This window comes from Gigantopelta aegis, chromosome 7 (genome assembly GCF_016097555.1).
Source record: "Gigantopelta aegis isolate Gae_Host chromosome 7, Gae_host_genome, whole genome shotgun sequence".
Lineage (NCBI taxonomy): Eukaryota > Metazoa > Mollusca > Gastropoda > Neomphalida > Peltospiridae > Gigantopelta > Gigantopelta aegis.
In genome coordinates this window covers 33,905,858-33,977,946 of record NC_054705.1, presented here as the reverse complement: position 1 = coordinate 33,977,946, position 72,089 = coordinate 33,905,858, and the positions used below count along the sequence as shown (strand labels likewise).

General features: G+C 36.9%; 2 protein-coding genes across 3 annotated transcripts; one reads left to right on the top strand and one right to left on the bottom strand.

Annotated features, from left to right (window-relative positions):
- Positions 1-15,823: 15,823 nt before the first annotated feature.
- On the bottom strand, positions 15,824-40,431 carry LOC121377297 (mRNA turnover protein 4 homolog). Its single transcript, XM_041505232.1, has 8 exons — positions 40,286-40,431; positions 33,604-33,662; positions 32,656-32,759; positions 30,826-30,975; positions 26,871-27,022; positions 26,038-26,114; positions 23,610-23,736; positions 15,824-16,018 (listed from the first exon to the last, which is right to left on the bottom strand). The coding sequence occupies exons 1-8, from the start codon at positions 40,311-40,313 to the stop codon at positions 15,870-15,872; spliced, it is 846 nt and encodes a 281-aa protein (XP_041361166.1). The 5' UTR covers positions 40,314-40,431; the 3' UTR covers positions 15,824-15,869.
- A 367-nt stretch (positions 40,432-40,798) lies between these two features.
- LOC121376751 (14-3-3-like protein 2) lies at positions 40,799-58,543 on the top strand. 2 transcript variants are annotated; one of them, XR_005958518.1, is made up of 5 exons: positions 40,799-41,209; positions 47,074-47,218; positions 50,773-50,940; positions 53,713-53,808; positions 55,819-55,834. XR_005958518.1 is itself a non-coding variant. In XM_041504519.1 (5 exons), exons 1-5 carry the CDS (start codon positions 40,901-40,903, stop codon positions 55,885-55,887), a joined length of 783 nt encoding a protein of 260 aa, XP_041360453.1. In that variant the 5' UTR covers positions 40,801-40,900; the 3' UTR covers positions 55,888-58,543. The 2 variants fall into 2 exon arrangements, 1 of the variants encoding a protein (XP_041360453.1); XM_041504519.1 differs by having other exon boundaries at positions 40,801-41,209; positions 50,773-50,936; positions 55,819-58,543.
- Positions 58,544-72,089: the final 13,546 nt, after the last annotated feature.

The window sequence follows — 72,089 nt, the reverse complement described above, 5'->3', positions numbered from 1 at the left end:
TATCTAACCTAGTCTGTGATTGGAAGATGATTGTTTTGCAGATGTATTCAGTTCTGTGGTTGGTCAGTTATAAAAATCAGTTCTTAAAGTACTTCATTGAAGGCAAAGTAATAACAATAGATATTTTCATTACTAAAGTGGTGAAGGAAGGAAATGTTTTATTTAACGATGCACTCAACACATTTTATTTACGGTTATATGGTGTCGGACATATGGTTAAGGACAACACAGATATTGAGAGAGGAAACCCGCTGTCGCCACTTCATGGGCTACTCTTTTCGATTAGCAGCAAGGGATCTTTTATATGCACCACCCCATAGACAGAATAGCACATACCATGGCCTTTGATATACCAGTCGTGGTGCACTGGCTGGAGCGAAAAATAGTCCAATGGGCCCACTGAGGGGGATCGATCCCAAACCGACCGCGTATTAAGCATGCGCTTTACCACTAAGCTATTTCTCGCGCCTACTAAAGTGATGAATAAATTTGTGTGTTTGTGCATATATATATATGGATACTCTGTATACACAATATTATATCTAAACAACAAAACTGTAATTTGTGATCAAAGTTGTATCTTTGCACAATACAGAGTCCAGTGGCATTTGGCAAAATTGTTGTCGATTCCATTAAAATAGTTTTTTCTACACAACAGGTATGAACACATTCTGTATGCATTATTTGTAAACATTAAACTTGGGTCTTGATGAAATTCTGATGTGACATCACACTTTTGACATCATCAGGGGTAGTTTTCCCTATATGATCTCAACCATGCCTTGAAGAAACAAGTAAATAAATGTTGAAAAACTTATTAATCTTCCAAGGCAAAAAAAAAAAGTTGGTCTCTGATCAGACCAAAGTTCCAGATTTAAAAAAAAAAAAATTTCAAAGCATGGATTGCACAGAAAAGGTGGGTATATTTTATACCGAAATTAGGGGCATATTTAAATTAAATTTGGAAGGTGCATCCTAGTTCATGCACAATGGCATTTTCGCTCCAAATGCATTTTTTTAATGTCTTAGCAAGAAAAGTCCAGCAAAAATCGACGTCGCAACATGAGGGAAAAACAATTAAAATGTTTGACAATGCAAGGGTCAAAATTGATGCACGTGCTGATCGGAGACCAGAAATATGTTTTTGGTTCGAGCGTTGCGGTGTATATTCAACGCTTCCAAGTTTGACCCAATGCAAATGAATGTGTTTGTCAATGAAATAACTAAATAACAAGACATGTACACACCCAGTTTATCTCCAGGTTTAAAAAATCTCAATTATATCTAAGACTTGCACAAGAATGGGTGGGAATATAGCTCAATCAGTAGAGTGCTAGCTGGAGGTGCTTGCATCGCAGGATCAAACCACCTCGGTGGATCCATTCAACTGACTGGGTTTATTCTCGTTCCAGCCAGTGCACCACAACTGGTCAAAGGCCATGGTATCTAATTTCCTGTCTGTGGGAAAGTGCATATAAAAGATCCCTTGCTGCATTAGGAAAAAATTAGCATGTTTCGACTGATGACTACGAGTCAGAACCAAATGTTTGACATCCAATAGCTGATGATTAAATTAAGCAATATGGTCTAGTGGTATCCTTAAAAAAAATTTTTTTTTACTTTACACAAGAATGTTCATAAGAAAGCCTTCAAATGTGTACTTCTTAGCAATTCTTAATAAGCTAATTTTAACACAAAAATTCACACCAAAACTTTGATTGCCTGATAAGTTTGCCTGAAACCCACATTTACTGTTTAACATATATCAAGCAACTCCTTTTATTACTGTTTTGTTCTCGTTTTGTCTTGTATAGTTTTGTTGAAGATACATTGTTACGTCTTCATGATGTAAAACTATTTTACATTGAAATGTTTTTGTCTACTTTTTAATCCCCCCAAATAAATGTTCCCTTTAATTTTGTCAATTATTGACAGTGATATTGTTAAACACTTTACTCACTTTTGATTGGTCAATAATGAATTTACTCACTTCTGATTGGTCAATAATAAATTTACTCACCTCTGATTGGTTAATAATAAATTCACTCACCTCTGATTGGTCAATAATGAATTTACTCACTTCTGATTGGTCAGTAATGAATTTACTCACTTCTGGTTGGTCAATAATGCATTTACTCACTGGTCAGTAATGAATTTAATTTATTGTAGCTTTTAGCTCTAGTTAAGTATAGGAAACTGTTGATTGTTTGAATTTTCCTGGCCTTTTTTTTATTTTTTTATTGTCCCAGCTCCTTGGCCATGTTAAAATGATGGTTCAAATTGCAAATACACCAGTGGATGGGCTAGTTTTGGGTCACTCTCCTAGTGACTCCTCCGCTGGGATTGGATGGCGTGACGGTTGGATTGGCTGGGGTGCTTTGGGTGGGTGGGGGGTATTCCACCGGAAATAGGTTAGGTGCCGTAGGGTGCAGGCGGTTTCGGCCGTAGGGGGGGGGGGGGGTTAGGTCTGTCCAGGGGCCTGCCCCCCTTCCCCTCGGGTCCCCCCCATGTTTTGGTCACACTGGAGCTCCCAATATGACTGATGCCCCTCCTATATTTTTTCCCCACCCACTAAATAAACTTCCTGTGGCAGGTGGAGAACCTCCTTATCAATTCCTAGGGCTAAATACCAGAGGTTTGTTAATTTTTAAATTTAGAAATGCCCGACATAAAAGGCGTCCAAAATTATATAAATAAATTAATAATTATTTTATTTAGTTTGGTCATGACGTAAATAAATTATAAAGCCCCCTCTCCTTTTTTGGATAAAGTCAAAATTGTCCCAATTAAATTTCTGCCTCGAGTTGGGCCAGTGGCCTCCAGAGGCCGAACCCCCGAGTGGACATGCTCGAAACCCTCGTGGTATATGAGCATGTAAAACATTTCGGATCAGATCGGATCAAATTGCATCTGACCAAACATGTTTGTTTGTTTCTTTTAAAGATGGTCGTGTTGATTTTGATATTTAACACTGATGGAATGAATGGAAAGGACGTTTGGTACTTTGACCACACACCCGAAAGCATTGTAGTTCTACAAAAAATTGTAGGTTCTGTTTTGTTTTGTTTTTTTGTTTTTTTTAAATTTTGGACAGAGGAAATGTTAAAACATCCATTATATCTCCCTGCCATCAGTTAGAATTGCAAATGGCTGGTTATACGTGTAAATTGGAGGCATGAGGTGGTTCGACATAATTATGGGGGTTGATGATATGTTGAAGAATGCTCATCTGGTTTGATTTGTCATAATTCTCAATGCGTGATTGAAATGTTGTTAAAGGAGCACCATCATAACTGCATACAATGTATTTTCATTTTGACAGGGGGCGAGACGTAGCCCAGTGGTACAGTGCTCGCTCGATGCGCGGTCGGTGTGGGATCGATCCCCATCGGTGGGCCCATTTGGCTATTTCTCGTTCCAGCCAGTGCACCATGACTGGTATATCAAAGGCCGTGGTATGTACTACCCTGTCTGTGGGATGGTGCATATAAAAGATCCCTTGCTGCTAATCGAAAAGAGTAGCCCATGAAGTGGCGACAGCAGGTTTCCTCTCACAATACTTGTGTGGTCCTTAACCATATGTCTGATGCCATATAACTGTAAATACAATGTGTTAAGTGCGTCGTTAAATAAAATATTTCTTTCTTTTTTTCATTTTAACACTTAATGAACTTAATGATCTTTGAACTGTTAGAATGTCACATTTGGTTAAATGAACAAGAAGATTTGTATTCAAACTGTGCAAGTTGCTACCAGAAAAATGCACTGGAATTTTTCTGGTCATATACAATGAAACTAGGTAAAGTTAAAACACTGATAAAATCAGGGTACTCGTTTTCACCTGCACGACAATTAAAAAACAAACAAATTTAAACTGAAAAAAAAGGAAAAAAAAGAAGGTTCAACCCTTTCTTCTACGTAAGGAAACACAACGTAATTTTTGGGTCCTTACTACAAATGTTAAAAAAAATTGTAATTCATTTAGGGCTCATTGCCATCCAAATTAAAGAAAATAAATAAGGCCCTATCCCCCTCCAGCCCCCAAAGAAAAGAAAATCATTGGTCAGTGTTATTTATGATAGTGTTCCTTTAATCATTGTTTGATTTTTATGAATGTTTGATTACAATTCCTTTGATCATGTATTATTATGTTTATGTTCTGTTCATAAACAGTGTAATGTTAAAAATCAGTATTCTAATTATGTGTTTCAAGCCATTTTCTGTCATCAAACCTTGTAAGAGGCGGACATTTTAATGTGTTATCACATGTATGTGCATGTCACTTGCACCTGGAATGACTGAAAATGTAACTTCAGTCTTCACACTTTTTGAAGTATATACGGTAATATCATAATTTTAAGTATGTAACTAATGCCATTGTGTAAAGTTACTAATATCATCTTTTTAAATACGTAACTAATGTCATTGTGTAAAGTTACTAATTTTGTCAATTAGGTAACTAATTTCATCATTTTAAGTAACTAATTTCATCTTTTTAAGTATGTTACTAATGCCATTGTTTTAAGTAACTAATATCATCTTTTTAAATATGTAACTAATGTCATTGTGTAAAGTTACTAATTTCGTCAATTAGGTAACTAATTTCATCATTTTAAGTAACTAATTTCATCTTTTTAAGTATGTTACTAATGGCTTTTTTTTTAAAGTTACTAATTTCATCAATTAGGTAATTAATTTCATCATTTTAGGGAACTAATTTCATCTTTTTAAGTATGTTATTAATTTCATCATTTTAAGTAACTAATTTCATCTTTTTAAGTAAGTCACTAATTTCATCATTTTAAGTAACTAATTTCATCATTTTAAGTAACTAATTTCATCATTTTAAGTAACTAATATCATCTTTATAAATAACTATTTCATAAATCTAAGTGACTAATTTCAAACTTTTAAGTTACTAATTTCATACTTTTAAGTTACTAATTTCATCATTTTAAATAATCAACTTCATATTTTAGGTAGCTACATGTAATTTCATCATTTTAAGCAAAGTAATTTCATACATTTAAATGATATATTTAAGCAACCAATTTCATCTGTTTAAGCAACTAATTTCATTGTTTTAAGCAACTAATTTCATATTTTCAAATAACTAACCACAACACACATAGGTAGTCATGTATTTTGCAAAGGTAGGGAATGTATATGTAAATACTGACTTTTTACATGTGGACTTTTGGGTTCATCATACTTTGACACACACACATCACCATACTGTCACCATTAAATGCACAAGTGTTTCGTAGGGCCGACAAATCCGACATTATAAATTTGATGTATGTTGAATCAACTGCGAGTGCCTGTCAGAGCTTGTATACATGAAAATACTATAGTTTTCAAAAGAAACCAACACTTGTGACTAATTCAGTTTGATGTATGCCGAATCAACTGCGAGTGCTCGCGATGCTTATATCCATGAAAACGCTACGGTTTTCAATACAAACTATAACAGGCAGCAATGAATTCCATAAATTTATGTAAAATATGCACTTATTTCGTTATGCAGAACATACCTTTAACTAGCTTTAAAAACTATATTATGATGTAGGCATACACATGGTACGTGCAAAAATGTATATGAATTCAAATTCTAAAACTGTTGTAAAATTATAATTATATTTATAGCTTCTCAGTCTGTTTTAGTGTAATGTGAAGTAAACACCAATCAATCATACACAAAATAGTCATTTTCTTTGGCATTTTAATTTTTCTTCTATAAACTATAAAAATTCAATGAGAAAAAAAAAAATATATATATATATATATATATATATAGATTAAAAACAACAAGATGGCAAAATTGAATGCAAAATATATGGGTTTCCAATACACAATGTATGTAAAGGCATTTAACAAATCATTCCATATTGTTTACGACTCAATACATCTCATATTGTTAACGTTTACGACTCAATACATCTCATATTGTTAATGTTTACAACTCAATACATCTCATATTGTTAATGTTTACAACTCAATGCATCTCGTATTGTTAATGTTTACGTCTCAATACATCTCATATTGTTAATGTTTACGACTCAATACACTGACTCTTATTTATAGTGATCAACGATCCCGGTGATTTCAGGACGTATTATATTATTTATAGTACTGTTACAAGCCATTTTAGCGGTCTCTGTGATTCTTTCTCTTACAATTTCCATCTGTACAGCCCCTCAGCCTTCACTACCCCCCCCCCCCCCCCCAAAAAAAAGAAAAGAAAAAAAAGAAGTTATTTACAAATCTGCACAAAACAAGAAAAACAGTTTTGGTATATTCGATATTGATTTCTGAAAGCAATATACAACTCCGATGCAATCTATAATTATCTATAGGTGAATCTGAATGAATGAATGCATGAATGCATGAATTAATGAATGAATGATTGTTTAATGACACCCCAGCACGAAAAATACATCGGCTATTAATTTAGGTGTCAAACTATGGTATAAATGCAGACATGGAGTTGTTAATCTGAATGCCAAATTCTCATTCCAATCAGTGCACCACAACTGGCCAAAGGCCATGGTATGTGCTTTCCTGTCTGTGGGAAAGTGCATATAAAAGATCCCTTTCTGCATTAGGAAAAATGTAGCGGGTTTCCTCTGATGACTACTTGTCAGAATTACTAAATGTTTGACATCCAATAGCCAATAATTGGTTAATCAATGTGCTCCAGTGGTGTCTTTAAACAAAACTAACTTTAACTCAATGTCAAAAGTTATAAATGTAGCTACTTCCCAAATGATTAATAATAAAAAGAAGCTGAAGTAGTGTGTGTGTGTATTGGGGGGTGGGGGTTGGCTGTTGTGTACAGATGGAATTGTTGTTATTTACCTTTTTTGGTATCATTTCACTTTGTATTATTTCCAATAACCATACTCATCCCTCAACATTAACCTAATTTATTATTGTTTTTTATAATTCCATTTTGAACATTACACTTAGAACATCATAAAATGATATTTAAAAAAAAAAAAAAGTGTTCAAGAAGATTGTGGTGGTGTGAGTTCCTTACTTGAAAGCAGAAAACACAATAAAATATATCAGTGTGTACGGAAATGTGATACTAACGAAAACTTGTCCATCATTCTAGGCTTCTATACCGTAAGCATTTTGTTACTATTAAGTCCATTTGTTTCTTTGATACACACAACATGCACCACTAAAGCACATAGATTTATTAACCGTCTTTTGGATGTCAAACTTTCACCCAGCCGGAAGTTATTTGGTTTAGTGCTACCAGTGAATACCACATCTGCACCATTTTCTTTTTTCTTTCTTTTAATTTCCTCCTTTTGAAAGGAGCACTTACAAATTAGTTCAAGTTAATTAAAACAAAACAAAAATCCCCACCTAAACCTACACACAAAAATCCACACTGCACACATCATAACATAATAATTATTGTACTTCATGTCTTTCCGATTAAATCTTAAATTTGAAGAATGAAAACCCCTCATTCCAACTGATTAATAATGCAAACTATTTTGTTACCATGGTAACATGGTAAGATTTGATGATAGAAAATGGTGGTAAGATTTGATGATAGAAAATGGCAGCCCGATCTCATTGTTGATTCGTTTTGTTTGATTGATGCATGATTAAAATAATATATATACACACATATATATATATATATATATATAAATATATATAACTATAATATCTGTAGAGTATTTTCTTTCTTGTGTTATGTTACTGTCCTTTTAAGAAGAAGAAAAAAAATCATGATTTTATTTAATGACTGTTCATCATGATTTTGTTTAATACGTCACTGGCTCACTCTGTGGAGAAATTTACTACTTCACCCCCCCCCCCCCCCCGTATAAATTGTCTCCCTTGCCTATAGCCAAAATGTCCAATCATTTTAGGTGCCATCCATAAGGTATGTACGTAAGAAATCTGATTTTTTTTTTACTACCCATCCTCCATGTAATTTTTTGTAAGTTTCATTCATACACCCCCCTCCCATTCCATTGCGTACATCGATCCTACATATTGAAAAGTATATTAGATACAAATACGAGCTAGAACTGTGTAGATTTTACATGGTGTAATTTAAAACATACAAAAACTGACAGAATTAATAAAACGTTAAGAACAACTTCATTTAAGGGCACCCCATCCTCATTGTTTGCACATTGTTTTCTTCCTCAATTGTAATTTGTTTGTAATAATAAAGTCTGGTATATTGTCAAATACACTATGGTTGTTGTTATTGTGCAAAGTTAAAAGTCAAAGTTAGTTTTACTTAACAACACTGCTAGAGCACATTTGGTAATTTTGACATATAGTCTTAAGAGAGGAAACCCGCTGCATGTCAAGCAGGGCTCGAACTTAACGACGGCAACTGCCATTGTTGAGATATAAATTGCTGTAGGAAGGGAGCATCACCGATTGCAAAATGTATACACCAGGCCTCGTTTTAAGAATCGATCTTAGCACTAAGATCACCTTAGTGCATAAGGTAGCTATGCACTTAAGGTGATCTTAGGGCTAAGATCGCTTTGTGGAACGGGACCCAGCGACCTAATTCACAAAGGCCCCAGGAACCTAATTCATTAAAGTCTCGCAACTTTGCGATATCACAGTGCAATGCAAACAGACTTGCAAAGAGGATGCTTTGTTGTCTAGCAGAGCCTAAGATAGCTTTGTGAATTATGCCCCTGGTGTACATTATCTGCCAATATTTAATATTTGTATATTTCAAATATGTCTACATACAGCAAAATAACCTTTCAAAAATTGCCATAGGTTAGGCATAAAATTGCCATCGGTGGGCCTTTTTGACCAACGCAATTCTTTTTAAAATTGCCATCGGTGGGCCTTTTTGACCAACGCAATTCTTTTTAAAATTGTCATCGGTGGGCCTTTTTGACCAACGCAATTCTTTTTAAAATTGCCATCGGTGGGCCTTTTTGACCAAGGCAATTCTTTTTAAAATTGCCATCGGTGGGCCTTTTTGACCAACGCAATTCTTTTTTAAATTGCCATCGGTGGGCCTTTTTGACCAACGCAATTCTTTTTAAAATTGCCATCGGTGGGCCTTTTTGACCAACGCAATTCTTTTTAAAATTGCCAATGGTGAGCCTTTTTGACCAACGCAATTCTTTTTAAAATTGCTGTGGGAGACAAATTAAGTTCGAGCAAGGATTCTTTTATATGCACCATCCCACAAACAGGATAGCACATACCATGGCCTTTGATGTACCAGTCGTGGTGCACTGGCCTGGAGCGAGAAGCAGCCCAATGGGCCCACTGATGGTGATCAATCCCAGACCGAACGTGCATCGAGCGGGTGCTTTACCACTGGGCTACGCCTCGCCATACACTTGGGAGACACAGGATACCACAGTACAGTACATACCACAGCCTCTATTACACCACTTGTGGGGTTATGGCTGGAACAAGAAATAGCCTAATGGACACCACTGACGAGGATTGAACCCAAGACTGATAGTGCATCAACCGAGCACTTTACCACTAATAACAAAAACATAGAGCACTATAAAGCAAGGTGAAGGGGAATGAAGGAAGCATACTTTCTATCACGTTTTCTTATACACAAATTATGTCACCCTAACCCTGACCCCAACCCTGGCTATGCGATTTGTTGGAAACGGATGTCTTTTATCAAATTACCAATGACGATGACCCTTGCTATCAGTTGAGCTATCTCAGTATTACCCAAGCCTGGGGTACACGGAACCTGCAGTGCATGCTGGATAATCATACCCCCATGCGGGGTCATACACTTGGGAAGGAAATGTTTTATTTAACGATGCACTCAACACATTTTATTTACGGTTATATGACATCGGACATATGGTTACGGATCACACAGATATTGCCATTTATAGGCTACTCTTTTTAATTAGCAGCAAGGGAACTTTTATATACACCATCCCATAGACAAGATAGCACATACCACAGTCTTTGATGTACCAATCATGGTATACTGGCTGGAAAGAGAAACAAACCTATCAGCTAAATGGATCCACTGAGGTGGTTTGATCCTGCGACACAAGCACCTCAGGTGAGCACCGAGTTAAATCCCGCCTCCACCTGTAATCATATGTAACTTTCCTGAACAGACATATATATTTAACCCTTTCAAGCTCATGAACTACCTTTGACTAGACAATCCCAATAGAATGAATAATACATCAATTGAGAAAAAAATCAGTGGTCAAAGGGTTAATAATCCAAGATAAATACAGATACTACCCTCCAGCAAACATATCTTATCTATGTTTAAAGTTTGTGTTTGTTTAACAACACCACTAAAGCACATTGATTCCTTAATCATCGTCTATTGGATGTCAAACATTTGGTCATTTTGACATACAGCCTTAAAGAGAGGAAACCAGGTACTTTTTTCAATTAGTAGCAAGGGATCTTTTATATGCACCATCCCACAGACAGGATAGAACATACCACAGCCTTTGATATACCATATGTGTTGTACTGGCTGGAACAAGAAATAGCCCAATGGGCCCACCGACAGGGTTCGATCCCAGACCAACCGTGCATCAAGCGAGCGCTTTATCACTGGACTATGTCCCACCCTACAGTAGTTAAAGGCACACTGTCACAGATTTAAGGACCTTATTTCTCTAAACATTTATAATAAATCAAAATTACATTAACTTTTACAGGCCAAATCTAGCTATTGCATCACTTTAACTACACCATGATGGAGTGAAATCCATGTCAACCCTCTCAGCAATGTTAGTTTTTTAATTATGGACCATTGCCATAATTCAATTATTTTTACAAAATATCATTAATAAGTGGAGTATGGTGGTTATGTAGATGGTTGAATAAAGTACATTTAGAGACAAACCAAATATATATATTTTTAAGTAATACTTTGTTAGGCCATGTAATAGGTCAGTGGTCTGTGACAATATGCCTTTAATAATGTAAGATAAATACAGATGCTATCCTCCAGCAAACACATCTTATCTATGTTAGCATGCATCTATCAGAAACACATGGTGATCCAGTTTCGTAAATTTGGATCAAACTAAAATTTATTGCCCTTGATCAGTGAATATATTTCCAATTTCACCAATAGTTTGTTTTCAAATATTCAAAATTCCAAAGTAAAGTTTGTTTTATTTAACGACGCCGCTAGAGCACATTGATTTTTTATCTTATCGGCTATTGGACGTCAAACATATGGTCATTCTGACACTGTTTTTAGAGGAAACCCGCTGTCGCCACATAGGCTACTCTTTTTACGACAGGCAGCAAGGGATCTTTTATTTGCGCTTCCCACAGGCAGGATAGCACACCTCAACACTTTTAAAGTTGCGATTCCTCAATACAAATAGCACATAATTAAGTTTTATTACAATTAGCATTTAAAATTTATACCGTCGGTGGGCCCATTGGACAATTTCTCGTCCCTGCTGGTGCACCAAGACTGGTATACCAAAGACTGTGGTATGTGCTATCCTGTCTATGAGATGGTGCATATAAAAGATCCCTTGCTACTAATGAAAAAATGTAGCAGGTTTCCTTTGTCCAGTTGTGGTGCTCTGATTGGAAATAGAAAAAACCCAATCAGCTGAATGGATCCACTGAGGTGGTTCGATCCTGTGACGCAATCACCTCAAACACTTTTTTTAGTTAATATTTTGGGGGGAGGTGTTCGGTACATCCGTCAAACGTAATGCAGGTTTCCTAAGGTCATAGTTTGGTTGATATATTGCATATAATATTTTTAGCCACATATAGGATTTTATATTGTATGGTACAATCTATAAGTGTGCCAAACACTAATTTTATAGCTTGTAAAAGCTAAAAGCGACTATACCATATATTGTTGTGCATTAGCTGGCCTTAGACTAGAGTTATCTACCCATTTGGTTGTCCAAAATATGGAAACGAATGTGAGAAAATATAGTTTTCTTGTTATGTGATTAATGGCTGGGGAGCTGCTTTGTATGCTGAATTGTTACACTGGGTTTGACAGGGAAGAGGATGCAGTTAGTGAATATGTGCACTTGGTTTACACTGGATACTGCATACTGTCCCCCCCAGAGCACACTGAAGTCATGCAACATTTGTGTTAAATGCACAGAAATGGGTGTGATTCAGTCCCTTAGCACACATGTGTTTGTTTACATTGATGTAACGTGAAAAATAGCTGGAAAACAAGGGTCGTCCTTTTGAGTGTTCATTGGCCTCAGGCAGGTACGGTTTCCTGTGAAATGCCAATGGCCTGGTGAAATTAATAAAAGTGCTACAGCCACTGGGGCTATATGAGAGGCAAGCCGGACTTTCAAGCCTCAAAATACCATCATAAGAAGAGGGGTCAGTCAATGCACAGAGTCAACAACAAATTTGCAAGAAAATACAGAATATATCGGCGTGTACGGAAATGTGATACTAACAAAAACGTGTCCATCATTCTAGGCTTCGAAACCTTAGCACTGCATTATTTAACCAGTATTTTTAACAGCCTCTATTTAGTCCATAACAGTGTCCATTTGTTTGTTTGATACACACAATTGTTCTGTTTAACGACACCACTAGAGCACACTGATTTATTAATCACTGGCTGTTAGACGTCTTAAGAGACTAAATTTTCCCATTAGTAGTAAGGGATCTTTTATATGCATCATCCACACAGGATAGCACATACCACGGCCTTTGGTAAACCAGTCAATACACACAATAAAAGTTTTATTTTATTTCAGAAATAAGAAGGAAATATTTTATTTAACGACACACTCACATTTTATTTACGGTTATATGTAAGAAATTTGTTTTGTTTAACGACACCACTAGAGCACACTGATTAATTAATCATAGCCTATTGGGTGTCAAACATTTGATAATTCTGACTCGCAGTCAACAGAGGAAACCTGCTACATTTTTCTTAATGCAGCAAGGGATCTCTTATATGCACTTTCCCACAGACAGGAAAGCACATACCACAGCCTTTGATATACCAGCAAATATTTGTTAATTTTGAAAAATAATCTTAGAGAGAAAACCTGCTACGTTTTTCCATTAGTAGCAAGCGATCTGTTATATGCACCATCCCACAGACAGCATAGCACATACCAGTCATGGTGCACTGGCTGGAATGAGAAATAGCCTAATGAGCCCACCAATGGAAATCGATCCCAGACCCACTGCACATCAAGCGAGCGCTTTACCACTGGGCTATGTCCCAACCCACGGTTATATGGCATCGGATATATAAGGACCACACAGATATTGAGGGGGAAAACCTGCCGTCGCCACTTCATTGGCTACTCTTTTCAATTAGCAGCAAAGGATCTCTTATATGCACCATCCCACAGACAGGATAGCACATACCACGGCCTTTGATATACCAGTCGTGGTGCACTGGCTGGAGCGAGAAATAGCCCACTGACAGGGATTGATCCCAAACCAACAGCACATCAAGCGAGAAATAAAAACAAATTTATTTTATTTTTATTGTGTTGACAATTTACGGCTAAAACCACTTATTACTAGTACTAGTATTTGGCGCCAAATTTGTCACATGATCAGAACGGTCAATAATTAAATTTCCGTTACATTCATAGTGATTTACCTAGAAATTTGGCAAGGCATGGTAAACCACACTTTTGGGGCATTTTCACCATTTTCAGGGCACTTGTATTTCATTAAAAATAGACAAAAATTAATTGAAATAAACGTAAATGTAATGTATGTGTTTGCTTTAATAAATGAATGGCAAAAGATATAAAAGGCATATTTTATTAATTAATAATACCCTTTTGTTTTTGTTTTATAAAGGCAATTTTAGAATTAAAGACTGAAAAAGGCTTCTTTAATCTCAGGGCAGCATGGTGCTGATTAAGGCAAGATAGTGCTAGGTTACTGAGGCCTGGTGCTGCACCATGCTAAAACAAGTTTGGAAAACACTAATTCAATATAACATCATCCCATTGGTCCAGACGTCGCAATGAGAATTTGTTCATATCTTGATGAATGTAAAAATTACGTCATCAGCGAACATAATTTTATATGGGCAAGTTGTCTTATTGAGCGTTATTGTTTATGGACCAAAAATAATTCAAAATAAAGTATGAACTTTTAGAGTTATTATTAGCAAGTTTGATTTTAATTATAAGTATTGTCTGTTATGTCTTTTACGTTCATCTGTGTATGATTAAAAAATAATAATCCGCAAACTTATTTCAAAACGGCTTCGCCAATTCACACAGTTTGCAGATGAATTTTTTTGGTTCATGCCCCGATGAACATAAAAGAAATACTGTAACAGACAATTCTTAATTAAACCCAGGGCATAAAATTTGGCACGAACGATTTTGTCGTTCATCTGCCGGTTATGTAAAACCAATATCGACACGAATGATGGATCGTTCGTGCATAAACTATAATCGGTCGTCAGAAAATGTAAACTGATGTGTTTTGGCCAATATAACTATTTTTGGAATAAAATAATAAGAGAACGGGCCTAGCACTGCAGGTGTGAGAAAAAAAACCAATGTATCCGTTTGAACTCGACATCGCGATCAATTACAAAGACGGCACTGTCATTAGAAGCATTAATAACACGGTTTATGAGTATTTATTAAACATGACATCACCTTAGCCCAGCATTTAGTTATGGAGTTGTAACATGTCAGGACGTAATGCGAAAAAACGCAAAAAGGACACCGTTAGTGAAAAAACCCTTTAAAAATGGTGGTTTTCCAACGATCGAGGATTCGCAGAACTTCGGGTCTTTCCGTTCAGAAGCTTTGAACAGGAAATCCCTGTTTCGTTCAGACTACTGTTTAGCGCCAATAAGTACTCCCCTGTAACAGAACGGATGGGGTAGTGTGCTGAAATGTAAATGGCAGCTTTCAAGTTAGTCCCAGCATACCAAATAATAATAATAATAATTTAGTATTTATGATAAGAATTTGGAGAAAAGCTACGAAAATCGCCCATCTTAGATTCTCATTTGATTACAGTTGCTGGTTAACCTTTTCATTTGTATGTGAACCACTGGAGAAAATCATTTGTGCAAACACTAAAACCACACGAATGACATATCAAATCAAATTTGAAAAAAAAATCTAATTTTATACCCTGAAATCTTTTTTTGATCACGGATATTTTGTCTTCAACTGCAGATTTAATTGGTCCGATTTGATGATTTTCACTTTCCTTCATTGTTTTTTCCCCCACAATTCCTAATAAATGATTAGAAACTACGTATTATTAGCGATATCATCACTTATAATAAAAAAACTCAACATCAGGACTTCTAGAATGTTCTACTAGCCTGATCTCTGCTGGGGATTGGGGAGGATTTTGAGGGTTTTTCTATTATTACTTTTTCATTATTATTTTTTTTTTTTACGTTGGGTATAATGGAATAAACTTTTTACTAGCCCTACCGATAGTGAGACGTAGCCCAGTGGTAAAGCGTTCGCTTGATGCATGGTTGGTTTGGGATCAATCCCCGTCGGTGGGCCCATTGAGCTATTTCTCACTCCAGCCAGTGCACTGCGACTGGTATATGAAAGGCTGTGGTATGTGCTATCCTGTCTGTGGAATGGTGCATAAAAAAGATCCCTTGCTACTAACGGAAAAATGTAGTGGGTGTCTTCTCTTAGACTATATGTCAAAATTACCAAATGTTTAACATCCAAAAGCTGATGATTAATAAATTGGTGTGCTCTAGTGGTGTTGTTAAACTACTGTGAAAAACAGTCGACCATGGGCGTCAGGCTACCGTATTCACAGAGTCGGCCAATACACCGCGATATATGGTAAATGAGATACAAACAATAAATTTGGCAACATATTAAAAAAAGTTTATTATGGACACAAAGATTACATCAACCATCATCATCACTATTGCCATCATCATCACTGTTATCATCATCATCGTTACCACTACCACACCCATCGTCTTCAACAGTATCATCACCAGTTAGGACATCGAACGCCATTTCGTCATCTTCATTGTTATCCAATTTTGCATTTGCTGAAAATGAAGGAAACATAATTACCACATATTTTTTTCTGATGAATAAATACTACTTAAAGGGACATAACCTAGCTTGTAAATACTAAGACATATTTCTGACTATTATAGCTGTTTTTGATAACTGAAATCATTCTTTAATTAGATTTTAAGGTTTAGATTATCAATTTCCGTACATTCAAAGTGTTTTTGATCTTTCTGGTGTTTTTAATATCACAATATATTTATCATATTTTTAAAAATGCACGTGTCTGAGAAGTAACAGTTATGGAGTCGAGTTTTAGTCTATTTTTAGAGGTTATTTCACCATTTCAAAGTCACAGACTCATGCTTCACTCAACTGTAACTCAAATAAATTTAGTGTTAATTTTCACGGGTTGAAACTAGGGTCTGTCCCTTTAATTCAGTCCATTGGTCCCGATTAAAGCTGAGTGGTATTGAAATTTCAGGTTCAGTATTGGTATTGGTAAAAGTATTTTTTTTGTTATTTACCTTGGTATCGATATGGTATTTGGTACTGATATAATACTGATATCTAGTGGTATTTTCGGTATAATTGGCTTTAAATGCATGCCTGAGTTAAGTCTCACATGTGTAAAACATGTGAAAAGTTTATGCATGAACGAAAATGGAAAGGCTTAAGTGAATTAAAAAATATAAAAACAAATCGAAAAACTATAATTTAGATATTAAATAAAAATAATTTATGTAAAGAAATCTTTGTTCTGAAAAATGATCGAATGAAAGTTTAATGACGCCCCAGCACAAAAACATTCATCAGCTTGTAGGTGTCGAAGAAATTGAAGGAAGGAAGGAAATGTTTTATTTAACGACGCACTCAACACATTTTAATTACGGTTATATGGCGTCAAACATATGGTTAAGGACCACACAGATATAGAGAGAGAAAACCCGCTGTCGCCACCTCATGGGCTACTCTTTTCAATTAGCAGCAAGGGATCTTTTATATGCACCATCCCACAGAAAGGATAACACATACTACGGCCTTTGATATACCAGTCGTGGTGCACTGGCTGGAGCGAGAAATAGCCCAATGGGCCCAACTGACTGGGATCGATCCCAAACCGACCTCTCATCAAAGCGAGCGCATTACCACTGGGCTACATCCCGCCCCTCAAAGAAACTGAAGTATAAAATATAAAACAATTCCATGAAAACAGTTTCACAATAATGAAAAGCAACAGAAAACTAGCTATAGTACGTGACACACCACCATCCCAAGTGGTAAACTGCATGCAAGGTTTGATTTAGAGAATAACTAACGAGCTACGAGGAATTGTGAATTATCTGTCCCGAGTGAATGAATGTTGTAAACCCGAGCCTTTGTAATTCCCAGCACTTCTAGAATTAAAAAAAAAAAATCCACTAGCCATGGGATCAGTGATTTTAAACATTTACTAGTCGCGATTAAAAATCCACTAGCCATGGGATCAGTGATTTTAAACATTTACTAGTCGCGATTAAAAATCCACTAGCCATGGGATCAGTGATTTTAAACATTTACTAGTCGCGATTATAAATTCACTAGCTAAAGTTAATACAATTTTATTAAATAATAATAAAGGGGGGAATAGAGCTTAGAAACATTAACACTGGGGGTTTGCATTGTGGGCAGGATATTCATATTTACAAAATAGACTAATAACTGCAACATTTGACACACAAAAAAAGCACTAGCCGTCGTGCATGGCAATAGTAGTTATTTACTAGCCCAACATTGAATATTACTAGCCATGGGAGTGGGGCTACCATAATCTAGAAGTCCTGTAATTCGTAACTCCTTGTAGCGAGTTGGTTATTCTCTATTACCCATTGTCAGTTTTAACTGGTTTTTAACAGGGCTTCTAGATTATGTAGCCCCACTCCCATGGCTAGTGATATTCAATGTTGGGCTAGTAAATAACTACTATTGCCATGCCCGACAGAGCTTCTAGATTATGTAGCCCCACTCCCATGGCTAGTGATATTCAATGTTGGGCTAGTAAATAACTACTATTGCCATGCCCGACAGATAGAAAAAAGAAAAAAGTCTAATGTTGCAGTTAAGTCTGTTTTGTAAATATGAATATTCTGCCCCCCCCCCCCCCCCCCCCCACCCAATGTTAGTGGTTTTAAGCTCTGTCTTCCTCTTTAGGCAACATATCTGATTATTACTATTATTTAGTAAAATTAAAGTAAAGTAGGGCTAGTGAATTGTTAATTGTGGCTGGTAAAACTATTTTAATCACTGATCCCATGGCTAGTGGATTTAAAAAAAAATTCTAGAAGCCCTGAAATTTTTAATATAAAGATTCCTCTGTAGTCTACAAGAAAGCCATCAGCCTTTACTTCTCATAACCGTACGCACATTACATGATGTAATGTAAGTGACGTTATGGCATAACAGTGTTCTTTTTACAGCCAAATGTTTACAATACAAAATAATATGACCGTAGTTGCATTAGAAAAATAATTATTTGTCTATGCTACAAAGCCGCTGCTCGTGTAACTATACGATTTCATGTTTACGAAACAAATGAGTCAACATTTTTCTGTATATCTTTGTAGACTGTATAACATATGTGAAATCTGACTCATAAATGGAAACATTATATCAATGAAAGTGAAGTACCGGCCGTGGCAAGCAACCAACCAAAAACATGGTTATTTTTAATCCAGCCAATCAGTGGCTGCAGAAGCAAACTGCACACTGTGCAAAAATCGAAAAGCTATTAACCCGTATATTTGAGCCCATAAGGGTATTAAGATCCTATATGATAAAGGAAGGATCGAAATGTTTTATTTTAACGACGCACACATTTTATTTACAGTTATATGGCATGAGACATATGGTTAAAGACCACATAGATATATAGAGAGAAAACCCGCTGTGGCCACTTCATGGACTACTCTTTCCGACTAGCAGCAAGGGATCTTTTATATGCAACATCCCACAGACAGGATGGTACGTACCATGGCCTTTGTTTCACCAGTTGTGGAGCACTAGCTGGAACAAAAAATAAACCAATGGTCCCACTGACGGGGATCGATCCTAAACTGACCGTGCATCAAGCGAGCACTCTACCGCTGTGCTAAGACCCGCCCTATGAACTGACAAGGATTTTTTTTTAAAGGGACAGAGCCTAGTTTTTAAACACTAAGGCATATTTTTCACCTAATCCCTAGTTTAAATCCATAACAATGGACACTAAGTTTGGTTAATTTACAAACCTGTAACAAATTTGGATACAATAGAGTCTGTGACGTTGAAATACCCTTAAAAATAGACTAAAACGCGATTCAATAATCATTACTTCTCAGACGCACGTGCGTTTTTAAAAATATGAAAAATGCATTATGTGGCACCAGGAACACCAGGATGACCGGAAACACTTCGGTTGTACGGAAATGGATAATCTAAACAATAAAATATAAGTAATGTTTGATTTCAGTGATCCTAAACGGCTCTAATAGTAAAAAATATGCATTAGGGTTTAAAAACTGGGGTCTGTCCCTTTAATGTGCTGTAATGTGTAAAACGTAGCCACTGTGACCAACATATGGTACACGACATACCTCCATACCAAGTTGTACTTGCATGCCAGATTTAATACAATCTTGAAAATATACACTTGGACGCTTTGCGTACAATTTGTGGTTCTGTTTGGGGAACATCTCACGAGTTACTATATAGTGAAACTGGTTTTATATCTTTATCAGAAAGGAGAAGTCGCCATAAACTATGTATGATGTATAAACTTTCTAATAACTTGCTCCCCACATTCTTGACAATACAATTACCACGCCCCATTTCTGCAAAAAAACCATATTACACTCGTAATGTAGATCGCCTCCTTACATACGTTTGTCGAACTAAACTTTTCGCGAATTCTTTTTTTCCTTCCGCAGTTAAATTATGGAATAATATAACGTCCGATATTAGGAATTCTTCATCGTTAAATAGATTTAAATCAGAATTAAATAAATCAGACCCAATTGTACCGTGCTACTTTTACGATGGTGATAGAAGGCAACAGATATTACAAAGTCGACTCCGCTTGGGAACTAGCGATCTAAATGGTCATAAATTTGCAAGACATGTAAGTGACAGTCCATTTTGTACTTGTGGACATCTTATTGAAGATGCAGAACATTTTTTATGTTATTGTCCACTATATAATGTAATTCGTAATACTCACCTGTCAAAATATCACAATCTTAATTGCAAGACTTTATTATTTGGTGACCCAAATTTTAGTACCCACGAAAATAGTGTTATATTTAAATCTGTTCAAGACTTTATAATTAATAGCAAACGTTTCGATAACTAACCATTCATTATTCCTCCTTCTCCCTTCCCAACTGTGACTAAATAATATCATATCAACTATCTATTTTTATTTTTCCTTTCTTCTCTCTCTCTTCCATTCTTCTCATCTTAGCTAATTTGAATTTATTTAAATTATTATACTATTTCTGTCATCTTGATGTATCAAACTTGTATTTATAAATGTAGGGAGAGGCCTTAATATAGGCTCTTGCCTGTTGGCCAATCCCAAACCGCATTTTGACAGTTATAAATATTGTTTAAACTAGATTTAATAATCCTGTACATGCCCTAATCTGGCTGACGAGATGAAACTTTTTTTTCCGCCAAAAGTCGGTTCAAGTCGCCAAGTTATTAGCAGTAGTGAGAAGTCGAAGTCGCCATAATATTTTGGACATAATCCGACTTCAAAAACGAAATCACACAACAGATGTCAAGACCCCGACTTGTTTAATGTCATAGCCAAATGTCAATCAGTATTTTTACTTTGGTTTCAGACTGTACATTGACACATGTCGCGCCGTTTGCAGTGACCAGTCAAGCGTTCCAATAATGCCAGAAAATACTAATTATTACTTTTATTTTAACAAAACAACACATCATCAACTACTTAACAATATCACGTTTTTAATTAAACATACAATTGTTTTGTTTAAATTTTATAACCGGAGGTAGTATTTTGATATTGAAATATTATGATTAAAATTGAATGTATAATTTGGAATGTTTTCAAATCTACGCGGTATAATGGCGAAACATTACAAAATGTACCATATATCTTCGCCTGTAAGTCGATCTCTGAAAATTCCACAGCCCTGAAAATGTAGTTTTTTATTGACCCGTTTATAAGTTGACCCATGAAAAACAACTTATAAATATTGAAGTATTTCTTGTTTTCAGCACGAGAATAATAATGTACAATATTTGAACAAAAGAAAATTATTTTACAAACTACGGTTTTCATGTTTTGTACATCGCAATCAAACTACATAGCATCAAAACGAAATATTCCCTTAGTAGACAGTGAAAGCTGTTTGACTGTACAGCATGGTTTTGTGCACAGACAACAACTTTAACACTGACAACAGATCACTGCGATAAAACTGAAAGTATGAGTTAATCACATGTTTTGCCGCCATATTAATACATGTAAGGAGGATAACTCTGGAAAGTACACTGGTTTTTGTACCAAATGATGTATGTCCCTATTGCTCTAGTGAACTGCAGAGATCAGTCTAAGCTGTTTTAAGGGAAAGCTCAGTAATTATCATGAAGTTAATCACCGACAAAACATTGTTTGAACAACCATTAATGCCAGTGACCAGATTTAAAAATAAACTCAGGCAACAGGTAGTTAGTATTGTTTACATTTTTGCTATTGGTGATGACTGTTGTTTTAACTAAGTGAACTGTTCTCTTGGCATGTGAGTGAGGTCGCACGCCTTTTTGCATAACCAAAACCGTTCTAATGCCAAATTATTATTTTTTATAAAAAATAAATGTCAAATTAACATATTTGAGTATAAATACAGGGCATACTTCAACAATAAAACTTGTAAAATAATCCCCAAAACGGTAATATTTTTGGTTGAATTTTTTTTTACCCTCTTGTAAGTCGATCCCCCAAGTTATAAAATAATTTTTGGGTGAAAAAAATTTGACTTATAGGCGAAGATATACGGTACCGATAAATGATCAAACATCTTCCCTTTCTTCTGGGAACAGAGAAGTAATTTCTCCAATTTTTTCAATTCTAGATTAGGGCCTGCCTATATGAATTGATTTAGGAAGATATAATCCAGAAAGGAAACGTTTATGGACAGACGGACATATGGACAATGCCATACCATAATAAGACACGTCAAAGACAGGCATAATAAAAAGGTTTATTTGTATTTGTTTTTTGTTTAACAACACCACTAGAGCACATTGATTTGTTAATCATCGGCTACTGAATGTCGAGCAATTGGTAATTTTGACATATAGTCTAAAAGAGGAAACCTGCTACATTTTTCTATTAATAGCAAAGGGATCTTTTATATGCACCATCCTACAGACAGAATAACACATACCACGGTCTTTGATATACCAGTCGTGGTGCACTGGCTGGTACGAGAAATAGCCCAATGTGCCCACTGACAGGGATCGATCCCAAACTGACCATGCATCAAGCGAGCGCTTTACCACTGGACTACGTTCTGCCCCATCTCTTAATAATGAGTCAGTATTACTGAGCTTGCATCGTCAGTTGTTTTAACTTTGATTACATCTAGTAAGTAAGCGGCCTCTTAAAGACACATTGTCACAGACCACTGACAGGGATCGATCCCAAACCGACCATGCATCAAGCGAGCGCTTTACCACTGGACTACGTTCTGCCCCATCTCTTAATAATGAGTCAGTATTACTGAGCTTGCATCGTCAGTTGTTTTAACTTTGATTACATCTAGTAAGTAAGCGGCCTCTTAAAGACACATTGTCACAGACCACTGACAGGGATCGATCCCAAACCGACCATGCATCAAGCGAGCACTTTACCACTGGACTACGTCCTGCCCCATCTCTTAATAATGAGTCAGTATTACTGAGCTTGCATCGTCAGTTGTTTTAACTTTGATTACATCTAGTAAGTAAGCTGTCTCCAAAAGGCTGGAAAAAGAAATAGCCCAATGAGTCAACTAATGGGGATCGATCCCAAACCGACCGCACATCAAGCGAGCGCTTTACCACTGGGCTACGTCCCACCTCACTCATTATCAAGTACTTAATAATATCACATTTTTAATGAAACATACCATTATTTTGTTTAAATTATTACCGTAAATGATAACATTTTATATCGAAATATTACAATTATAAATGAGTGTATAATTTGGAATGTTTTCGCATGAATGCGGAACATGGCGAAATGTACTGATAAATGTTCGCTTCACCTATTTTTAGAAAACTACTCCTCCTGGGAAAGGACAAGTTACTTCTCTCCTACTTTCTAAGGTCTAGATTAAGGCCTGGAGCCCATTTCACTAAACATCGTAAGTTTACGTCTGCTACTAGCAGTTATACCGGCTGTACGATTTCACGTGTTTATTTACATCATTACGGAAGCTGGAGTATTTTAAGGACAAAAAGAAAATGAAATACGTGTATTTCAAACTATATTTGTTGAACTATAATAGTAATAAGAATTGTGGTTCAGTCATATATTTACGTTTATGTGCCAAACTAGGTTTACGATGTTTTGTGAAATTAGGGCATGTTCCATACCTTTCACTCGGACTTTGGTCGGGACAATCGGCTCCGGTCGTTGAGAAAACACTTTCCACTGTCCATCGTTACTCCAGACTCCTTCTATCGTCACGTGGAACTCGGCCATTTTGTGACCAAAAAGTTTCTAAAGACCAAAAAAAATAAAAATAAAAATTAAACATAAAAAAAATGATTTTTTTTTTACAGCACAACATATTTTAAAACTAGTTATATAGTGTCTAACATATTTATTTTGACACTCAGTTGTAATGTCTAGATCAACCCACTAATGAATAAATCTTACCCATAATGTCTAGATCAACCCACTAATGAATAAACCTGACCCGTAATGTCTAGATCAACCCACTCATGAATAAACCTGACCCGTAATGTCTAGATCAACCCACTCATGAATAAACCTGACCCGTAATGTCTAGATCAACCCACTCATGAATAAACCTGACCCATAATGTCTAGGTCAACCCACTCATGAATAAACATGACCCGTAACGTCTAGGTCAACCCACTCATGAATAAACCTGACCCGTAACGTCTAGGTCAACCCACTCATGAATAAATCTGACCCGTAACGTCTAGGTCAACCCACTCATGAATAAACCTGACCCGTAACGTCTAGGTCAACCCACTCATGAATAAATCTGACCCGTAATGTCTAGGTCAACCCACTCATGATGTCTAGGTAAACCCACTCATGAATAAACATGACCCGTAACGTCTAGGTCAACCCACTCATGAATAAACATGACCCGTAATGTCTAGGTCAACCCACTCATGAATAAATCTGACCTGTAATGTCTAGGTCAACCCACTCATGAATAAACCTGACCCGTAATGTCTAGATCAACCCACTCATGAATAAACATGACCCGTAACGTCTAGATCAACCCACTCATGAATAAACATGACCCGTAATGTCTAGATCAACCCACTCATGAATAAATCTGACTATAATGTCTAGATAAACCCACTCATGAATAAATCTGACTATAATGTCTAGATCAACCCACTCATGAATAAATCTGACTATAATGTCTAGATCAACCCACTCATGAATAAATCTGACTATAATGTCTAGATAAACCTAAAACTAGTTATATAGTGTCTAACATATTTATTTTGACACTCAGTTGTAATGTCTAGATCAACCCACTAATGAATAAATCTTACCCGTAATGTCTAGATCAACCCACTCATGAATAAACCTAACCCATAATGTCTAGATCAACCCACTCATGAATAAACATGACCCGTAATGTCTAGATCAACCCACTCATGAATAAACATGACCCGTAATGTCTAGATCAACCCACTCATGAACAAACATGACCCGTAATGTCTAGATCAACCCACTCATGAACAAACATGACCCGTAATGTCTAGATCAACCCACTCATGACCCGTAATGTCTAGATCAACCCACTCATGAACAAACATGACCCGTAATGTCTAGATCAACCCACTCATGAATAAACCTGACCCGTAACGTCTCGATCAACCCACTCATGAATAAATCTGACTATAATGTCTAGATAAACCCACTCATGAATAAATCTGACTATAATGTCTAGATAAATACACTCATGAATAAATCTGACTATAATGTCTAGATAAACCCACTCATGAATAAATCTGACTATAATGTCTAGATAAACCCACTCATGAATAAATCTGACTATGTCTAGATAAACCCACTAAGTAAATATAGTTTATCAGGGTCACACTGGAAATAATTTTGATTTAGCCAATTATCAGATTAGTAGAATATTTCTTTGAAAATGATTCAATAGTGACTAATTTGATAAAATATTTATTGGCCACATATAAAATATATAAAATAATATCTAGATAAAGGTTGTTTTGTTTAACGACACCACTGGAGCACATTGATTAATTAATCATCGGCTATTGGATGGCAAACATTTGGCAATTCTGACTCATAGTCATCATAGGAAATCTGCTATATTTTTCCATTAGCAGCAAGGGATCTTTTATATGCACCATCCCACAGACAGGAAAGCACATACCACAGGCCTTTGATATACCAGTCGTGGTGCACTGGCTGGGACGAGAATGTCTAGATAAACCCACTTACAAGGAAACCCGCTATATTTTTCCATTAGCAGCAAGAGATCTTTTATATGCACCATCCCACAGACAGGATAGTACATCCCACAGACAGGAAAGCACATACCACGGCCTTTGATATACCAGTTATGATGCACCGACTGGAACACGAATGCCTAAATAAACCCACTCACAAGGAAACCCGCTACATTTTTCCATTAGCAGCAAGGAATCTTTTATATGCACCATTACACAGAGAGGACAGTACATACCACAGACAGGATAGCACATACCACAGCCCTTTGAGATACCAGTCGTGGTGCACTGGCCGGGACGAGAATGTCTAGATAAACCCACTCACCAGTAATCGAGCTTGTTCTGGCGTCAGATTATCACCGACACTGCACACTTTGTGTTCCTTCAACAGCGTAACAACACCTGCAAAAACAGAGATTAGATTGCATACATTAAAAGAAAGGAATGTTTACAACCCCACCCCCCACAACATACCGTCCACTTAGCAGCTATGTCAGTTAAAAGGTGGCGTGCGCTACAACAGCTTGCTCTGAATAGGCACGTAAAGCCCTATGACCTGACCTCAGTTAAAAAGTGGGGTTTTTTTTTTGGGGGGGGGGGGGGTTTAAAGCCACTATAAGGTCAGTTAAACGTTTTTTACTTTTTTTGTTTAATGACACCTCTAGAGCACATTGATTTATTAATCGTCGGCTTTTGGATGTCAACCATTTGGTAATTTTGACATCCGATTGAGCTCATCTTTGAAAATTAAGCTTTTTCAGCCAGTACCACCCTAGAAACAAGATTCCAAACCAATCTCAGGGGGTGAGGTTAAAAATTCCATCTTTTTTGTGTGATTTAACATGGAATGACCCATCTGACAACTTCTTTCTTTTTCACTAGCTGTTGGGCATGGCAATAGTAGTTATTTACTAGCCCAACATTGAATATCACTAGCCATGGGAGTGGGGCTAGAATCCCTGTATTTAGGAAGGAAGGAAGGAAATGTTTTATTTAACGATGCACTCAACACATTTTATTTATAGTTATATGGCATCGAACATATGGTTAATGACCACACGGATATTGAGAGGAAACCCACTGTCGCCCCTTCATGAGCTACTCTTTTCGAGTTCCCTGTATTTAGTAGCTAATGGAAATTGTCTGCGTCTATGTTACCTCGTTTTAGACTAGTGGGCAGTCCCAGCAGTCTCAACGGTGGTTCCATGGAGTGACAGAAATCAGCAAGAGGCCCCTCGTCGAGAATCACTGTCTGGGTTGCCACGGTTCCCGATCTGGCAAAGTCGGGTACATGTAAATTGTCAAAGTACCTGCGGGAACAAAAATTGACAAATGAGGAGGAAAAAAACAAAAAACCCTGACTGATTACAAGCAGGAAACATTTTGTTCAGTATTGCATTGCAATTCGCTACGCAGGTTTCAGAAATCGCTACACAATTTTAAAACATTAAACAGTAGTTACTGTATCTTTAGGTTTTTGTTTTTCAACTGAAAATAGCTTGTAATTTTGAGTTGAAAAAGTGGTTTTCGGCAAGTATTAAAAATCATTAAAATTACAAATAATAATACTTACCGATTCATATACGAACTTTATTTCATGTATTTATAAAACATTTAAGTGAATATATGTGAGTAAAAATTATAAACTTGTACCCACTCAACGTGGTTTTTGTTAAAAATCAATCCAGTAGTCTAAAGCTTAAGACAGTAACCAGTTATTCCCTATATATATATATATATATATATATATATAAAGTATCTTATCTCGCCTTCATGTAAAATTCTTTAATCTCATTGGCTGTTTGCCATTGGACAAATCCCTTATCCCCCTGTGGGCGGAGCCAAATTCTCTTATACCCCGTCTGTAATTTTCAACAGTTTCCAGCCGCCCCAGTTAATGCTAAAGCAATAATTAGATTATAAATAACATTGATAATCAATCAAGTATACATAATTAATTATATTTTCACTATAAAATACACTATTTCAATACTTTTAAAAGCTGCAATGTTGAACTCGGCCACCTAATTACGGTCGTGGTGTTATTGTATTAATGCGCGATTAGCAACAGTTGTTTTTTTGTTTTTTATTTTTAATATTTTTATTTTTTTACTACATACATTTCTGATAAAAAAAAGTGTTTTTTTATTTTTTTTAATTAATATCCGTTTCAGACAATTTCGTATTACAAACATTTGAAGTTAAAAACTCGTTTATCGATGGAACTATTTTTCGTCACTGGCAAGTGGTTTCGTTCGCGTCCGCGTGGTACGGCTCCGTTAATAAATTGTTAACAATTATTGTCTGGCGTTATTTTGATTAGTTGGCTATATGGTTTAACATGTCGGCAAGATAAATTCGTTGTAGAAGCATCTCTCGGGGTATATGGCTTTTTATGTACCCTCTGTGTGCTCTTTACCCCCTCGCCTTCGGCTCGGGGTAAAAGAACACACAGAGGGTACATTAAATGCCATATACCCCTCGTGATGCTTCTACAACTTATATTATTGCTTTTAGAGTAAACTTTGTGGCATCGCAGTCTTTTATTTATTTCATGGCCAAGTGTTATAACTGACATATGTTGGACATGAAATAGCTGTAGTTTTAAAATGTGCTGAAGTGTTGACTAGTGCTAACACAAACAAATATACACTTCCATTTGGCATTAACCTTTAGACTACTGGATTAATTTTTGACGTTGAGAGGGTACAAATTTATAATTTTTACTCACATATATTCACTTAAAATTTAAATAATTTATAAATACATAAAATAACGTTTATATCTGAATCGGTAAGTATTATTTTCATGGGTTTTTATAATGTTTATATTTTAGTTCAGTTAATGTTTGCTAAAATAAGGGGAAAAAAAGAGAAGAGTTGCGTTTACTTACGGCATTTGTGGCCAGCTATCCAGTATTTATGTCTGTTATTCTCGATAACAGTGGTTTTCTGACCAGAATTTTTTAAACGAACTACAATTCATATCCCAATATTTGGTGATTTTCGTTGTTGGTAAAACGATCAAATTTATTATCAAATTAGCCGTCACAATCAGCTATCGATCCCTGAAAATTACTGCGACATGCCGCCATTGTTGTCAAGCAAAAATACTTGTTGAAAACCACTTTTTGATCTCAAAATTTCAAGGTATTTTCAACTGAAAAAAATCACAATAAAAGCCACCATTTTGAAAAGAAATCTTTTTCCTTCTATTATATTTCCGTTTCCGGTGAGTGCTGTGTGCAAAACAGCGGATAATATGAATTGGGGAATACACTGTATGCAGTATACAGTATGTCGACTGATGTGATGTTGGGCGAGATATCTCGCCCGCAGAAGGTTAAGATATCGGCTTTATCCCGTGACAGTTAGAATGGCAAATGCATCGAGGCTCTGCCGAGCAGCATTCGCTATTTGACCTGAGCAGGATAAAGCCGATATCTTAAGACAATAACCAGTTATTTCTTTTATCCTGCAATCATACAGGAACAGACGGAAAATCATTATTTATTCCTTTTTTGTGTACGCAAATCGAGTATCGTCAACCTAGCAAGGCATTTGCTGTATGACGTCATACAAGATACATGACGTCATTCTTTGTAAGACACTAGCTACATTCTGTAACATTTAAAAAGCGTTTCTAAACTCTAATTCATAAATAAATATACAAGTTTTGCATTGTTATCGCAAAACTAAAAGTTATTTGTATTTACTGTACTAAAACAAATGATTTAAAGAGTATGTTTATAGAAAATCTAGTCTGAAATACTCTAGTTGAGTTGGAATTATGTCATACTCATCATATTTTGCCAGTGATTGCGGGATAAATGTACATCCCATAAGTAGAATAGTACATACCATGGTCTTTGATGATGCCACCAGCCTCAGTGGCGTAGTGGTTAGGCCATCTCAGTCTACAGGCTGGTAGGTACTGGGTTCGGATCCCAGTCGAGGCATGGGATTTTTAATCCAGATACCGACTCCAAACACTGAGCGAGTGCTCCGCAAGGCTCAATGGGGAGGTGTAAACCACTTGCACCGACCAGTGATCCATAACTGGTTCAACAAAGGCCATGGTTTGTGCTATCCTGCCTGTGGGAAGCGCAAATAAAAGATCCCTTGCTGCTAATCGGAAAAAGTAGCCCATGTAGTGGCGACAGCGGGTTTCCTCTCAAAATCTGTGTGGTTCTTAACCATATAACCGTAAATAAAATGTGTTGAGTGCGTCGTTAAATAAAACATTTTTTTTGTTTTTGTTTTGTTATGATGCCAAACCCATCAGTTGGGTTTTATCTTAATCAGAAAGAAAGACACTCAACACATTGTATTTACAATTATATGGCATCAGACATATAGTTAAGGACCACACAAGTATTGAGAGAGGAAACCCGCTGTCGCCACTTCATGGGCTACTCTTTCCGATTAGCAGCAAGGGATCTTTTATATGCACCATCCCACAGACAGGGCAGTACATACCATGGACTTTGATATACCAGTCGTGGTGCACTGGCTGGAACGAGAAATAGCCCAATGGGCCCACCGACAGGGATCGATCCCACACCAACCGCGCATCGAGCGAGTGCTATACCACTGGGCTACGTCCCGCCCCCAAACCCAATCAGAGGAGGGGTTCTGTCATACGACAAAATCACCTCAGGCGAGCACTCTATCAACTAAGCTAGAACATGCCGTTATTTGTACAAAAATTCAAATGGCAAAAACCTATATAACAAGACAAGCAAACCCCCCCCCCCACCAAAAGAACAAAAAGTTTGTGTTGTTTAACAAAACTATTAGAGCGCATTGATTAATTAATCGTCGGCTACTGGATGTCAAACATTTCGTAATTCCGACACGTAGTCATCAGAGGAAACTCACTACATTTTTCCTAATGCAGGAAAGGTCCTTTTATATGCACTTTCCCACAGACAGGAAAGCACATACCACGGCCTTTGACCAATTGTAGTGCACTGGATGGAATGAGTTAAAATCCAATCAGTTGAATGGATCCACCGAGGTGGTTCGATCCTATGACGCAAGCACCTCAAGTGAGCACTCAACCGACTGGGTTAACTCCCACCCCCAAAAAACCAGAAAAACAATTCACTAACTTTAAAACCATCTCTTCTTTCTCATTTGTGAAGAGCAAGCCTGTCTGACCTTTGAGCTGATTGGTCAGTTTCGAGAGATTTTCGCGATACTCATCCTCTGTAGTCTTTCCCAGTGCCAAACCCATCACTCGGTTTTTGCCGAAGAAAAATCTGAAAAACACCCATAACAAAACAGTTATTTCAGAACCTAAAAAGTAAAATACCATTCAGGGCTTCTAGATTATTGTAGCCCCACTCCCATGGCTAGTGATATTCAATGTTGGGCTAGTAAATAACTACTATTGCCATGCCCGACGGCTGGTAAAACATTTTTTGATCAAATGTTGCAGTTAAGTCTATTTTGTAAATATGAATATTCTGCACCCACCCAACACCCTAATGTTAGAGTTTTTAAGCTCTATCTCCCTCTTTAGGTGACATATCTGATTATTACTAATATTTAGTAAAATTGTATTATTTTGAAGTAGGGCTAGCAAATTTTTTATCGTGGCTAGTAAATAAAAAAAAATTACTGATCCCATGGCTAGTGGATTTTATAAAAATTCTAGTAGCCCTACCAATTTTTTTTAAAGATAATTTGAACGCCCAGAACTAGGCCTGCATCCATTTCAAATCAACAAGCGAACGATGCACTGCGGCTTCAGATTCACTAGAGATTTGTACCAAATATTCATGTCATCGAAATTTGGGCCTGCATTTCAAGTAGATCAAAGTTTGTTTTCTTTAACAAAACCACTAGTGCAACATTAATTATTAATCATCGGCTACTGGATGTCAAATATTTGTTAATATTGACAAAATAATCTTACAGAGAAAACCTGCTACATTTTTCAGTTAGTAGCAAGGGATCTGTTATATGCACCATTCCACAGACAGGACAGCACATACCAGTCATGGTGCACTGACTGGAATGAGAAATAGCCCAATGTGCCCACTGACGGGGATTGATCCCTGACCGACCGTGCGACAGGTGAGCGCTTTGCCACTGGGATATGTTCTGCCCCTCCAAGTAGGTAAAAAAAAGAAGAAGTTTGTTAAAGTTTATTTGCCTTTGATATACCAGTCATGGTGCACTAGCTAAAACGAGAAATAGCTCAATGAGCCGACCGACGGGGATAGAATATTCTAGACTGACCGCACAACAGGCGAGAGCTTTACCAGTGGGCTACTTCCTGCCCTTCCATGCTGGTCAAAGACGGGGCATATAAAAACAATGTTACATCTCATCGACTGTGAAACATGGGGATATAAAAACAATGTTACGTCTCACCAACTGTGAAAAATGGGTATATAAAAACAATGTTACGTCTCACCGACTGTGAAACATGGGGATATAAAAACAATGTTATGTCTCACTGACTGTGAAACACGGGGATATAAAAACAATGTTACATCTCACCGACTGTGAAACATGGGGATATAAAAACAATGTTACATATCACCGACTGTGAAATACGGGCGTATAAAAACAATGTTACATCTGACCGACTGTTAAATATATGGATAGAAAAAACAATGTTACATTTCACAGACTGTGAAATATGGGTGTATATCAACAATGTTACATCTCACCGACTGTGAAACACGTGGATATAAAAACAATGTTACATCTCACCGACTGTGAAACATGGGGATATAAAAACAATGTTACATCTCATCGACTGTGAAACATGGGGATATAAAAACAATGTTACGTCTCACCGACTGTGAAAAATAGGGATATAAAAACAATGTTACATCTCACCGACTGTGAAACATGGGGATATAAAAACAATGTTATGTCTCACCGACTGTGAAACATGGGGATATAAAAACAATGTTACATCTCACCGACTGTGCTTCCATTCCTGCCTCACTTCCTTCAGCTGCACATTCCGCATGTTCTGTACGGAAAATGTGAAAATTCTTGCATAGCGGTCGATAGAGTTGTGAATCTGAAATAAAAAATACATGTACTCTGGATTTATCAGGCAAAAAAATTATTATCTATAGTCCATCCCATCATCCTACAAAAATGTTTTTAAATTATTTCTTTTATAATTTCAGTTTGTAAAAAGAAAAGTAAGTGTTTTGAAAATAACAAAAATATACTATTTTTGTGTGCAATTTAGAAAACAATTGGCTCAGAAATACATAACTTGTATAGTGTTTTCCCTAGCTTGTTTTAGCATGGTGCAGCACCATGCCTCAATAGTCTAGCACCATATTGCCTTAATCAGCACCATGCTGCGCTGAGATTAAACAAGCCTTTTTCAGTAATTAATTCTAAAATTGCCTTTATAAAACACCCAAAAAGGTATAATTAATTAATAAAATATGCCTTTTATATCTTTTGCCATTCATTTATTAAAGCAAGCACATAAATTACATTAATGTTTATTTTAATTTTATAAAATTGTATTTGTAATGAAAAACAAGTGTCTCGAAAATGGTGAAAATGCCCCAAAAGTGTTTGGTCTACCATGCCTTGCCTAATTTCTAGGGAAATCTCTATTGTAGTAAATTCCATAGTATGAAAAAAAGTGTCTACCATCAAGAGAGAGGGTGGAGTATTAGACAAAGAGGCAGACTGAAAAATAGAGAGAGGAGATAAATAGATATACAGAGAGAGAGAGAGAGAGAGAGAGAGAGAGAGAGAGAGAGAGAGAGAGAGAGAGAGAGAGAGAGAGACCACACTTTATATTCATTTTTTAAAATGATTACTGTTAATCATAAAACTACTGATTTTGTCACTGCTTTGCTATAAATCTAAAATCCAGTTTTTGTCTGCACAAATACCTCATCCACCAATTTTTGCTTCAGCTCCAAACCCTTCTTTCTTGTCTGTGTCAAAGAAACTGAAAATAGTCCAGATGTAAATATAGTTATCCTATAACTTACCCATGATATCCATGTCATAATTTACTTTATTAACCCGGTTAATAATGGTATGCAAATTTACAAGGTCTCTAGGTAATGTGTTGCTGTGGATGGGTCATTTGCTTACGAGTCAACAAGACCTGTGTACCTGAGCACAACGTTTTCAAAGATTTGTTTAAAATGCGCGACGTCAAACTAGTCTGTGCTAATCGTGATGATATCATATTATTGATGGCGGCGACTTTAGTACTGTGATTTACTAAAAAAAAAAAATAGAATATTATTTTAGAAGTGTTATAGAATAAACAGAATTCACTACTCGTATTTTTTAATATATAAAATATCAACCTCGTCTAGTTAATCGGTATTTGTCTCGGAAGAGCCTCGACAAATACCGATCAACACAGACTCGGTTGATATTTTCCATATTAAAAAACGCTTGTGACAAATCCTCTATTTATCATATAGTAACTGGCATATCCAGTGTAATCAAAGTATGTGATAATTTTCAAGTTAAATTCAGTAAAAACATTGCAGTCCTACACATGCAAACTAATTATTGTTGTTTACTACTGTAAAATACTTTATTTTCGCATTTGAATAAAATTTGTGAAAATAAATTCCACACGAAATTAAAGGCTTGCGAAAATTGGGTATTAAAAAAAAACAGAAGGAAAAAAAAAGTAGTCTTGTTAAATCAGACCCAAGACCTCGTTAGTTTCAGCTGCACAGGACTAGCACTAACAATGCAACACTTAAAACTTTAAATTAAAAAAAAAACCCCAAACAATATATAGGTACAGACAATATATTATAAGATAATAAACAATACTATGTTTTGTATCCTTTTCTTTCATAAGTGCAGGTGATGAAAGCAACACGTGTTTAGAAAACAGAAGTAAACATCACAGTATGTTGAAATGTGGAAGTGAGAATAATCTGGGGTGGGCTTGTACCGCGAATCTACATGTTTTGCCTGTTGGTCAATCACAAACCGCATTGAACAAGTATTTTGACAGTAATAGTTTAAATCAAACTTGAGTTAGCATCACACCTTCAAATTTAGTTTTGTTTTCAGGTTAGTTTTTGGTAACAAATTTGAGGACTACGAAAAAGCACACAGGATAGCCTAAGCACCATGCGAAAGCTTACGGTATTTTGTAAACAATAAACGTCAAAATTATCAGTACCGGTACTTCAGTTTTTTTTTATTGGAATGGATAGGGGGTTCACGAAAATAAATGCCTGTGTACTGACCAGGACTTCTAGATTATTAGCGTTTTGTAAGGCCTCGCTAAATTCGCTAATATTTTATGCTCACTAACATTTCCTAATTTACAGTATATTTATTTGGGGGGGTCGAAACGACTCAGTATGAATGACATTTAGGGAAAACCAACCCGGGGTGAACGGGACTAAGGGATGAACAACACAGGGTTCGAAATGGTTTTAGGGCCAAATGACCCGAAATCGTACTTTCCCCATACAATGATGTCAGAAATCTTCAAATGTACATTCTTTTACACACAATCGACACATCCACCAAAACAGGTTTCTCACCAAAAGTAAAATTACCGCTCGACACTTTTGAAAACCAATAAAAAATGGAATTTACCAAAATGAGAAACGAAATTTGCCAAAATCTGAAAATGAAAACTGCCCCATGTATACATGGTGTTTTGCACTGCATAAGCATAAGAATAATTTATCTGATTAACACCTGCATATTGGCAGAGCAAAATCAACAACATAATATACATTTATCTACAGTAACAAGAACATAAATGGACATTAATTACATGAACAAACATCTGCACCATCAAATACACATGTAATTTTAGCCTTATAAATCTGATACTAGTGATAGTAATATATTCTGGCAGAGCACAGCGAAGATTGTCGGAAACATAAATCAGAAATTACACGTTTAGCACATGCATCACACTTATTAGGATTTCTTGAATGAATCGTTCAGGTTAGGTCCGAAAGGATCCTATCATTTTGGGTCATTACTTTTGAAAAATTATTTGTCATTTTAACCAATATTTAAAAAAAATAAAATAAAAAAATAATGATAATTTTTAGCAATCACGTAATAAGTTTTAATGAATAATGGATTAAGTTGGAAAATGTACTCGGAAGTGTACACTCATGAAAAACCATCAATTCTCCCCTACAGGGTTTGTGAATTATTTTTCATGAATCCACACTCCCTCGATTTGTTTTGCTGTTTTGTTATTCATTCATTAATGCATATAGTAAAATAAAAGATTCTGACCCAAATTATTAATTTCCAGTAGAAAACACGTACCAATTTTGATGCGGCGACGTCTATACACAAAGGAAAGGAACTCGCAGTTACCGCAGATGTTATGATTGTTTAGTATGGAGGCCCATTACGGACAAAATGTTAATAAATGTTACCTTATTACTGAGCGTGAACATCAAGCAAGTTCTGGTGTGAATATCACCAGAATTCGAATTTTTAACGTCCTGTTATCATGGTTAAAGGCATCTTCATAAATCAAGGCTAATATTCGTTCCTTGTATTCAGCCTTGATACATGTCGTCAAGAAATCGTGCCACAAAATGCTTAAATTTCATTGGATGCGATGAGATCTGATTGCAACGAATCGCAACGCTCCTTATAGATTCCCTTGTTATTTTAAACAAAGATGGCAGCGTCAGCGTCCGGCGGTTAATTTTTGATATTGCTTTCAAGATTGTCACATGTTACCGATACTGTGATGTTGGTCAGCGATGTCATCGTGTAAGGGACATAATCGGTGTTACAAATTTTCTTCCAATAGAGGGCGCTAGTAGTGGATATCAGTAATCTTGACTACATGTATCAAGGCTGAATACGAGGAACGAATATTAGCCTTGATTTATGAAGATGGGTTAAAGGTACCTAAAACCAATAACTTAAAAATATTTGTTACAAATAATCTGAACACAAATCCTAGAATGCAAGATATTTAAAACTGGAACAAAGCATAAACTTCAAGATAAAAAACAGTAACACTAAAAATTAGCTGAGTATATTCTGCATGCAGTGAAGGCACAGAAACATGCTGTCCGTCCTTACAACCTTGGTATTACTGGAGAATATATAAGACGTTTCTAGTGATCACCTTTATGACGTTGTACCCACTTGACACTCACAAGGTTTACACATTCTCTGTTTGCTGGTAGAGAAAACTGTTTACAAATTACACAGCATTTCGATTCCTCTAAATCAGACTCTTCACTTTCCTCATGAGAAATTGAATTGCTTTCATTGAGGTGGATGGTCCAGGCTTGGGTAATTTTGTGTGTTTGTGTGTTCGTACCGTGGTCATTTCGTACCATAACTGAAAGTCATATCATACCATGGCATAACAATTTATAACAATCATCCTGGTAGTGTCTTTTACAAAATAACATTAAATTACACATTTGTGGTCAATTTAAGGGATATTTTATCAGCAAAAGACTAAACATTATAAGCATTAGCAATTGGCTAATTTAGCAATCAGTAGAGTAGTTAATGTTTTAATGGTTGTTATTGTTTATTTCTTAAAGGGACACACCCTAGTTACGTTTATTTGTTAACCATTACGGCGTTGTTTTTCGCTATTAAACCCCATTTTTCACAAATAAAATTGCACTTTACTTACATTTTATTATTTAGAATACACATTTCCATTCACCTGAAGTGCTTTTTGGTAATCCTGACGTTTGTAAAACCATGAAATGCTTTTTTTTAGCATTTTTTCACAAGACGTTCTGTCGAGAAAAAAACGTTAAGCAAGCGAGGTCTAATCTATTTTTAATGTCACAGACTTTGGTATATCACGTGACCATTATAATTTTGGTTCTGTTTGTTTTCTCGTGCACGGTTCGCGCAATCAAATCTGATTTGTTGTTGTTCATTTGTGAGATTTTTCAACTGGTAAATGAAAAACTTGTTCATATTTATTTATTATTATTAGCATATTTATTAATTTGGAACATATAAGCAGAGCAATGAGGACGAAATCGAAGTTGGCAGTTAGTAGTAAATACCATATACGGCTCTAATCAGGTAAAATGGAAATAACAGTTGACAGGTATTATGGGTATCAGTAACGATATGCTGCACAATAAAGTGTTCTGAATTTCAAACTGTCCAAATAAAAACACTGCTTTTATGCTATATACTGGTATGAAATGACTAAGAGTACGAAATGACTGGGGTACGAAATGACTTTTTACAATGGTATGAAATGACTAGGGTACAAAATGACTTTTTGCAATGGTACGAAATGACCAAGGTATGAAATGACCAGGCAGCATGGTACGAAATGGATGGTACGATATGACTTGGGTACGAAGTGACTATGATTCGTCCTTAACCATATGTCTGATGCCATATAACCGTAACTCTTTGACTTAATGGACATTGGTGTGTGTGACGCCATATAACTGTAAATAAAATGTGCTGAGTGCGTCGTTAAATAAAACATTTCCTTGGTGTGTGTATGAATGCCAGACAACTCGGCCCGGAGGACAACTCGGCCCACAGTTCTGAGACAACCCGGCCCACCGCGAAACAACTCGGCCCGGAGTCCAGAGACAACTCGGCACATGGACAATCTTGTCTATTGTTGAACAAGTGTTGTTTTTTTAAATTAAAGTATTCTCACAGAAATAAAAGAATATGTTTTTTGTTAAATTGATAAATTGCTGATCCATTTATCTTTGAAGATAGTTTCCGCTGTTCGAATAATTTGTTCTACAGTCGGTGACCTAAACGTTGGAGATGATCCCAGACAAAAAACATGCAAAAGTTATTTATCGTTGTAACACCACTCACGGATATAGCCTCCTGACTTCCTGCTTTTAAGAAGTAATTCCAATTGGTGAGCATGATGACATTTTCAGCAAATAATGTACATAACCGTCCGAATTATTGGACATCACTTTCTAACAAAATGCTGACTTATCCGTGTGCGTTTTGTTCTAATGATGTCCGACCCAGACAACACTGCGACATTTGTTCACGATGGCAACACCGCACCTGTAATACTGGTGAGTATATATTATTGATATTATTATTTTATATATATATATATATATATATATATATATATATATATATATATATATATATATATACACACACATACCGCGAAACAAATGTGTGCGTATAAATTTCGCGTCGTTCGCTTCCAACCTTATGTCGCGAAATTAATACGCACGCACTATTTTCCAGTTTGAAGTGTGCTTAAAGTAATGTCTAGATTTTCGAGTAAACCATAAAGGAAAACACAAACAAAATACAGTCATAATTCAATTTATTGAAAGTTGTATTAGAATATTCATTTTAAAAGGTAACACAACTATGGACTATGTGGACCGCACCTGGAGAAAGGACACTCTACTGGTAAACGCAAAGAGATGGTACCTGGACGGTACCTTCAAGGTTGTGAAGGATCCCTTCGTCCAGCTGTTCTCAATTCATGCATTCGTGAGGCAGGACGACGCCACGAAGCAAGTTCCACTTGCCTTTGTGTTCATGTCGCAGCGAAAGAGTAGAGACTACAGAGCCGTAAGTTGTAATACTTCTGTACTTCATATATTTTGATGAAAAAACACTTATGACTTGCATTTAATAATGATATATACACTAGGTGGTGATTCTCTATAATAATGTGTGTGTGTTTCCAGCGCCATCAACGATCTCCTGCCACGATGAGCGTGTGTACTTAATTTGTAGCAGACTTTGAGACAGGTATATTCGAACTGTGGGGACGCTACACAGATGGTGAAGTGTCCACTTCGAGATTCCTGTCTGCCTGTGGAAAGCTGTACGCCCCTGTTGCACACTGACTTTTATCTTTTGTTGGACGTTTTATTTCTATGTTCTTTTGGTGATTGGTGTTTTATTTCTTTATTATAACTATTTATGTATATGTGTTCTGTTGGTATGTGCGTATGTATTTAATGTAATAAATGTGGGAATTTGGCAAATGTCTTTTGCGTTATTTCTATAGTACAATACTTCTAGAAACCCATCCGACACTACGATATGCGCCTACGACATACACAAAGTTCTGACATTCTTAATGGTGACCATATAGTTAGCGGTATCTATCAGTATAATGCATTATTATTACTATAGTACAATACTTCGACACTACGACATGGCCAACTATCATACTTAACACGCATATAATGTGTCACAGCATGCCCCGTCTATCAGTCTAATAACTCGGCCATGGGGCCGAGATGTCTGGGCTGAGTTGTCCCCTGGTCCGAGTTGTCTGGTCCCCTGTGTGTATGTGTGTGTGCTCCAAAGTTTTGTTCACTATAGATATTATAGTGACTAACTTCAGGCCATATATTTGACATTAAATGCTAGCCAGCCATACAAGAGTGGGGATTAGTGTGGCGGTGTGTGTGTGGGGGGGGGGGGGGGATTGTACATTATTATTATATGATTATAACAAATGAATTATGAATGATGAAGGGGTCCCAATGCAGACCGTTCCCAACATTTAATCTTAAAACATATTTATAACAAAACTATGTGCCAAGGAAGAGAATACGGAAAACTCGCTTAATTTGTAATACCTACTTTTCTTATCACGCTTTGACTTCGGCATGACTAAAAAATAAAATGCTAGACGAAATCAAAACAATCAACACGTGTTTTATTTTAACCGGAAGTAGGAAGCACTTGTTGACTCATGGGAACCGCAAAAAAGCTAATAACAATTTATGTATCTATTGGATCTAGATATTAGAGTCATTTCTCAAAGTGTTTTAATGAAAAAGCAACCCGTGTTAATTAATAATTCATAATTTTAAATATGTAGTCATGGTAACTATTACGTCAAGACTACCCTGGGGGTGCGCGAGCGGATATCTCAATTTTGCGCAAGAATTCAAGGACAGATAACTCTTTGTATTTCATCAACGACTATTTGAAATATAGTTCGGCATCTTAATTGATAAATATAGACTAATGCGTTATTATATTGTCAAGAATAGATTTGTTTTAGAAATATAATATTGTTTTGCAGACAAAATGGTGTGTAAATCTTGTTGTTTATCTGTTAAGAAAATGCGCACTGCACATTATGTCATTAATAGCTGAAAGTAGGTCCTGTATTCCGCCATTTTGGATTGGATTCTCGTATTTGGTACTGATTTTGTGACACATATCGGTATTATTAAATAATTAGCAAAAATGCAGTCAAAAGAGCACTTTGTGATAAAAGCAAAGTTAGCTGAACAAGCAGAGCGATACGATGACATGGCTACTGCAATGAAAAAGTGCGTAGAAGAGACTAGCACCAAAAAAGAAACGCTTAACAACGAGGAAAGAAATTTGCTGTCTGTTGCTTACAAGAATGTCGTAGGTGCTCGGAGGTCCGCCTGGAGGGTAATATCCAGTATTGAACAGAAGACAGAATCTGCTGATAAAAAGCAACAGATGGCAAAGGACTACAGGGAAAAGGTTGAAAAGGAACTCAAAGGAATATGTCAAGATGTTTTGGTATGTGACATTGCACATTTCATTTCTTTAGAAAAAAAAATGAATACACATTCCAGCACTGTTTATATTAATTAATAGTTTAAAAAATAGTTTGCTATTTATGCTTACCTATGTATAAATACCTGCAGATTATTAATACATTCCAAGCCTGTGTAAGAACAATTGCATTTTGATTGGGTGTGGCATTATAATTATTATTATAATTATTATGGTCGAATGCCAGAGTGCATTATTTAATTTTTGTAATGAGTAAATATTTGCTTTTATGGATACTATAAATTTGCATAACTTTTGATTACAAAATTCAAAACTAATCTAACCAAACTTTATTTTTATCTTTTCTTTAGCAATCAGTTGGTTGTTCATGTATGAATTATGTACAATTAATTTTTTTTTTTTATGGATACAAGGGTTTGCATATTCCACTTTCACCAGTTGAGTGAAAATTGTAATACTAATTATAATACTCTTTAATAAAAGTCGTGCTAGTATTGCTCAGTGCAATAGGACTATGACTCATCTCTTAGGAATTATATATATATATAGCCTTTGGGCCATCCTTGAACAAAACGGGGTTTGTTGGTGTATCCTTGAAAAAAAAAATGGATTGATATTAACATAAGCAATAACATTGATTGGATTTTATGTTATGAGACAGATTAATAACATCATACATTACTCTGAGAATTGAAATCTTGTGTAAACGGATAATTATGTAATTGTGATAAATTGAAAACTAGACGTCCGTGAGTGACACACAGATGAAACAATAATTGTGACAATTTTCAAAGGGCTAGAAATCTTTTAATGTAAATCTCAAATAAAAACCAACATTGGCCATCTTGAAAAGTTACTTCCTGGTATCAAAACTGGCACATGGACTAAATCCTGAACCCATATTTATGGTCATCTTGATGCCGAAATTTGAAACGGCACTTCCTGGTAGCAAAACTGACACATAGACTAAATTCTGAACCCATTTTTAAGGGATGTACCTTCAAAAATCAATTTGATTTCATTACATAGACATGGTATTATTATCAGACTTTTGTGTATTGAAAAATTACACCATTCAAAGTGTCTAAAATGGAAAAATAACACTCAAAATAATCAATGTTAGAAGGACTTTCGGCACCCTGACATTAAATTGATGCAAAGGTGCAATAATGTCTCAGCGAGTGCCCACTTGACTAAGCTAGATACTGCACTTATAAAAAGATCAGTGAACTCAGCCCTGTACGTTAACTTTTCCATCTTGGAGCCAGATGGCACCTACTTATATTTTTTTATATGTACATAATATGAAATGTTTTAATCGCCAAATGAAAATGATCACAAATGCGACCAAGTCAGTCGCAATGTAGAGAGCTGGAACTACAACCAGTTATATCCAACCTATGTCCTGTAGCAGGGTGAAGCCTAGTGTTAAAACGCTCGTCTGATGCATTTGGTTCAGAATTAATCTGTCGGTGGGCTCGTTAGGCTGTTTCTTGTTCCATCATGACTGGTATCTCAAACTGTGTTGTATGTAGTAATCTGTCTTTGGGATAGTGCATATAAAAGATCCCTTGGCACTAATGGAAAAATGTAGCAGGTTTTCTCTCCAAGACAATATGTCAAAATTAATAAGTGCTTGACACACATTAAATCAATTTGCTTTAGTGGTGTTGTTAAACAAAACCAACCAACCAACCTATCAGGGCTCGAGACTTGCCAAAAAATATGGTGGCTCAAAATATAATGGATGTTGGCAAATTAAGGTAAGCGAACCATGACCCACAAGCAAGATTTTAATGTGGAATAAATATATGCAATACAAATATTAATAGTGTCTCGTATGTTATAGCTCTAAAGAAGATCGCCCAAATAATATTAATATTACTAACGCCATTAATTTTTAATATTTAAGTCGCCCAAACAGGACATTGGTCGCATGCGACCTGGCCACAGGCCGTTTCGAGCCCTGACCTATGTAATAGTTTCAAATGATGTAACAGATCTATGTACAGTAAAGTACATACATATATATATAGTACACCCATGGGCCAAATTGAGCCCTGTGTACAAACAAGTATGGTTTGGATTGAGGTAAAAGTCTGTGTTGTATTGTTCATTATTAAATATTGAAAAGGTAATAAAACTGGCAAATAACAACCAGGGTTTCTGCCAGAGAGTAAAACAGGTATGGCATAATTTTTGAGACCGTACGCAAGCTTTGTAGACTAACAGTTATGCACTAATTGAGACAATTTGACCAATATGCTGATTTCCATAGCGAGTTCATTGGTGTAGTCTACAGAAGCCACTATTTAATTAAATTCCATTTTTTTTTCATAACTATATGAACAATATAAATGAGTTAGCCAATGTTGTGATCTATTATCTTACAAAAGTGGACTATTTCTGATTAATAGTAAAATAAATGGCAACAGAGTTCTGATCGGATTGGTACATCTTCAGAGATGTCTATTAAACCAGTGTTTTCTAATTTGTATAGCAAAGAGAAATACCAGTCATATATCATGGTACGCACTTGAGATTTGTTTTGACTGGCTAATCGGGCCACTCACAGCAACACTTTGAGACTCGCCCATACAACTTTTGAATGGCCCACGACCGAATTTCGTCGACCGAAAAAAACTTTACTTAACTTGCACTTCAAAAACATGTTATCATATCATACAAACATATACTTTATCTATTGTACTGTTAATAATAAGTGTGACTGACACAGATTAATATATTACACCACATCAAGAGAAGTTCTTGGTTTTTGAAAATTATAGGCAGTGTAGCTCCGATTGGATTTTAACTAGTACGTCTATCAAAATTATCTATTTGTTCAACAAAGAGAAATACCAGTTTAACGACTGCATGGAAGCCACTGCCATTTTTAATTTTTTTTATTGTTTTAATAAAAGGATCTTCCTATCATCTAAATGAGCTATGAAAACTTGATTCTTGTAAACAGTGGAATTAAATACCACCATCTATTTTATGTGCGCCGTTTGTTAAGTGTAACATGCACTGTTTTTCACAATTGTCAGATTGAAATTACGTGCGCTGTACGAGTGCGATTGCACCCGCGCACCTTAAAAAGCACGGTCTGTAACTAAAAGACAATGGACACTCGATGTGTCAAAAAATTCTGGCTCTCTCCCCCAAAACAGGTGGACTTGAAAGTTAGCTGTTCTGTGATAGGAAACATATATGTATTGGCTCTGAATTTATATTTAATTGAATAGAAATTGTGTTTTAGTGACAATATGTGAATAAGCATGATAACTTCACTTCAGTGATAGCTGTTTTTGACATCGTTCGCAGTGACGATTGGGTGTTTGGAAAAGTACTCGGTATATTCCGTAAGAAACGAAAACATTCCAACTTTGGAAAACCTCATTCGTAAACAAAATCTTTCTGTGAAACGGCATAGTGGAATGTGACTAGTTGTTCCGATTGTAATTAAATGGAAAGTAAAGACTGACATGGCCAAGGTGTTCTGATTGCAGAGTTCGACAAATCCGCTAGCCCGATGCCCGGGGCTAGTGCTTTTTAACACAGGGCTAGTGACAAATGCAAAACCAGTAGCCCGATGGGCTAGTGGCTTTAAAAAAAGAAGTTTTTCCTCCACTGATGTATGTTTGATAAATGTTATTCTTAAATTGGTCATCGCATAATGTCAACAAATCAATAAGTATATATTATTATTCAGCTTGAACTAAATTTTTATAAAATGCAGTAACCAGAAGTTTCTACATTGTCAATTACAACAATACACACAATACAGACTTTGTTTCCTTTTCACTTTAAAGTTTCATGGACAGGAAACAACCTTAATAAAACACGTGTTTTGATTGGTTGTACAAATCACGTGGTAACAAAATCTCGCATATGTATGTCAACAAGGTAACAAAGGTGTGAATAGCAAGTCCCAATTAATTAAAAGGCTAGTATAACTGAAGTACAACCCCAGTCATGTTTAGCATTACTGTGTTTGTCTTATTTATTTATTGTCTTCTATTTTAATGCCTTGTTTACTTGCGATGAGGATGTTGGCAATCGGGGAATGCAATAACAGAGCCGACTTGACCTGTTAAATGTGTGTAACAGTTTGGATAACGTTTCACATCTGTACAAGATAATACTTTTTTTGTCTATCAATTGACAGTTAAATCTTGCCAATATATTACTTGAGCAACTGACATCACCCTTCCTGGTAATAATTCACTACCGAATACACTGAACAAGACCATGCATTATCGTGTTACATTGTATTGTGCATTAACTTATTTTGTTTTAGGTGGTTAGAGAGAGGAGTTTGTTAAATTACTTGCCCACTCTGGATGAGGTGGCAAGGATTGGTGTGTGTGTGTGTGTGTGTGCACAAAAGTGAAAACAGAAAAATGGTTTAGGATAAAACATGACAAAATAGGGTAGGTCATGCAGTTTTAAAAAAAAACCTAAATGATTAATTTAAGAAAGCAGGTCAGCCGTTTAATTTTTAGGTTCTATAGGGGTTGGGTTCCTTGAAACATTGTTTTTCAGTCTTGTATAAAGTGTGTTGTAATTGATCATAAATTTGGGCTAGTGCTTTATTTTGGTGGGCTATTGGAATTTACAAACCCACTAACCCTGCGGCTAGTGACTTTTAAAAATATTTGTCAGACCCTGCCGATTGAACCTACAAATACATTTATATGGCCACGGTTTTTCGAATACATAATCAAAACCGGCCGAGGCATTCCGAATAGACTGTTCGATAGACCGGGGAAGTGGCCGCTATTATGTCCTGTATGTGTTTGGTTGCACGGATACTAATAGGAAACCAGTTAAAAACAATAAATAAAAAAAAAACAATAAATAAAAAATAACGTCCCGATCTCTTACAGACATTAGTTATTTGCATTTTCATACATACTACAATATGCCAACATTTTCAGTCGCCAGGCGGGATATACGTGATACGGTTTTGACTTGATTGACTGCTATTTTGTCTCGCCATGGGCAATCGGGCGTCCGTAAAGTGCACACCATGATATATTATATCACATTAAAAAAATTTATGGTATTATTAAGAGGTTTTCTATCAGTCTAATTAAAATTAGCTCCACTGTTGCATGTGGATCTAACACCAGCCAGTTGGAGCTCATGTCCACCAATCAAAACCTTACTTGTAGAATCCTGCCAGTGATTTAAAAATAATTTGAAAACATTCCGAATTATCCTGAGGGTATACGATATGTTTCATGTTGACATGTAATGTTATATGGACACTTAAGGAGGTTATAAAGGTTTGATATGTAGCAGACCAGTAGTTTTTAGTGGTCTTATGCTTAGAGACAACAAAAAAACCAAGGGTGCAGAAATAGAAAATATTTCACTAGCCAACTAAAATTTACTAGCCCGCCAGAATTTCTACTAGTCCACCACTCTATAGAACAATTTATTATTAACAACATTATAATATAGTGTACTTTCTGCACCCCTGAAAACCCATTAAAATTTCAATTTATCTTTATCTGATACACATTAACCCAAACCTAATCCTAACCCATATGGTGAGAAAATATTGTTTCACAAGATTCGTTATTGTTTTGCATAACCCATTTTTCAAATTTACTACATCATTTATTTGATCATAACAGATTACGCGGAAGCGAACCAGGTTACACAAATTAGTTTTTGCATAGTTAACCCATAAATAGTTTATACAGATTTTCAATTTTTAGAGGCCTGGTTATGGCCCTTGAATTCAGGAGATCAAAAAACAAAAACAATTGAGTCCAGTAGGCAACATGTATAACTTAGCAATGATCTCGGACTGCTTGTTTTATTTACTCATAAATGTGTGTATTATTTTTCAGGATTTGCTGGATAAGATTTTAATTCCAATGATAAAAGATGACCCCAAGGACAAGCAAAAGCTGGAGAGTCTGGTCTTCTACTTAAAGATGAAGGGAGACTACTTCCGCTACCTGGCGGAAGTGAGCAGTGGACAGGATAGGAAAGGTATCTTACTTTAAATTAAAATACACCACAACTGGTCAACGGTCATGGTATGTTTTCCTGTTTGTGGGAAAATGCATATAAAAGATCCCTTTCTGCATTAGCAAAGTGTAGTGGGTTTCCTCTGATAACTATGTGTCAGAATTACCAAATGTTTGACACCCAATAGCCGATTATTAATGAATCAATGTGCTCTAGTGGTGGTGTTAAACCAAACAAACTTTAAAAATAATAATGCGTACTTAATGTGATTGATTTGTGGTGGAATTTAATTTGGTGATAGAGGAGAAGAGGTTTGAAATTTGGCAATAGCTAAACCAGAACTTCCAGATGCCATCCTCGAGACATGTATCCCATATTTGCCCCGGCCACCTGATGGTGGCAAGAGGCATCGCTCGACCAGTCCAGCAAGCAGCTGCGAAGGATCCAGTGTTGTCTACTATTTAACTGTGGCTATGCAGCAAAGTGCCTTTTGACCATTAAAAAAAAAAATCTCTTCATTAGTCAAGGCCAAATGGCCTTGCCCTCTTTATTTGCCAAATTCGAGGCCTGACCTGGCATCTTGCTGACCTGTAGGCTCCAAGGTGTTGGTTGAGGCCTATCCTTGTCTGCCTATCCTTGTCTGGCTGATCAATCAGTGTAGTGGTGGCCTTCCTCTTCTCAGTTGGTTCCGTAGTTCTTGTTCCAGGCAGTGCACCACGACTCGTATATAATAGGCTGTTGTATGTGTTATCCTGTCTGTAGAATGGTACATATAAAAAAAAAATCCCTTGCTCGTGCTTCTGCCAGAAAGAAATTTTTGGGTATGGTATTATGGAATTGAATGCAACCACAGTCAACAAGGCGTATATAGGAGACCTCCCCCAGAAAGAAAATGGGTTAAGTTTAGGGTTAGGATTAAGGAAATCATACAGTAATGATAAGAGTAATTAATTTTGTCCAGAGGTTAGTGCCATACCCATTTTACCCTCTGGCAGAAACCCTGCTTGCTACTCATGGAAAAATGTGGCGGGTGCCATGGAAAAAAAAAAAACCTCCACAGCATTGCCAATTGACGTGGGCAAGTACAGGGGTTGTCTCTTAAGATTATATGTCAAAATTATTAAATGTTCGACATCTAATAGCCGATGATTAGTAAATCAAAGTGCTCTAGTGGTGTCGTTAAACAAAACAAACTTTCTTCAGTTGGACTGGCCTGGCAGATTGGACCGGGAATGAAGTCTCGGAAGAATCGACTGCTGACAATTGAGATGCCGGTGCAGAGAACACTATTGCTCTGTGTTTGGCTGCACATGCAAGTTTCAACGATTGCTACACAATTTTAAAACATTAGCCAGTAGTACTTAGCTAATCAGTTTTCAGTACACTACTTTAATATACTGAATGTTTTTTAAAATAATAATGTCAAGCTATTTTCACGTCCGTAAACACAATTCAGAAACCATTTTCAAATCTAAAAGATCAAGGTAACACACAGAGAACTTATCCCCTTTAAGTGTTGTTGGTCTATTTCTCGTTCCAATCAGTGTTTCATAGATGATGAAACAAAGTCACGTTCCTAGGATGCTGCATATTTATTAACCATAATTAAAATGTGTTGCATTCGTCGTTAAATAAAACATACCTTGCTTCCTGATGTGAATTTTCGTGTTGGGATGTTAACCTTTAGACTACTGGATTAATTTGGTGAAAACCATGTTGAGTGGGTACAAGTTTATAATTTTTACTCGCATATATATATATATATATATATATATATATATATATATATATATATATTCCTTTTTTATTTTTGTTGTTGGAAAACTGATCAAATTTATTATCAAATTAGCTGTCACAATCACAGCTTAAAATGACCACGATATGCCACCGTTGTTGTCAAGCGCAAATACTTGCCGAAAACCACTTTTTGAAAAACAAATTCTACGGTATTTCCCATTGCAAAAAAAACTAAACAAAAGCCAAGTAATCTTTTTTTTATATTATTATATTTCTGTTTCTGGTGAGTGCCATGTGTAAAGCAGCTGGAAATATGAATTGGCGAATGCACTGTAAACAGTATACAGTGTGTTGACTGGTGTGATGTCGGGCGAGATATCTCGCCTACAGTAGTCAGAAGGTTAAACATTCTTGTATTTTATTTTATTGTTAATTTTCCTTCCACCAGTATTCTACACTACACCATCTGCTGGCATGGTTACACCGTAAAGCTATACTTTTATTTATGTCACAAGTTAATTGTGATGCATATGCACATGCCGAGCTTTAGTAAATAAATGGTGTTCATTGAAATCGTGCTCTGACTGTTAACTGTGCAGCCTGATTTCCAGACTTGTCAGGACTCGAAACTGCCAGTCGCCAGGTCGCCAAATGCGACCAAAGTCATGTTTGGGCGACATTAAAATAAAATAAAATTTATAACATTAATCGCCCCAAAAAATATTATTTGGGCGATCTACTTTCTGTAACACTATTAATAATTGTATGACATATTCCACATTAAAATCTTGCTTTGTAGTTAGCAAAACTGAACATATCGGCTTACTGTGATTTACCTGTACATCCATTTATAAATATCTCATTTCAATATCATGTATGTTGATATCTTTGCTATCTAGAATTGGTTCTTGAAATCAGTATTACTTTAAAATTGATAATTAAATTTGTTCAGTTATTTAAAACAGATCTGAAATATGAATATTTAATATATTGGCTACCTAATGCAAGTTTAAGCCACTGAAAATGAAAATTTAGTGGCCCAGCGGGGGCTTTAGATCTCAGTAATTTGGGCACAACAGGGACTGGTCTTTTCTGAGTGCAGGGAGGTCGTTTTATGTACTGTCATTAAACATAACATTTCAGTGATTTTGAGGTGGAATATTTTGAGGTCAGCATGTTTATAGTTTGAGCTAGCCTAGATTATTTTGGGCATCTGTATTTTGTGCACAACGTGTATCATCTCGACTTGAAGCCCTGCCTGGATATTTTGTTTAATGATGCACTCAACACATTTTATTTATGGTTTATGGCATCAGACATGTAGTTAAGAACCACACAGACATTGAGAGAGGAAACCTGCTATCGCGACTTCATGGGCTATTCTTTTTGATTAGCAGAAAGGGATCTTTTATATGCACGATCCCACAGACAGGATAGCACATACCACAGCCTTTGATATACCATTCGTTGTGCACTGGCTGGAACAAGAAATAGCACAATGGGCCCACCGACGGGGATCGATCCCAAACCGACCGCGCATCAAGTGAGCGCTTTACCACTGGGATACATCTTGCCTCTTTTTGTTTTGGGGCACCCAGTGGCGGATCCAGAAAATCCATTTAGGAGGGGTCCCAGTGACATGAGGTGGAATGCCAAGGGAACTTTTGGGGAGGTTTGGAGGGTGATCATAACAAAAATGAAAATTAATATTTAATAAAATTATAACTCTCGCAAAATTTAGGGGGGGGGGCGTTCCCCTGGGGGGCCCCCTAGATCTGCCTCTGGCACCATATGTTTGTGGTGAGTTTCGAGCCCTGACTGTGTGTTCTGTGTTTCAGACGTCGTGGAGAAGTCGAGAGAAGCGTACCATGAGGCGGACCTGAAGGCCGGTGACGACATGACTCCAACACATCCCATCCGTCTAGGTCTAGCATTAAATTTTTCTGTTTTCTACTACGAAATTATGAATCACCCAGAGAAAGCTTGTGAACTTGCCAAAAAAGTAAGTAAATTTGTAATTTTCAAGTACTCATTAGTTCCGAGGATAGTGATTTTTTTGCCTCTCTTTGTTGTTTTCACAAAGAAGACTTGTGTGATCTGAAGTTTCTCAATAATGACCTTTGTCAGTGCTTCTAGAATTTTTATAAAATCCACTAGCCATGGGATCAGTGATTTTAAAACTGTACTAGCCATGATTAAAAATCAAGGTTCACACAGGCTTGAAAAGGCCTTGAATTTGAGGTGCAGTCTTGAAAAGGTCTTGAAACTGAAAAGGCCTTAGAATATTGTATTTTGGCCTTGAAAAGCCCTTGAATTTAGTAGATAATCATATGTAGTGAATTATATATTTTAATAAACTTATTATTAATATTATTTGATATATTTAAAAATAATAATCCACAAATAAACAGTTGTTAGCTATGAAAAATTACTTTAAAATTGATGACGAAATTGTTTTGCACGGTATGAAATAAAGAGTTATTTCCCTTTGACAGTTGGTAATTTCCGTGCCGTAACATGCCGAAAGCATGTATGCTAATGGTGGCAACAGAAGCCAGTTTTCCTGTTTCAAAAATAGGTACTACTTGTAAAAATGGGGAAAACTGTTTTTAACCGCTAGTGGTTATCCGAATATGACTGGGTTAGAGAATGCAAAGTGGACATTAGAAAGGCGGTGTGTTTTTGTTGCAAGAAAACGTTGGATTTATCTAAAATGGGCGAAAGTGCTCTCAAGTCGCATATGTAAGGAGCCTTGAAAAAGGTTTTTGCTGACTTGAAAAAGCCTTGAAAAGGCCTTGAATTTTAGTGGTGAGTGGCTGTATGAACCATGAAAATGTACTAGCCCTACTTTAACCTTACAAATAGTAGTAATCAAATATGTCACCTAAAGAGGGAGATTGAGCTTTAAAATCCTTAGATTGGGGGTGGAAAGAAGGGGCAAGATATTCATATTTACAAAGTATGTAAATGCAGCATTTGACAAGGTGTTTTTTTTCCACCAGCCGTCGAGCTAGATTAATAGATATAGTAATTATTTACTAACCCAACACTGAATATTACTAGCCATGGGAGTGGGGCTACCATAACTCGAAGCCCTGCCTTTGTTTAACTTAAGCATGGTATATTGGGGTTCATGTGCATCCTAGAAAGTGTTTGACTTTTTGTTTTTGTTGGCCTAATGTCATTTTCACAGAGCAGTAAATTTTGATCTGAAACTTAAATGAATAATAACCTTTAATTAAGTATGGTATCTAGGGTTCACATGCATCCTGACAGTGCTTTAAAAATATTTTTAAGCCTTCTGAAAAAATCATTCACTCACTACTGTCGAAATTCCTGGAATTATTTTATAATTTTTTTTTTTCAAAACAATTTCTGTGAATAATGATAAAATCACATTTGTTTATCAGTGCTGTTGATTTGCCTGTTCTGTGAAACCACAGGTACCCACAACCAATAATGCTGAGCATGCTATAGTTATGTTATATAATAAAGAATATATATATAATAGTTGTATTCATGGGTTACGCAAACACAAATTCAGATAATCAGGAGTTTTTATAAAATCCGCTAGCCATGGGATCAATGATTAAAATACTTTTACTAGCCACAATGAAAAATTCACTAGCCCTACTTACGGTAATACAATTTCACTAAATAATAGTAATAATTGGATATGTCGTCTAAAGAGGGAGACAGAGCTTAAAGACACTAACATTGGGGGTTAGGTAGGTGCAGAATATTCATATTTATAAAATAGACTTAACTGCAACATTTGACTCTTTTTCTTTTTTTTCACTAGCCGTCGGGCATGGCAATAGTAGTTATTTACTAGCCAAACATTGAATATCACTAGCCATGGGAGTAGGGCAACCATAATCTAGAAGCCCTAAGTAACTAATGATGCCCTGAATTTAATACACAAACAAAAAATGAGTTACGTATTAAACTAGAATTGTACGAGTGACACGCAACCGAAAGTATCATTCAAGCAGTTTTCAGAGACTTTTGAGTTATAAAAGTTTACTGTGCCTTAAAAATAATGGCCAATACTGGCCAGATGGGGGAGAAGGGGTGGGGGGGGGGGGGACATGACTTGCCTAATGTCAGAATATTAATTCTTCATTGAGTACACGTAAATTGCCTACCCACTCTTATGATGGTATGAAACACTTTCAGATTGTTTCAGGACTTGAAATTAACAACAGCGCCAGTCGTTGAGGTATAAATTGACGTAGGTAGAGAGCATCGATAAAGCTCCTGAACAACGGCAAAATGTATACACCCGGTGTACATTATCTTCCAGTGTTTAACATTTGCATATTTGAAATACATGTATGTCTTCATACAGCAAAAATAACTTGTTTATTTGCGGAAAATGTCACTTTAAAAAAAAAATGCCATAGGCAGGCTAAAAAATGCTGTCGGTGGGCAGTTTCACCCATGACAATTCTTTTAAAAATTGCCGTGGGAGACAAATTCTTAAGTTTGAGCCCAGAGTTTGCAGGGTTGGGATTTACCTGAAGTGCTTGGGTTGTAGGATCGAATCTTCTAGGTGAACCCATTCTCAGATTGTATTTTTTTCTATCTAAATAAGTGCCTTATACTCTGTTCTGTCCTGTATGTGGAAAAATGCACATAAATGATCCCTCGCTACTAATGAAAAAAATGTATGGGTGGGCCCTGAAGGCTATATATTTTTGATACATTAGTATTTGTTGTTAACATTGGTAATTTGAGATTCATATTGATATGATTTTGTTACATTTTTTTTCCAGGCATTTGATGACGCCATAACACAACTAGACACATTAAATGAAGACTCGTATAAAGACAGTACCTTGATAATGCAGCTATTGAGGGATAATTTAACAGTAAGTCAATCTGTCGCAAACCTCGCCATTTAAGAAAAAACAAAAAAACAAGTTCAAGAAGAATAATTTTTAGCTGTCCTTAGCATACAAATTATATGGTATCAATACGCTAATATATTAAATGGCTCTCCATAATCTAACTTGGTCACTCCCATAAAAAAAACCCTCATGTTGAGGTCTGCTGTTGGGCTAGAGGAATACATTAATTTTAAAATGTTTGATAGTATACAAGGGTTATTTCCCTTAGTCTGCTAGGCCTGCTATGGATTCTTGGTGTTTCTTTTTGTCCCATCCAGTGCCACTTGTACATCAAAAGCTATGGTATGTTTAACCTGAGTACTAGAGCTGGGCGGTATACCGTTCGATATTGGTATCAGTATCATGTCAATACTGATTTAATGTACCAAGCAAATTTCAAAATGCTGAAATTTCAGTATTGAAAAATGTTATCTGCCATTTAGTAAAGCACTAACAATATATCTGACAAACACAAAACAGCTGAAAAGAAGAGAGAAATGAGGTCCTTGTGTACGGAATTTAATTTCAGTTAGATGAAATTGGCACGTGAGACTTAACTCGGGCATGCATTTAAAGCTGAGTATACCTAAAATACCGCTCAATATTGGTATCAGTATTGTATCAATACTGAATAATGTATTGATACCGAGGTAAATCAACTCCAAAATACCGATACCAAACCTGAAATTTCAATACCACCCAGCTCTACCGACTACTGTGCTGTTTGAGAGCTAAACGGACATTTGTATGATTATGATTGCTCTCTCCGCCAGAAATATCTCTATAGCAAAAACACGGAATGACTGCCTACCACACGGTAGTCATAGATTCCTGCTCTATTACAATTTCCCAATGTTTGACATTAAATGTCATTACATTGATAATTTTCAAGTTCAGTGATAACAAAGTATATTATGAAATATATTAATTACTAAATACACTGTAGGAAGAAACGTGTAAGCACCTACGTATTTAATCAGAACATTATTGAAAGGGGATGCTGTCGGGTTTCTTCCTGTAGTGTGTGTATTAGTGGATAACTTGTGAAGTATTTGTTTTCGGAAAACTCGAAAATGAACAAAGTAATGGTATTTAACGTCAAACATACACTAATTATTGTATTGGATCGGGAATCGTCAAAATATACTCTTGTTTTTTGATAATGTTGGCTTTAATAGGATTTTGTCAAGAAGTAGTAAAGTAACATTTTTTACTTTCCTAAATGTGGTAAATTACAAGCAATCTTAACAACAATTCTCAGCTTATTTCAGTTTAGACTGCATTGTTTTATTAAGTGATCTTTTGGAAGTATATGCATAATCTGCAGATGGTGATATTGCTCAGAAGAATATTTTATTTGAAACAAGATTTATTTCCCTTTGTCCAGTGTACTACTACTAAACTGGTTCAACATTAAAAGTTTAGTGTTCAGCTCCCATTTCTCTCAAACTGTTTAGTCGTTTGCACCTATGCAGGGCTAGCTCTAACACTCGCCAAGTTCGCCAGTTGTGCATTTAAAAAAATATATATTCATGTAATAATTGTTATTTTATTAGAAAATAACTGAGTGTTTGCCATTTTTTAAGTTTAAATAGACGAGTTGGTGAATGTTTTTGCTCACCCAGAGCTATCCCTGCTATGGTTTGTTTTGTTTAACGACACCACTAGAGCTCATTGATTTATTAATAATCGGCTATTGGATGTCAAACATTTGATAATTCAGACATATAATCTTAAGAGAGGAAACCCGCTACATTTTTCTACTAGTAGCCAGGGTTCTTTTATATGCACCATCCAACAGACAGGATATCACATACCAGGAAAAAAAAATAGCTCAGTGAGCCCAACAACAGGGATCTTTCGTAGACCGACAGTGCATCAAGCAAGTGCTTTATCACTGGTCTATACACCCCCCCTCCCCCCCCCCCCCATTTTTTGTTTTTGATGGGTGGGCAAGACATTTAATTGTGAAGAATTCCCCTTTACTTTCAGCTTTGGACATCAGATGCACAAAGTGAGGAGTGCGAAGGAGGGGATGCCCCCGAACAGCAAGCTCAGTGAATTGAGGCGGCCATCTTTGAAACTTGTCGATCGGCTTGTGGCCACTGTGAGGAAGGACCTCTGCGTGGAGTGACGTCACCAGGTCGACGTCACAAACGTTGATCGTATATCATCTCAAAAACACTTTCAGCAGACAGGCTCAATTGTCATTTTATTTCTGTGTACATCAGGGTGTGTTGCTGTGTGCATTCTAGTTAAAACAGGGGGTTGAAAAAACATTTTTAAAAAAAGAATTTTTTTTCTTCATGAACGGTGAAGACTGGTGACTGTTTAATGTTGGCAGTTTATTGTGAAGACCTTTTTTTTTTCCTTTTTTTTTTTTTGTGGGTTAATTAATGATCATAATTATTATAAGAGTCGTCTCTTTTTTTTTTCCTTGATAAGAAAATCCAGAATTTTCGTTGACTTAGTATTTTTAGGAAGACCGTTCTCGGATTGAGCCCTGACTATTGTTGCTGACTTTATGTTTTTTCAAATATCATTTATAACAATCATCATTTTCATGTTGCAAATATGAAAGGTGGGGAAGAAAAAACAACAACAAACGGCATGGTTTTGTGATTTAGAACTAATTTAACATATTTTTAAACTTATGATTTTGGATTTCTGTCTTTTAGCAGGACATGTTTAATTTAATTTAGTTTTTTTTAATATATATATTTTTTTTCTTGGTTGTTAATGTGAAAGTAGTTCTGTTGATTGATGTTTTTTCATGTTGAGTAGAAGGACTCGCTTTGTCTTGTATTCTAGGAAAGGAGACACAAAGAGAAAACAAATAATACACAGCTGACTGTTACTGCCTATAGATTGTTTAATCGCTATTGTCCTATTCTGCATTGTGATTTGTCTTCTTTAGTAACGGCTATCTGGAAAAAAAAAGTGTTGAGACGATGTTTTGGGAGTGTAATCTGTAATAGCGTAATATGTTGCCCATCCTACATCGGTCATGTTATTACATACCTCATTTGAAATCATCGTAGCGTGGATTGTGGTGTGCTGTGATTGTCACGGGAACACACCAAAACGTATATATATTGGCAAAAGCTGATGTTGTATGTGGTATGGCTTAGCTGTTGTTGTGTCACCTGCTGTATAATATGTGAAACATTGCCCCATACTTTTTAAAAACATTTTTTTATTTCGTATTTTTTTTTTTTTGCAAAGAAATTCAAATTGCTGTGGTGGGGGGTTTCTAATTTTTATGATGGAATAGGTAAGAAAATACACATCTATTTAGTTTGCTCAAATTTCGTTTTTTTTAACTTTTACAAAAAAATTCATGAATTTGCCCCCCCGCCACCCCCCCCCCAGTTTTGATGAATTTAATTTTTAAAATGTTCAGATAAATTCATGCTCCTTTTTTGGGTGGGGCTTTTTTGGTTTTGTTAATAATACAAAACTGAAGTTTGCTACATATGCTGTATTATCAAATTATCTTTGTGATGACTTTATTAAGTAGTACACTTTCCAAATTCAGCTTGTCAAATATTTGTTCATTTGCCAGTTATCACCTTAATACCTTGGGCATCACATTGCGTGTCGCATAGTTTTGTAAAAGTTTTAATTTCTCTATTCTGGCAAGTAATTTCCAAATAGAACTTTGTTAATTGCTACTCTTTTTTTTTTCTCATCATAATCGATAATCTGTTTCCATAATGTCATCCTGTAATTGATAAAGTCACTCGCTCGCCTAAATACGTCAGACTATGGTGTTTTCCTAGAAATGACAGGATAGTACATTCTTGTAGGTTATAGTCTTGTTTACTAAACCATTATTTGTGTGCCTTGTCTGGTGGGCTAAAAACAAGACATATATATCTTGCTTTTGGAAAGCCAAAATATTCTTTGTTAAACCTTGCTTAATCACTGCAAAGTGAATATGTCTTACTATCGTCAATTCTATACCGTAGATTATTATTATTATTATTTTTTCACACTATTTCGGCAGTGACGGATGCTTGCTTCTAGAAATGCATAATAAACAGTAGAATATTGCACTCATCTTCAAAACCTTTTTCTATAAAATATGAAATGTGTATTTATAAAATGCTAAAATTTATTATTTATAGAAGAAGAAAAAAGTAGAAAAAAAAACCTAATTAAAAAAAAAATAGAAAAAGAGACCAGATGAAAACTGCATGGACTGCAGTAGAGAACGAAGTATTATTGATGTTAACGATTTGTGATGTTACTATTTTACTGCAATGTTTTAAAAACAGTCTGTTAAGTCTTCTAGACCCAGTGAATCCTTTGTCACATGGTCATATTTTCTAATGGTACTAAAGTTTGTAGTGGGCTTCTGGAATTATTTACATCATTGTCAAAGAAAAAGCGTTAACAAGTCCCATTTACCAGTTTCAAAACCAAGAATTTACTTCATAACACAAAATAATAGAACTCGCATTTTACCTATTTTAATAAAACCATTTGTGTATTTCATAACTTAAGATAATAAAAATTGCATTTTACCAATGGTTGGTTATTGTTACAACTATAATGGAATGTTATTAAAGTGAATGTAACAGGAACTCTGTATTGACAATTGTTTTGCTGTTTCTTTATATTTATCTTATGTCTTCGTGGAATAGTCACTATTCCATTATTTATGTTCAATAAACTTCTTACATCGGAGAATAAAATGGCTTTGACAAAACTATATTGGATATTGTAAGTCCAAATTGCCATCACCAAGAATTAGGAACATTAAAGCATATTTATCCTGCAACCACTGTTTTTATTGACAGATAGTGATGACGGATAAAGCAAGGTCGTATATGTATGGTAGCAAAACATGACTTGACATCACTCATGTGATGTCACACATATAGCATGACCTCGACCCAATGTAGGGGGCGGGATTTGGCTCAGTCGGTTGAGTGCTTGCTTGAGGCGCTTGCGTTGCAGGATCGAACCACTTTAGTGGATCCATTCAGCTGATTGGGTTTTTTCTCGTTCCACAATTGGTCAAAAGCTGTTGTGTGCGTTTTCCTGTCTGTGGGAAAGTGCATATAAAAGATCTGCTGCATTAGAAAAAAAATGTAGTGGGTTTTCACTGATGACTACGAGTCAGAAATACTAATGTTTGACATCCAATAGCCGATGATTAATGAATCGATGTTCTCCAGTGGTGTCGTTGAACAAAATAAACTTATCTTACAATGTAGCTGAAATAACAGAAATAATAGCTTTTCCCCTTAATTTTATGGGTTTGACACCCAATAGCCGATGTATTTTTCGTGCTGGGGTGTCGTTAAACATTCATTCATTCATTCATTCATTTATTGGTCTACAGGATAACGGTAACTAAAATAGTGTTGGAAATAGAATAAAATCAATTTTCGTCAATTATTTCTTTCATATTAAACAGACATGTAAATATTTTGTAAATATCTATACTACTCAAAAGAATTTAAGGGTCAAAAATTTATAACCAAATAAGTTTCAGAGTGTATTAGATTGATGATGTAAACTACACCAAAAATTTAATTTATTGTTCCATATTTACAAAAAACCACAAATAAACGTCATTGTATACAAGAAAGTCACATGACATGCTGTCAAAGTTGAAGGTTGTCAAACATGGATTTTACACATTAGAACATTCGTTTAATAGTGTGTGAATCCACCCCTGGCGCTAATACACTCGACACATCGTTGCCTCATGCTGTTGATCAGACGTCTGAAGAACTCTTGGGGAATGGCCTGCCACTCTGCCATAAGAAGTTGACCCAGATCATGAAGGTTTGCCGGAGGGGCATGGTTATCCCGAACTATCCTGCCTAATCCGTCCCAGGCGTCCTCTATTGGGGCCAAGTCAGGCGAATATGCTGGCCAATCCATCCTGGCGATAACTTGTTGTCTGAGAAAGTCTGTTACCACCCTGGCGCGGTGGGGTCTGGCATTGTCATCCTGCAGAACTGCCCCGCCGCCAATCTGCTGAAGGCCTGGGAGAACCAACGGCCGGATAATCTCATTTAGATAGCGGATTCCATTCAGACTGCCATCCACCACATAGAGGGGGGTCCTGTGGTGGATAGAGATGACGCTGCCACCACCGAACCGGTGACGTTGTCTAACGTTAACGTCAGAGAAGCGCTCCCCAGAACGTCTGTAAACACGAACCCGACCGTCGTTGAACTGGAGACTAAACCTGGACTCGTCGGTGAACATCACTCGACCCCACTGAACACGTTGCCACCGCAGATGAAGTGTGCACCAGTGACGTCTGGCCGTTCTGTGACGTGGTAGGAGTGGTGGTCGAACAGCCTGGCGACGGCAGCGTAGATTATTGGCTCTCAGACGATTGCGTATGGTTTGATCAGACACTCGAGTTCCAGTCGCAGTCCGCAGATTGTCACGTAATCGGCGTGCAGTGGTTGTGCGTTGACGTAGAGCCATATTGGTGATGTAGCGGTCCCCTCTATTTGTAGTGCTTCGGGGTCTTCCCGAACGTGGACGATTTTGAACAGAATTCGTTGCTTGGTACCGTTGCCACAGTCGGCCAACGACACTCTGACTGACACCAAGTCTCAGAGCAACATTGCCATCCTGAAGCCAAGCAATAGCCCTTCCTCGATCTTCTATAGTCAGTTGACGTCGTACCATTGTCGAATTTGGAGTGTGCACCGTACACGAACGCAAGCTCCAATTATACGGAAATTCAGCATTGGGAACATGGAATACACCTGCAAAGCGTGCAAATGAAGCGCTTTGTGAAAAATCAAGTTATGGGCACTTAGCAGACCTTTCGCTTTCGCCCTAATTTACGTGCAAATGTAAGCATGTTTTCGCCATTAGAACTAGTCGACAGTGTCAATGACAGTGGATTTTAATTCATTTATGGGTTGCTTAGACCCACTTTCGTCAAAATGGAACAATACCATGCGTGACATTATGGTCTAGCTAATATAATTGACATTCAGAAAATAATGTCGAAAATATCGTGTGACCCTTAAATTCTTTTGAGTAGTATATTTAATGATACTCTACCTAATTTAGCACTTACTTGTTTTGGCTCTCATTGATGTACACGGTGGTGTTTACTCTTGAAATTAAAAGAAAGATGTCAGTAAACGGGTGATTTGTGCACTTTATTGGAACAGACTATATATAACAAATTTTGATCTAGATGTGTCAATTTCATTGCTGTTGCAATATGTGAGGGACCCTCTCTGATAACGGTTTAACCCTATCCCTCTCCAAATATTTGTATACATGTATAAGTGCCTTTAGAGCAAAACTGTCGAGAACCATTCTGAATGTGTGATCTATTATACCGGTATTAAAGGTGCTATCTCAAAGTTGTATAATGACGACTGTTGCAAAAAAAAAAAAAATGTAAATTTTACTTTAAAATTTAAAGACTACACCTTTAACTACATGCCCATAAATGATTATAGGAAATGATTTTATCTACTAATAGAAAATACATTTTTATTGGAGAATCTTTTATCACAAACAGATGTTCAGATATAACTGTGATATAGCACCTTTAAGTGTTTGCAAGATCGTGTAAATTTCTAACTTATATTGAATTTACATTCACTAAATATGCTGGTCACAATTAATAATTTGACCGGCGTCGTGGTTAGGCCATTGGTCTACAGGCTGGTAGGTACTGTGTTCGGATCCCAGTAGAGGCATGGGATTTTTAATCCAGATACAGACTCCAAACCCTGAGTGAGCGTTCCGCAAGGCTCAATGGGTAGGTGTAAACCATTTGCACCGACCAGTGATCCATAACTGGTTCAACAAAGGCCATGGTTTGTGCTATCCTGCCTGTGGGAAGCGCAAATAAAAGATCCCTTGCTGCCTGTTGTAAAAGAGTAGCCTATGTGGCAACAGCAGGTTTCCTCTAAAAACAGTGTCAGAATGACCATATGTGTGACGTCCAATAGCCGATGATAAGATAAAAAATCGATGTGCTCCAGTAGCGTCGTTAAATAAAACAAACTTTACTTCTTACAATTAATAATTTATTCTGAAATTTGTTTAAAGGGACATTCCTGGCTTTGTTGCACTTTTTAAGATTTTATCGACTAACAGAGACTTTTTAACGATTATAATTACATATCAGATACAATTTTCTGCATAAAATATTAGTGGCTGTATATTAAACGTGTTTCTGATCGTTCTAATATTTGTACTAGGTTAAATTTCATCTTATTTCCTAAAATATTGTTTTTTTTTTGTACGTACGAAATTATTCAAAGACAAAACCCAGTTTGGGCTTCTTACACATATTAAGACTACCAGAAACACATTGAATATACAGACACTGATATTATAAACAAGAAAATATATTTAATATGCAAGTTTAATCGTAGAAATATTTTAGTAGTCTGAAACATCTTACAATGCAGCAAACTCAGGAATGTCCCTTTAAGGGTAAATGAAATTGACATGTGGATCAAAACTTTTTATAGTCTGTTCCAAAAAAGTGCACAAACCACCTGTTTACTGACATCTTTCTTTTAATTTCAAGAGTAAACACCACTTTGTACATCAATGAGAACCCAAACAAATAAATGCTAAATTAGGTAGAGTATCATTAAATAGATATTTACAAAATATTTACTAGTCAGTTTAATATGAAAGAAATAATCGACCAAAATCATTTTTATTCTATTTCCGACACTACTTTGGTTAATGATGTAGGATATTGGCTTTATCCTCTTCAGGCCGAATGAGAAATTTCTCATTTTTACCATCACAGGAAAAGCCTTTTCAAAAGACCAATATCCTACGTCATTAAGTAGTTATTCTCTTACATGTTCATGAGATGGAATTCCCAAAGGCCGATCTACATGTAAAATTTTTATCAGTTGCAGGATCAAGAGCAGAGTTTGCATAATCAGATTATTGTTTTGAACGCATGAGGACATTACATGGTCTCCTGTTGTTGTTTATTTTTCTTCACTTGACAGGATTAAATCTTTGTCTTGCCTACTGTATTTATAGACAAAAAAAAAAACCCTACAAAAACAGGATCCGATTCATCTTTTAAATGTGTATACATTTCTTGATATTGTAGACGCCATGATCAGAAACTTCAGATGTCCAGAAATAGATAATCCATGTAATGAAATTTTAGTAATGTCTTATGTCAATTGTCAGAAATGGATCTAATAGTGAACAATATGTAGTATGTAAAAACTAGGATCTGTCGCTTTAAAATAAATAAATAGAAATATTCAAGGTTTAGTGCTTGTTTGAGGTGCTTATGTTGCAGGAACAAAACACCATTGTGGATCCATTCAACTGATTTGATTTTTTCTTGTTCCAACCAGTGCACCACAACTGGTCAAAAGGCCATGGTATGCGTTTTTTCGGCTGTTGAAAAGTGCATATAAAAGATCCCTTGTTGCATTAGGAAAAATGTAACGGATCCGACTAGGAGTCCGAATTACCAAATGTTTGACATCCAATAGTCGATGATTAGTAAATCAATATGCTCTAGTGGTGGTGTTAAACAAAAACAAACTATCATTCATGCATACAGTCCTGGGGTGCTATGAGTTGTAGAGTCTATTGTTCTTGGGGTCTTGTTTCATTTTATTCATTCCAATGCACATTGGTCAGGATGTAACCCAGTGGTAAAGCACTTTCACGATGCACTGTCGGTTTGGGCTTGATCCCCGTCGGTGGGCCCATTGGTCTATTTCTCGCTCCAGCCAGTGCACCACGACTGGTACATCAAAAGCTGTGGTATGTGTTGTCCTGTCTGTGGGATGGTGCATAAAAGAAGATCCCTTGCTGCTAATCGAAAAGAGTAGCCCATGAAGTGGCGACAGCAGGTTTCCTCTCTCAATATATGTGTGGTCCTTGACCATATGTCTAAATGCCATATAACCATAAATAAAATGTGTTGAGTGCGTCGTTAAATAAAACATTTCCTTCCTTCTTTCCGATGCAAGGTCGGTTTGGGATTGATCCCCGTCGGTGGGCCCATTGTGCTATTTCTTGTTCCAGCCAGTGCACCACGACTGGTATATCAAAGGCCGTGATATGTGCTACCCTGTCTGTGGGATGGTGCATATAAAAGATCCCTTGCTGCTTATCGAAAAGAGTAGGCTATGAAGTGGCGACAGCGGGTTTCCTATCTCAGTATCTGTGTGGTTCTTAACCATATATATGACCCCATATAACTGTAAATAAAATATGTTGAGAGTGTCGTTAAATAAAACATTTCCTTCCTTCCTTCCTCGAATGTGCTCTAGTGGTGTTTCTAAACAAAATAAACTTTAATTTAGGACGAACCAATTTGTTTGAAAACTTATCTAAAGTTTGTTTTGTTTAACGACACTACTAGAGCACATTGATTTATTAATGTCCGACGCCATATAACTAAATAAAATGTGTTGAGTGCGTCGTTAAATAAAACATTTCCTTCCTTCTTTCCAGTGCACATAAAAGAGCCTCTGCAGCTTTTAAAAGAGTAGCTTGTGTGGCAGCATCTGGTTTCTTCTTTCTGTCTCAAGCAAGTGCCGAAATAGCTATGTGATTATCATCAAATATCCATAGTTGTGGTGTCAATAAACATTCAGAGCGAGACAGCCCAGTGGTAAAGCGCTCGCTTGATGTGCGGTCAGTCTGGGATCGATCCCTATCGGTGGACCCATTGGGCTATTTCTCGTTCCAGACTGTACACCACAACTGGTATATCAAAGGCCGTGGTATGTGCTATCTTGTCTGTGGGATGGTGCATATAAAAATATCACTTGCTACTAATGGAAAAATGTAGCAGGTTTCCTCTGACCATATGTCTGACATGCAATAGCCGATGATTAATGAATCATTGTGCTCTAGTGGTGTCGTTAAACAAAACAAACTTCTTTAACATTAAACATTCCTTTCTTTTCAATGTTGCCATACTCAAACTGGTGATCCTTCACCGATAAAACAAACTGTCATGTCTGTATGTGTGATTATGAAATGATTACACTGTTAACAAATATTTTGATTCAAAATGGCCTATAAATGTTTCTAAAAAAAATTCCACAGCTTCAGATAAGAAGAGTGCAATGAACATCGGACAGAGTGCTGCACTTGGGAGCTTTAATAACATGATATGTTGCCCATCTGCAAAGACAATACTATATGAATGGCAGTTAGACATTTGTCATCTCCAATGTGCTCTGAGGTGGTAAAGCGTTCGCTTGATGCAGGATCGATCCCCGTTGGTGGACCCATTGGGCTATTTCTCGTTTCAGCAAGTGCTGCACAACAGGTAACAAAGGTCATGGTATGTACTATCCTGTGTGATGCTGCATATAATCGAAAAGAGTAGCCCATGAAGTGGCGATAGCAGGTTTCCTCTCTCAATATATGTATGGTCCTTAACCATATGTATGACCCCATATAACCGTAAATAAAATGTGTTGAGTGCGTCGTTAAATAAAACATTTCCTTCCTTCCTCGAATGTGCTCTAGTGGTGTTTCTAAACAAAATAAACTTTAATTTAGGACTAGAACCATTTGTTTCAAAACTTATCTAAAGTTTGTTTTGTTTAACGACACTACTAGAGCACATTGATTTATTGGATGTCAAACATTTTGTAAGTTTGACGTATAGTTCTAGAGAGGTAACCCGGTATGTGCTATCCTGTCTGAGGTGGTGCATATAGAAGATCCCTTGCTACTAATGGAAAAAAATTTAGCAGGTTTTCTGTTTAAAACTTAAAATTACCAAAATGTTTTACATTCAATGGAGCTTGTGCTTATATGGTTAACTTGTAAAGCATAGTACTATTGGTGTCAGCAGTGCTAATTTCATTGTGTGGCATGACAAGGTTTTGGGTCATCACCATGGTGAGCCAATTCGATGTCTTTAAATCAATATCACACAGGTGGGAGATTGCCATGTGATATCAACCACATCACACGGTCTTCTCTCCAACAGATGTATAAAAAGTAGACAAAACTGCATAAATGTCCTTAATGCTATCTCAGACTACCAACTGCCACGACATAGTTGGCCAACTTTCTGCTCTCACGACTCTCAGTAGCTAGTCTGAGCACTGTTACAACTTGATTCTTGTCGTATACAACTCCTATAACCAATTACTTGTTAAACCGACCTTGGTTGTGTCGTTAAGCCATCGGGTATAAGGCTGGTAGGTATAGGGTTTGCAGCCCTGTGCTGGCTCCCAACAAGAGCGAGTTTTAACAGCTCAGTGGGTAGGTGTAAGACCACGACACCCTCTTCTCTCTCATTAACCACTAACAACCAACTCACTGTCCTGGACCGATAGCTGAGGTGTGTGCTCAGGACAGCGTGCTTGAACCTTAATTAGATATAAGCACGAAAATAAATTGAAATGAAAATGAAATTCAGTTAAATATGAAACAAATAATAGACGAAAATAATTTTTACTCTATTTCCGACACTACTTTAGTACCATCGACTTCTATCACATTTAGCTAACAATAAACCAATCTAGCCAGCGATTGTTCGCCCTCCTGAAAATGCCTCTGTTACATGTTTTGGTAACGTGGTTTCGTTAAACATTCATTCGTTAATTTTTAGGATCGATTCCCGCCGGTGGGCCCATTTGGCTATTTCTCGTTCCAGCTACGTACAACTGGTTTTATAAAGGCCGTGGTATGTACTATCCTGTCTGTGGGACTCAGAATTACCAAATATTTGACATGCAGTATAGTCGATGATTGATAAATCAATGTGCTCTAGTAGTGTATGTAAACAAAACAATAACACATCGGATTCGTATACGGTCGTTTTGACAGTTTCCGATTGTTCTGATCGCTTCTCCTCTTGATCTGCACTGCTGACCGCCTTCTTTGTACTTATCCGATGCTGCATTTCACAAGAATATTTTTGCGCTTAGGTCCAGTCAGTTGCGGACAAAGATTAATTTCATAAATACATTGGCAATTGAAGCCACCATCTCTTTCGCTTAATATAGAAATGGCTACATAATCGGCGGTCGTGTTGATAACCTCTGCTAACGATGGCTGGCTATCTACACGGGGGTCGTATTTTGGTGGGAAAGCCCAGTCTAAGGCCATCCCCACCCATCTAAACCTTTCCTAACTCGGAGATAATTTGAAATATAAAAAATGAAAATAGATAATTGCAAACAGGTTTCTCCTTTGACTAGCTGTTTATTTAGTATCCACAGAACAACTTAACCCCTGTGACAAATGCCAAATACAAAACAGTTGGAGGACCCATAGAAACGATATTTGCAATGTGTGTATGAACGAAAGAAGTGTTTTTTTAACGACGCACTCGACACATTTTATTTACGGTTATATGGTGTCAGATATATGGTTACAGACCACACAGATATTTAGAGAGGAAACCCGCTGTCGCCACTTGATGGGCTACTCTTTTTTATTAGCAGCAAGGGATCTTTTATATGCCCCATCCCAGACAGGGTAGTACATACCACGGTCTTTGATATACCAGTCGTGGTGCACTGGCTGGAACAAGAAATAACCCAACGAGCCCACCGACAGGGATCGATCCCACACAGACCGCGCATCGAACGAGCGCCTTACCACTGGTCGTTGGGGTGTGGTGGGGTGGTGGTGGTGGTGGTGGGGTATGTCTGTCTATTTTTGTGTCAATCTCGCTCGTTTATATTTCAAAGTGGTTAGAGGAGTAATACAATCATAGGTGTACGGGCTCCCATGTCTGTAGGGGGGTGGGTGGGTGGGGTGGGGGGGGGGCAGGCTGACATTTGCCCAAATTAAACAAAAATGTCCGAATCTGGATAACAACATTTATTAATATTAGCATTACTATCAAACAGCTATATAGGTTTGCAAACTAATGACTACGCATTTTAACATGGATTACAACTGATGCTGAAGGTAGAATGATGGAAATACACGATACAAAAGAAAGAAATGTTTTATTTAACGACGCACTCAAAACATCTTATTTACGGTTATATGGCGTCAAACATATGGTTATGGAGGAAACCCGCTGTCGCCACTTTATGGGATACTCTTTTCGATCAGCAGCAAGGGATATTTTATATGCACCATCCCACAAACAGGATAGTACATACCACGGCCTTCTACACACCAGTCGTGGTGCACTGGCAGTAGCTGGAACGAGAAATAGCCCAATGGGCCCACCGACGCCGGCGACGAGGATCGATTCCAGACCGACCGCACAGCGAGCGAGCTTTACGATGCTGTAGTGTCTCCCTAGGTTGCCCATAGGGACCGCACAGCGAGTGAGCTTTGTACCACTAGCTTCGTCCCGTCCCCTACACAATAAAAAAAGTCTCAGGTTAGCACATTTTGCCTTGAATATCTCTGTAATGTTTGCCCGAATTTGCGGTTTTACTCCAGCGCTAGAGGGGCAGTTGACCCCCTGGCCCTCTTGTTTTCGTACGCGTATGAATACAACGATGATTTACAAGCGCTTTGTTTACGGCGCCCTCTAGCGGTTTAATACTCGTAATTTCTCACTGATTCATCCACGGAGACACACAGCCCGATCAACGCTTTATTTGAAGTGTAACTTGCCCCAAGTTCAGCCCCAGCAAACGTTTCGCTAACGTTCGCGAACTATTTGATTGGTTCCCGACGTGGCCATTTGGTTTAATGTGAAGCGCATAAACCAGTCTAGCGGACGTTTCTCTGCTCGATCTGGTTGAACGCAGCGCTGGTGTTGTCAACTAACTGTGTATTAGCACAGCCCCAAGTTCAGCGAGCAAACGTATCGCTAACGTTCAAAAAAAGGAAGAAAGGAAATGATTTATTTAAAGGGGCATTCCCGAGTTTGCTGCATTGTAAGATGTTTTCGACTAATAAAATATTTCTACGATTAAACTTGCATATTAAATATATTTTCTTGTTTACAATATCAGTGTCAGTATATTCAATGTGTTTCTGGTTGTCTTAATATTTGTAAGAAGCCCAAACTGGATTTTGTCTTCAAATACGAAAAAATTAAATTTTTGGAAATAAAATTAAATTTAACCTAGTACAAATATTAGAACGATCAGAAACACTTAATATACAGCCACTAATATTTTATGCAGAAAAAATATATTTGATACGTAATTACAATCGTTAAAACGTCTCTGTTAGTAGATAACATCTTAAAATGTGCAGCAAACTTAGGAATGTCCCTTTAATGACGCACTCAACACATTTTATTTACGGTTATATGGCGTCAGACATATGGTTAAGGACCACATAGATATTGAGAGAGGAAACCCGCTGTCGCCACATCATGGGCTACTCTTTTTGATTAGCAGCAAGGGATCTTTTATATGCACCATTTCACAGACAAGATAGTACATACCACGACCTTTGTTACACAGTTGTGGAGCACTGGCTGGAACGAGAAATAGCTCAGTGGGTCCACCGACGGGGATCGATCCTAGACCGACCGCGCATCAACCGAACGCTTTACCACTGAGCTACGTTCAAAAAAGAAAAAAGAAAAAAGAAACTTGACATTGATTTACAAAGTTTAATAAAAATAAAAACACAAAAAAGTGGTAGACATGGTACAAGCAACCAAAGATCAAGACGTCTTAGGAAGGGGATTACTCTGTACATGTCCGAATCCACCTGAAACGTACACAGGGATATATGCGACATATGTGTGACATACAGGGCCGTACCCTGGATGTGTGTGTGTAAATCTCAATTATGATTTTTTACTCCAGAAAATAGCATACACATCTCAGGGTTTAATTTGTAGTGTTTCATTTGTCTATAAAAAGTAGTGCCCCCCCCCCCCCCCCCCCGGATTTTGATCAGGGTACGGCCCTGACACAGGTGGACAAAATGTCAGTATCGATTATGACCAGCACGAGCCTTAATGACAGCTTGACAACGGCGACACATGAAAGCAATCAAACGTTGCACAACACATTGTGGGATGTTCTGCCACTCATGCTACAGTGCCGTAAGAAGTTGCAGAAGTGTCTGGGGTGGTGGATTCCTCCGGCGCACACACTGATCCAGTGCATCCCATAGGTGTTCTATTGGGCCTAAATCCGGCGAACGGGCAAGCCAAGGTAATGTCTGGACATTGTAGCGCTGCAGAAACTCCTGACTAACACGTGCAATATGTGGTCTGGCATTATCATGCTGAAACATTCCACCGTTTATGTTCATGTGCGGAATGACGTGATCTTGTCTCGATATGTGATGCCCGTCATTGCACCTGCCACATGCACAAGAGCCGTCCTACCACCATGATGGATTCCTGCCCACACCATGGCACTGTCACCACCAAAACGGTCGACTTGTTGCACGCAGTTTGGAACATAACGTTCCCCTCGACGTCTATAGACATGCGTGCGTCCATTAGCACGTGACAGGAGAAAACGAGACTATCTGAGAACAAAACAGTCCTCCACATGGCATGTGTCCATCTCATCCTCTACTGGCACCACTAAGTGACGTGGGGTCAAAACGTTACGTCGCACTGGTCTTCTAGGGGAAATCTCTGCCTCCCTCTGCCGATTACGAACTGTCTGGTCAGAAATTCTGCGTAATCCAGGGATTTGTGTCGTTGTAGTTGTTGCTATTGTGGTTCGATTTCGAAGATGACACACCCGGATGTATCGATCTTCAGCGGCGGTGGTTACTCTGGGGCAACCTGACCATGGCCTTTCATGAACACTTTGAGTGGTGTTGTACGATGTACCGTGCCCATAAAGCAGAGATGGTCTGTCTGGAGACGCCAAAGTTCCTTGCCACAGCTTGTTGAGTTGCCCTGCTTATAATCTCCCAATTGCATTATTGCGTTACCTACAGTGTCGTTATACGGTCTGTTTGAATTACTGCTGATGTGGCCTTTTATGCCCCACCAACGGAGGGTTCGGCATGCAAAGTTACAGAACTTCATGATGCACGTGCTTCTCTGAGGATTGCGTTTTTGCGTTTGAGTACAAACGTGGACTATGGCTACGTTTATGGGAATCGAACGTGTTTTAGTGTTTTACATCATCATTCGCTCATTTGATTGTCTTTACGATGTTTTTGATTCTTTTTGATTCTGTAAAAATAATCCGATAGTATTATCTTTACCAATGTCAAGTTTTTTTGTGTTTTTTAAGAGTATATTTGATTGGTTCCCGACGTGGCCATTTGGTTTAACATAAAGCGCATAAACCAGTCTGCGGGCGTTTTTCTGCTCGGTCTGATTGAATGCAGCCCTGCCCCAATTTCAGCAAGCAAACGTATCTCTAACGTTCGCGAACTATTTGATTGGTTCCCGGCGTGGCTATTTGGTTTACCGCGGACGTTTTTCTGCTTGGTCTGCCTGAAAGCAGCCCTGTATTCTGTCCATTCTCTCTACAGATGACTTAACCCCAGTGACAAATACCATATGGCAGAGAACTGTTAGAGAAACCACGAGATTCTCTGTCCACATGGAATTCGGTTATGGGTAACCAAGACAACGGAAATGTGTAAAAGACAGAATTCAGAAGACATCAGACCTAGGAGATGACAAGTTTGCTGTCAATGTTCAATGCCCATTACTTCAAAACAAGTCTCCCCCCCCCCATTTTCACTTTTTAACTGCCATAATAAGCCGATTCGGGCTACCTACGATAACTCTCAATTATAATCTCACTCGGAACTCCTGGGTTGATTCCACGAATCAAACCTGGGATTTATTACAGTCTGCACGTCTGATCCATATTCTTATTAAACTTTCTCTTCTGGAAACGAACGACTCACCTATAGGTCAAGTTAAAAAAAGAAAGAAATCCACTTTGTAATATGGGGATGGGGAGAACACAACCAGATTTATATCTTCTTTTGTCTTTTCTTTTTAGGACAAAACAAAACAATAATTGCCTTCATAAGTTTTTTAAACCTACATGATGTATACATTTATAAAATTTCAGTCCTGGCTCCAGATGGAAGCTATCAGGAATGCGCATCCTCTTCATATTCTAAATGCCCCTAAAATCCAGTGTTCAGCAAATGACTATAATGTATTTATTTGTGTTTAATGCTGTACAATAATTATGCAATATTTTTGTCGGCTTGAAGCTTTAAAGTAACACTGTGTTGCCAGTGGTACAGGAAATAAACAATATTCATTATTACTCAAATACTTCCGGCATATTTCTTGGCATCCAACTGAAAAACTACAAAGATAACTCCGCTTAATATATCTCCTTGGTTAGATGCCGGAGATGGCGTAATTTGTCGAGGTTTTCCGAATAGTGCCGCGAACACGACCCATA

Coding starts and splice junctions, on each gene's coding strand:
- LOC121376751 (XM_041504519.1), top strand. CDS start 40,901: ATGCAGTCAAAAGAGCACTTTGTGATAAAAGCAAAGTTAGCTGAACAA. Junction 41,210..47,073: donor GAATATGTCAAGATGTTTTG/GTATGTGACATT, acceptor ATTATTTTTCAG/GATTTGCTGGATAAGATTTT. Junction 47,219..50,772: donor CAGTGGACAGGATAGGAAAG/GTATCTTACTTT, acceptor TCTGTGTTTCAG/ACGTCGTGGAGAAGTCGAGA.
- LOC121377297 (XM_041505232.1), bottom strand. CDS start 40,313: ATGCCGAAGTCAAAGCGTGATAAGAAAA. Junction 32,760..33,603: donor AGCAAAAATTGGTGGATGAG/GTATTTGTGCAG, acceptor TTTTTATTTCAG/ATTCACAACTCTATCGACCG. Junction 23,737..26,037: donor CAGAACAAGCTCGATTACTG/GTGAGTGGGTTT, acceptor TTTGGTCTTTAG/AAACTTTTTGGTCACAAAAT.